Source organism: Theropithecus gelada, chromosome 1, assembly GCF_003255815.1.
Source record: "Theropithecus gelada isolate Dixy chromosome 1, Tgel_1.0, whole genome shotgun sequence".
In the NCBI taxonomy this organism is placed as follows: domain Eukaryota; kingdom Metazoa; phylum Chordata; class Mammalia; order Primates; family Cercopithecidae; genus Theropithecus; species Theropithecus gelada.
This window is the reverse complement of record NC_037668.1, coordinates 47,039,200-47,110,909: the sequence shown is the minus strand read 5'-3', so window position 1 is coordinate 47,110,909 and position 71,710 is coordinate 47,039,200. Positions and strand designations below refer to the sequence as shown.

The following is a 71,710-nucleotide window of genomic DNA, read 5'->3' as shown; positions in this document are numbered from 1 at the left end:
ATATCCAAAATTTTGACAAAAATGCCTCTAAAGATAATTGATTACATCTATCCATACAGAAATCAGTAAATACTACATCTGATTCATAGAAATGTATGAACATAATTTGTACAGAGGAAAGAAAATCTTGAGATTGAACATATGATAATACAGAAACTTTTTTTTTTTTGAGACAGGTTCTGAGCCTGTCACCCAGGCTGGAGTGCAGTGGCATGATGATGGCTCACTCCCGCCTCAACTTCCTGAGCTCGTGATCCTCCTGCCTCAGTCTCCCAAGTAGCTGGGACTACAGGCATGCACCACCATGCCTAGCTAATTTTATTTTTATTTTTCACAGAGATGGCATCCCACTATATTTCCCAAGCTGGTCTCGAACACTTGGGCTCAAGCAATCGTCATCATGCCACCTCAACCTCCCAAAATGTCGGGATTACAGGCATGAGCCACTGCTCCTGGACGCAATTTTTTTTTTTTTTTTGGCACCAAGAATATCAGCTAAAGAGATTCAGGCCAGGCGTGGTGGCTTCACGCCTGTAATCCTAGCACTTTGGGAGGCTGAGACAGATGGATTACCTGAGCTCAGGAGTTCGAGACCAGCCTGGCTGACATGGTGAAACTCCATCTCTACTAAAACACCAAAAATCAGCTGGGCGTGGTGGCGTGCACCTGTAATCCCAGCTACTCAGGAGGCTGAGGCGGGAGAATTCCTCAAACCCAGGAGGTGGAGGCTGCAGTGAGCCGAGATTGTGCCACTGCACTCCAGCCTGGGCAACAAAGCAAAACTCTGTTAAAGAAAAAAAAAAAAGGAAGAAAGATTCAGTAATAGTAGAGTAGAGCCTAGTCACCTTACCAATATTTACAGCTCTCTATTCCATGACGGGTCTGATGTGCATCCTAACCAAGACACACTGGCTTTGACCATGATAGAGTCAAATTAAAGAAGGAAGGCTGCAGCAAGTAAATATTTTAAATAATAACTGAACTTGGCTCGGTGCGGTAGCTCATGCCTATAATCCCAGCTCTTTGGGAGGCCAAGACGGGCAGATCTCTTGAGCCCAGGAATTCAAGATCAGCCTGGGCAACATGTTGAAATCCCATCTCTAGAAAAATACAAAAATTGCCAGGCATGGTGGTGCTTGCTTGTGGTCCCAGCTACCAAGGGAGGCTGAGGTGGGAGGATCACCTGAACCTGGGGAGGCTGAGCCTGCAGTGAGTTATGATTGCACCAGTGCACTCCAGCCTGGGTGACAGACACCCTGTCTCAACAAAATAAAAGAAAGGAAAGGATAGGAAGGGGAAGGAGAAGGGGAAGGGGAAGGGGAAGGGGAAGGGGAAGGGGAAGGAAAGGGGTACGGAAGGGAGGGGAGGGGGAGGGGAAAGGAAGGGGAGGGTGGGGGAGGGGAAAGGAAGGGGAGGGGAAGCGGGAGAGGAAGGGGAAGGGGAGGGGGAGGGAAGGGGATGGCAAGGGAAGGGAAGGGAAAGGAAAGGAAGAAAGAACACTGAACTCATAACTGATAACACTATACTGTTGTTGCCAATATCATCAGGCAAAGCATGACTAGGACTTTGATAAAAATCGGAAAACTCGACAGATCTATTCCATGAGTTCTAGTTCATAAGAGAACTAGCTCATGGGAGCGTTCTCCTTGAGCATAAAAACATACAAGGGATGGCCGGGAGCAGGGGTTCACGCCTGTAATCGCAGCACTTTGGAAGGCCGAGGTGGATGGATCACCTGAGGTCAGGAGCTCAAGACCAGCCTGGCCAACAGAGTGAAACCCTGTATCTACTAAAAATGCAAAAATATTAGCTAGGCATGTTGGTGGGCGCCTGTAATCCCAGCTACTCGGAAGGCTGAGGCAGGAGAATCGCTCGAACCCGGGAGGTGGAGGTTGCAGTGAGCAGAGATTGCGCCATTGTGCTCCAGATTGGGCAACAAGAGTGAAATTCCATCAAAAAAAAAAAAAGAAAAAGAAAAAAAACATACAAGGGACGGCCAGTAGCAGTGGTTCATGCCTGTAATCCCAGCACTTTGGGAGGCCGAGGCAGTGGATTACTTGAGTCCAGGAGTTTGAGACCAGCCTAGGCTACACGGTGAAAATCCCGTCTCTACTTAAAAAATAGAAAAAATTCACTGGGCATGGTGGCATGCGCCTATAGTTCCAGCTACTTGGGAGACTGAGGTGGAAGAATCACCTGAACCGGGGAGGTTGATGCTGCAGTGAGCCGAGATCGCGCCACTGCACTCTAGCTAGGGCCACCCCCAAAACCCCCATAAAACAAAACAAAAACATAAGGGACAAGCCATTGTCTAGGGGCTTCCCGTAAAGCATGCAATTTTAAAATATTTATGTGAATAATATTTTGATTACACAAATTTAACCTGAGCATCTCTTCTGAATTGACAATTCTTCCCGTCCAACTTTTTAATTAAACCTAATTATTTCTTGCATTTTTCATCTAAAGTGAAAGAACAAATCTTTGTGATTTTCCAGGGATACTCAGGAAATCTCAAAGATCATTTTAGGTGAAGAACATATTTTGAAAGTTTTATTTTATTTTTTTCTATTTTAGGATTCAATTTAGGAAGGCAAAAATCAAAACGGTTGTTGGGGAGATTTGGACATTCCATTAAGATAGGATCTTGGTGTAATCCCAGCACTTTGGGAGGCCGAGGTGGGCTTAGCATGAGGTCAGGAGATGGAGACCCTCCTGGCTAACACTGTGAAACCCCGTCTCTGCTAAAAAATACAAAAAAATTAGCCGGGTGTGGTGGTGGGCACCTGTAGTCCCAGCTACTTAGGAAGCTGAGGCAGGAGAATGGCGTGAACCCAGGAGGCGGAGCTTGCAGTGAGCCGAGATCGCGCCACTGCACTCCAGCCTGGGCGACAGAGCGAGAGTACGTCTCAAAAAAAAAAAAAAAAAAAAAAAGATAGGATCTTGGGTGCCTGTGATTGTGACAAGAAGTATTTAAAAATAAGGTAACAAAAATGATAAAGAACATTAGCTTCTTCATAAGTGATAATTCCTGAAGTAAATTGATTATTTAGGGAGAAAAAGAATTTATTAAGACCTGGAGTCTTTGTTCTCTGTGCAATTATATAGTAAAGAATAATCTTTTATATTGCGGTAAATCAAGCCCATTAAGATTTAGCAAACTTTGCTACAATTTCAATGTATTTCATAGCTTCTTTTCAGACTCAGATGTGGACAAACCAAGACAAGTGAAATTTACTTTTGAGTTTTGTCCCTTTTTAATGCTCTTTTACATTATGGGGACAAATTAATGCTTTACTTGAGCACAATGTTGCTCTTTCAGTGGGTCTATGAGGTCAAAACAATTTTCATATTAATAGTAAAATGTTATTTATGTAAGCATACAATGTGTTCATAATTTTTACCTTTAAATGAGTCACTCATAAGCATTTTAGGCCAATCACGGTGGCTCACACTTGTAATCCTAGCACTTTGGGAGGCTGAGGAGCACTTGTGGCTAGGAGTTCAAGACCAGTTTGGGCATCGTAAATAAAAAGTGTTTTAAAAATTAGCCAGGCATGGGCCAGTTGTGGTGACTCATGCCTGTAATCCCAGCACTTTGGGAAGCCAAGGCAGGTGGATCACGAGGTCAGGAGATCGAGACCATCCTGGCTAACACGGTGAAACCCTGTCTCTACTAAAAATACAAAAAATTAGCTGGGCGTGGTGGCGGGCACCTGTAGTCCCAGCTACTTGAGAGGCTGAGGCAGAAGAATGGCATGAACCTGGGAGGTAGAGCTTGCAGTGAGCCAAGATCTTACCACTGCACTCCAACCTGGGCGACAGAGCAAGACCCTGCCTCAAAAAAAATAAAAAATAAAAAATTAGCCAGGCATGGTGGCAAGGACCTGTAGTACTAGCTACTTGGGAAGTTGAGGTGGGAGGATCTCTTGAGCCCAGGAGTTCAAGGTTACAGTGAGCTGGGATCATGCCACTGCACTCCAACCTGGGTGATAGTGCAAGACCCTGTCTCAAAAAAATTAATTATTTTTTATTAAATATTGATTAAATATTGAAAGCTATAATTCACATAAACAAAAACTGTTGTGGATCTTCGTGAAGTCCCAAGAGTGGAAAGGGTTCAAGAGACAAAAAAAAAAAAAAAAAAAGAAAAAAACCTGAGAACCTCTGCTTTCATAAAGATGGATCTCTTGGTCACTGTTGCGTCTAGTGTAATCTCAACCACTCATATTAATTTTTACTTGATACCAAAGTTTTACTTTTTACCAAAGTAATTGACTTCTATTTTGTAGGTCAAGCTAGGGGGTGGAGAGGGTAACTAATTAAGGCCGGTCTGCTTTATCCAGCATGGGAGTTGACTAACAAAGATAATAGTACAACTTTCTACAGCCACACGTCCTTTTTTACACCTTTAAAAAAATGTCCATTAACATAACCCCAAATATTTTATATAGCACATATGTTATATTTTATATAGCATGTAAGCAGAAGTATATAAACTTTAAATTATGTTTAGTAAACAGTGTTTCTATCTTTAGGTATCAATCACTTAGGTATCAATGATTATTCATTAAATAACTCAATTTAGTATCAGTTCAGGTTTTGTGGAGACAGGGTTTTGTTGTGTCTCCCAGGCTGGAGTACAGTGGTGCAATCATGGCTCACTCCAGCCTCGAACTCCTGACTCAAGCAATCCTCCCACCTTAGCGGTAGACTAGCTAGGACTACTGTAGGCACATGCCACAGTGCCTAGCTAATTAAAAAAATTTTTTTGCAAGGACAAGGTCATACTTTGTTGGCCAGGCTGGTTTCAAACTCCTGAGCTCAAGTGATCCTCCTGCCTCTGCCTCCCAAAGTGCTGGGATTCCAGGTTGAGCCACTCTGCCTGCCCTCAGTTCAAGGCTTTGTTGTTGTTGCTGCTGCTGTTGTTTTTAACGGAGTTTTGCTCCTGTTGCCCAGGCTGGAGTGCAATGGTGCGATCCTGGCTCACTGCAACCTCCGCCTCCTGGGTTTAAGTGATTCTCCTGCCTTAGCCTCCTGAGTATCTGGGATTACAGGCGCCCACCACCAAACCCAGCCAGTTTTTTGTATTTTTTAGTAGAGATGGGATTTCGCCATGTTGGCCAGGCTGGTCTTGAACTCCTGACCTCAGGTGATCCGCCCGCCTCAGCCTCCCAAAGTGCTGGGATTATAGGCGTGAGCCACTGCTCTGACCTGATCTTTTCCCTTCTTGTTCCAGTTATTTTGACTTTGAGCAGGAAGTGCTTTTGTGTCCTATTTCAGGGTTTGATGTCTGACCTAACGACATGCTCTCACTAGCAGAAGAGGAGTTAGAGAGAACAAATGAATGAGCAGTGAGTTGGGAGGAAAGAGTGGATGAATAAATAAAGATCCCTTGGTGGCAAGTAACAGAAATGAAATTCAAACCATGTTAGGCAATGAGTTTCTGAAAAGTCCATTGGCTTCAGGTATGGCTGGATCCAGGGACTCAAGGTCATCAGGACCTATCTCTCTTTGTCTCTTTATTGTGGAATGTTATATAGGAAGGCTCATTGAAAGCTCTGGCACTGGCACCAACAAGTCCAGGTTTACACCTCATCTTCTCTTAAAACCAGCAGGAAGATGCCCTAATGCCCCTGGAGCCCATTGGCCTGCATTGATCCTGACTCTCTTTTGTTTGAATGGAGTCACATGGCCATGTTCAAAGCAGTCACTGTGGCCTGGGGATAAAATAGATTGACTAGTGTGGACCTAATCTGCATGCCCATTCCTGGAGCATGGTAAGTTATTCCAACCAAGTCACATGGACTGAGAGTGGAGAAGGGGTAGTATCCCTAAAGAAAAATCAGAAGAAGGATATTTGAGCAAGAAAAGACATAAAATAAAGGGACAGCCAAGTGGCTGGATGAGGCTTCAGCTCCATTTCAAATAGTGACAAATCTACAAAGAAAAATAAAGCAGGGCCAGACACCATGGCTCACACCTGTAATCCCAGCACTTTGGGAGGCCGAGGTGGGAGGAACACCTGAGCCCAGGAGTTTGAGAACAGTCTGGGCAGCATAGTGAGACCCCATCTCTACAAAAAGACCAAAAATTAGGCCAGGTGCGGTGGCTCATGCCTGTAATCCCAGCACTTTTGGGAGGCTGAGGCGGGCAGATCACGAGGTCAAGAGATCGAGACCATCCTGGCCAACATGGTGAAATTCTGTCTCAAAAAAAACAAAAACAAAAATTAGCCGGACATGGTGGAACGCACCTGTAGTCCCAGCTACTTGGGAGGATGAGGCAGGAAAATCCCTTAAATCCGGGAGGCAGAGGTTGCAGTGAGCCAAGATTGCACCACTGTATTCCAGCCTGGTGACAGAGGGAGACTTGGTCTCAGTAACAACAACAACAACAAAAAAAGATACAAAAATTAGCCAGGCGTGGTGGTGCATGCCTGTCATCCCTTGCTACTCAGGAGGCTGAGGTGGGAGGATCGCTTGAGGCTGGAGGTCTAGGCTGCAGTGAGATATGATGGCACCACTGCACTCCAGTCTGGGCAAGAGAGCAAGACCATGCCTCAAAATAAATAAAATAAATAAAATTAATTAATTAATTAAGAAGGATAATGGGGACAAAAAAAAGAGAAAATCTTCACTGCTCTGAAACTAATACCTCTTTTGAAGCTGCTCTTGAAGCATTTTTGGAGCTTGAAAGGTCAATGCCTTCAGCTTTTAGCTTTACACTCTGGAGATTCTTTGGGTGTGAAGTGAAGGAATTCATGAACAACTTTCTGAGGGTGGGAAAAGATGTTCAATTACAAGCTGTAGTGGTTTCAGGGTCCTGATCTTCCCTGGGGTTCGAGTGAAGCCACACCTCTTCCTGGGTCAGGATTCTTTCACTTAGCAGTTAATCATTGAGTGCCTTCTCTGCTTCACGCTGAGTTCACAGTGATACAGCAGCAAGCGAGAGTTCCTGTCCTCATGGAGCTTACTCTCTAAGACAGGGCACACCATGACCAATGAAACAGGCGTGTGTGGCATGTCCAGTGGTGAGAGACGCAGGGAGTAATGATGAAACAGACTGAGGGGTAGAGAGTCACCAGGTGGCCAAGCAAGTCCTCTCTGTTGAGAAGATGTTTGAACAAAGACTGAAGGGTGTGATGGATGAAGCCGTGCACTTGTCTGGGAGTGGAATTCCAGGCAGAGAGAACGGCAAGATCAAAGCCCTTGTGGCAAGAGGATGCCTGCCTCGTTGGAGGAGCAGCCAGGAGGCTGGTGTGGCTGGAACAGAGTGAGTGAAAGGGAGAATGGTAGGAGGTGAGGTCAGAGAGATAAAAGGAGGTCACCCTGGTAACAATGTTGACTTTACTCTGAGTGAGAGAGGAAGACAGTAGGCATGGTGAGCATTATCTGACTTTGGGTGTTAAGGAATCATGCAATGATATGGTTTTGGAGATGGAGTCTCGCTCTGTCGCCAGGCTGGAGTGCAGTGGCACGATCTCGGATCACTGCAACCTCTGCATCGGGTTCAAGCAATTCTGCTGCCTCAGCCTGGGATTACAGGCGCCCAGCACCATGTCCAGCTAATTTTTGTATTTTTATCAGAGACAGGGTTTCACCATGTTGGCCAGGCTGGTCTTGAACTCCTGAGCTCGGGCAATTCACCTGCCTCTGCCTCCCAAAGTGCTAGGATTACAGGCATGAGCCACTGCGCCCAGCCCTCTTTTCTTATAAATTACCCAGTCACAGGTATTTCTTTCTTTCTTTCTTTTTTTTTTTGAGATGGAGCTTCGCTCTTGTTGCTCCATCTGGGGTGCAATGGCATAATCTCGGCTCACCGCAACCCCCACCTCCTGGGTTCAAGCGATTCTCCTGCCTCAGCTTCCCGAGTAGCTGGAATTACAGGCATGCGCCACCACGCCTGGCTAATTTTGTATTTTTAGTAGAGACGGGGTTTCGCCATGTTGGTCAATCTGGTCTCAAACTCCCAACCTCAGGTGATCTGCCCATCTCGGCCTCCCAAAGTATTGGGATTACAAGCGTGAGCCACCGCGCCTGGCCAGGTATTTCTTTATAGCAATGTGAGAACGGACTAATACACCCCACAAACCAAAAAACTGACACACAGACAACAGAAGAAATACTTTGGCAGCTGTGTGAAGAACAGACTGCAGTAAGCAAAGGTGGAAGCATGGAGAGGGGTATTAGGCATCTGCTGCAATAATGCCAGTGAGAGATGGAGTTGACCGGGACTAGGGTTGTAGCAGAGCAGGTGGTGAGAAGTAGTCAGATGCTGGAGGAAGGACAAGAATGAAGGAGCCACCTAGATCTACCTGTAAGGGTCATATAACAGCAATGGTGATATTTGTAAGCATTTGTGAGGACATCTATAGACTTTTGGCCAATCAGCATCCACCTCCTTTCTTCTTCCTGTTAATACCGCAGTCCACCTCTACAGGAACACACTTGGAGTCTCGAGGTGAGGGTGATTCTGGCACCCTTTACCACCCTTGTAAATGAAACCAAGTGGACCAGATCTTTTCACCTTCTATCCCATAGAATAGCCAGGGCTGGACATTGGACTTAAGCTCAACCCATGGACTCTCTAAAGACAGAGAACAGGAAAAGAGATTGGAAACCCCAGATTCACCACAGAGAAAGCAGACAAACCTCACCTGTCCTGCAGCGTGGCCTTAGCTGTGGTTTTACCTGCTCAACCTCCCTCCAGATAAGGCCACCTGTACACTGCACAACTGCAGGAGGAGCGCCATTTCCATTCTATTCTATGTTAAGCTATGGCAGGGGTCAGGAAACATTTTCTGTAAATACTTTAGGCTTTGCAGGCCACATAGTCTCTGTCGAGTGTGAAGGAAGCCACAGGCAGCAGCTGATGAACATTCTTGGGGACAGTTATTGTTTATTGCAGACTGGATTGAAGAAATCAGCTATGTTATCAGAAAGAAGTAGTTCCAACAAAACTGTATTTATATTTATTTATTTATTTTTAATAATTTTTTTCTTGAGACCGATTCTCACTCTGTCACCCAGACTAGAGGGCAATGGTGTGATCTTGGCTCACTGCAACCTCTGCCTCCTGGGTTCAAGCAATTCTCCAGCCTCAGCCTCAGCCTCCTGAGTAGCTGGTATTACAGGTGCCCACCACCATGCCTGGCTAACTTTTGTATTTTTAGTAGAGACAGGGTTTCGCCATGTTGACCAGGTTGGTCTTGAACTCATGACCTCAGGTGATTCACCTGCCTCGGCCTCCCAAAGTGCTGGGATTACAGGTGTGAGCCACCACACCCAACCTAAAACTTTATTTATAAAAACATGTAGTGGGCCAGAATTGGCCAATGGGCCATAGTTTGCTATTCCCTGGTCTTTGAGAGTAGCACTCTCTGCCTGTAGAGTTGTGCAAACATAGCTGCCAGGCCTCCAGAGCTCTGTTTGTTTCTCCTGATTTTCCAAGCCTGGCCCCACAGCTTCCTCTTGATTCTATGAGCCTCTACATTCTTCTAATAAATTTTGGTTTTGCTTAAGGTAGAGTCAGTTTCTGTGGCTTGCAACCAAGAACCCTGATTGATGCAGCGCTTAACTCAATCTCATTTAATTTTCTGTGGCTCTTAGGAAAGAAAGCTAGAAGGGACAGTAGGGATGGCTCAAAGTCCCTCTTTACCACTGCTAGAGAAACAGCTCAAGGCAGATTACAACTCACCTAACTCATTAGTGTCAACTTGACTTACAACACAACCATGTGTTTAAAAGTTTCCTCACTGCATAGTTTTTTAAAAATACATATTTTTTTAGACAGGAACTCACTATGTTGCCTAGGCTGGAGTGCAGTGGCATGATCTCAGCTCACTGCAGCCTCAACCTCCTGGGCTCAAGTTATCCTCCTACCTCAGCCTCCCAAGTAGCTGGGACTACGGGCACATGCCACCACACTGGGCTAATTTTTGTATTTTTTTGTAGAGATGAGGTTTTGCCATGTTGTCCAGGCTAGTTTCAAACTCCTGAGCTCAAGCAATCCACCCACGTGGGCCTCCCAAAGTGCTAGGATTAAGGGTGTGAACCACTACACCCAGCCTGCAAAATATATATATTTTTAAAGATGAATATTTTAGCCAGGCAAAATCCCAGCTACTCAGGAGGCTGAGGCAGAAGCATCACTTGAACCCAGGAGGCTGAGGTTGCAGTGAACCGAGATCACACCACTGCCACTGCACTCCAGCCTGGGTAACAGAGCAAGACTGTGTCTCAAAAAAAAAAAAAAAGAATAACGAGTTGGAAGTAATAAAAAATTAGGTTAAGAGGCAAATTAAAACAGAGTTCTTGAAGCATCTCTTGCCTTAAGCACCTTATAAATGTTAGAGATGTACTCAAATCTTGTTCTGAGCTTCCTGGTTGGCAAAGCAAACAGGAAAACACTTTTGATGTGTGAGTCATAGTGTTGTTAAGATTGAAAACAAACTAATTGCTCTGACAACATGGCTGTTTCTAATTCTTTTTTTTTTTTTTTCCACATGATAAATGCTAGTTGAATAGTTATATTTTGTTTGGGCTCAGAAAACGGCAACTTTTTAAATCTCAAGAAATGCTATACATTTGATTACCTTAAGAAAACCCAGCCAGGTTCAGTGGCTCATGCTCATAATCCGAGCACTTTGGGAGGCTGAGGTGGGAGGATCACTTGAGCCCAGGAGTGCAAGACCTACCTGGACAATATAGTGTGCCAAGGCCAGCTTGGTCATGGAGACCCTAACCCAGTGGCACTAGAGGAATTAAAGAACCACACACAGAAATATAGAGTGTGGAGTGGGGAATTAGGGGGTTGACAGCCTTCAGAGCTGAGAGCCCCAAACAGAGTTTTACCCACGTATTTATTAACAGCAAGCCAGTGATAAGCATTGTTTCTATAGATTATAGATTAACTAAAAGTATTCCTTACGGGAAACAAAGGGATGGGCCGAAACAAAGGGATGAGCGCTGGCTAGTTATCTGCAGCAGGAGCATGTCCTTAAGGCACAGATTGCTCATGCTATTGTTTGTCGTTTAGGAACGCCTTCAAGCGGTTTTCTGCCTTGGGTGGGCCAGGTGTTCCTTGCCTTCATTCCAGTAAACCCACAACCTTCAGTGTGGGCGTCATGGCCATCACGAACATGTCACAGTGCTGCAGGGGTTTTGTTAATGGCCAGTTTGGGGGCCAGTTTATGGCCAGATTTGGGGGCCTGTTCCCAACATGTTCCCCCTTTTTGTTTTTGCAAGATGATAAAAGCAAAGGCAGCTTTATCACGGTGAGCTACTTCTCGCAGGAATCAGGATCTGCAACTGCAGACTATACAAAGATAAACAACACAGATTAAGAGCACAATCATCACTGAAATCACAGAGCTTCCATGTGTTTTTATCCATTTTGATGGGTTATTAGCTGCTAATCTGTCTGCAGCTCCTTCAAGCACTCCAGTTCCTGGCATTAAGGTCAGGTGTGCCTGGGATGCTTTAAATATTTGTTCTTTTAATTTTGCAATATCCAAAGACAAGTGTGTAGAGTGTCCTTCTAGATGCTTTTTTATTCTTTCCCAAATTTTGATCTTATTAAGAGCCATTAATCATTTTCACAAATCCTTATGTTAGGCTCCTAGAGTGGGCCATATCATTTGAGGTTGAGGTGCCACTATACTGCCATGTTTCCAGATAATAGAAACTCTTGCCATATTTCTTACCATTTCTACTATCTGACAGTTTTGTTCAGACCATCTGAACTAGTGTGGCCATGGCACACAGACTAAGAGGTGCAATTTAAGCTAAACATCCCATTAGGGGACCAGTCAATAATGATTCCATAGGAATCACTGCATAGCACCTCTGCCTGTTCTGCCATGCAATCTTCCTAAACAACTACATTCATTTTTTCTGGCCAGGTCCAATTCTATTTACAAATAGGTTTTTGAGGGCAGTATGACTCAATTATAGGAGCAGATTCATTATGGTAAATACTGAGATCAGAAAGCATGTGTAACTGTGTCATAGAGTGATTACATCCAGGCATTATTGCCAGCCAAGATTGATAAATATGCCCAATAAGTATAATTGTTCTTTGTGTGAGGCCTTGCTAAAGGAATATTCATGGCAACGGTGATCACTGTTATCATAGCTACCATTAAATTACTCATTGTGACTGGTTGTGACTGGTTGTCCTGCTTTTCTCAGGTTTTTTCCCACCATCTGTGACAGCTTCTTGATGTGTCCCCAGATATGTGGCTGTGTTCAATGGGTGTTGCTCATGACAGTTGGGGTCCTCCTCAGCATCAGTCTCGACATGGCTGCAACCCAGGGGGTCCTCGGGATCCTCCTGGAATCTCTTCCTCAGCATCTGGCTCATGACAAGGTTTCAGGTGTCTTGATGGTATGAAATCGGCTGCTGGTTTTGGCCTGGAGAAACACAAGCGTAACCTCTACCCCAGGTTATTATTTTACCTATTTCCCAACTTTTTGTTATTGGATCTCTCCACCAAATCAGTTGTTCTGCTTCTGTCTTTGCAGCTGGTTTCTGTAGATGCTGTTCAGCTGCTGATAGCATCTGGCCTTTGGGCAGTCTCAAAAAATTTAAAGTCAATAATGCTAATGCTAGATTCAATTGCACATGGGGTGTCCTGTAGTCCCTGTCCCCGCCACCCTCCACCCCACAACCTGCTCTGCTTTTGTAATTGTCGTTTTAAGGAGAGATTCATTCTTTCCACTATGGCTTGTCCTGGAGAATTATATGGGATACCAGTAATGTGTTTAATATGCCATATAGAGAAAAATGTAGCTAGAGCTTGGCTAGTATAGCCTGGGGCATTATCTGTTTTAATAGAAGTTGGAATGCCCATCACCGCAAAACACTGCAAAAGGTGACATTTAACACAGACAGAAGACTCTCCTGATTGGCATGTAGCCCAGACAAAGTGAGAAAAGGTGACCACACATATATGTACATAAGCTAGTCTCCCAAACGAAGGAATATGTGTGACATCCATTTGCCAAAGAGAGTTAGGTTCCAACACTCGAGGATTAACTCCTCCTGGAAAAGATGAGGAATGTACCATTTGGCAAGTTGGGCATCGTTGGATAATAGCTTTAGCCTCTTTCCAGGTAATGCTGTATCTGCATTTGAGACCAGAGGCATTAACATGGGTTAAACTGTGAAAGTGTCTGGCATTAGATTTTGTAGTAGCAACTTGGCAATCAGCCATTTGATTCCCTTCAGTCAAAGGTCCTGGAAGAGGTGTATGAGCCCTAATGTGAGTGATGTAAAAGTGGTGCATTCTACCTTAACTGCTGTTTGCAATTGGGTAAATAAAGTCATCAGTTGTTCGTCTGTATGGAATCATAGCTGAGCGTTTTCAACTAACTGTGTAGAATGAACCACATATGAAGAATCAGAAATCACATTAATAGGCATATCAAAAGTAGTCAATACCTCAATTACAGCTGCAAGCTCCACTTTTTGAGCTGAAGTATAGGGCGTCTGAAAAACTTTACCTTTTGAGCCAGAATAAGAAGCTTTACCGTTACTAGACCCATCTGTGAAGACATTTTCAGCACCTTCAATTGGTTTAAATTTAGTTATTTTAGGGAGAATCCAATTAGTTAATTTCAAAAATTGAAACAGTTTCATTTTAGGAAAATGATTATCAAGAATACCCACAAAGTCAGCTAAAAGGATTTTCCAAGTAATACTATTTATAAAAGCTTGCTGTATTTGTACCTTCGTGAGAGGGACAATACTTTTTCCAGGATCATATCCATGCAATTTAACAATCTGAGTTCTCCCATTTCCTGTCATAGTAGCGATTTGATCCACATAAGGAGTTAGAGTCCATGAATTAGGATGTGGAAGAAAAAGTCACTCTACAAGATCTTGCTCTTGAACAATAACACCAGCAGGTGAATGCTGAGTTGAAAAAATTAGCAAATCTAGAGTCTTCCCTGGATTCATTCCATTTATTTGAGCCTTATGGACTTGCTTCTCAATTAGCTGTAACTTTGCCTCAGCCTCCTTTGTTAATTGTCAAGGGCTAGTGAGACTAGGATCTCCTCTAAGGATAGAAGACAGATTACTCATGGCATAGGTAGGAATGCCTAGAGCAGGTCGTATCCAATTAATGTCCCCTAGTAATTTTTGAAAGTCGTTTAATGTTTTCAATTGATCCCTACGTATGGTTACTTTCTTTGGCACAATGATAGTGTCATTTACTAAGGTCCCCAAGTAGGAGTAAGAAGTAGTAGTCTGAATTTTGTCAGAAGCTGTAATTAAACTGGAGTGAGAAATTGAATTTTGCAAGTGATCATAACATTGGAGTAATATTTCCCAAGTTGGGGCAGCACAAAGTATATCATCCATATAATGAATAACGTAACACTGTGAAAATTTTTTACCAGTAGGTTCAATTGCTTGCCCTACATAAGTCTGGCAAATTGGTGGACTGTTTAACATGCCTTGTGGCAACATTTTCCAATGAAAATGCTTAGCAAGCTGCAGGTTGTTTATTGCAGGAATTGTAAATGCAAACCATTCACAGTCTTGTTCAGGTAAGGGGATAGTAAAGAAATGGTCTTTTAAATCTATGACTATTACAGGCCAATTTTTTGGAATCATAGCAGGAGAAGGCAATCCTGGCTGTCATGTCCCCATAGGTTGTATAACTGAATTAATGGCCCTTAAGTCAGTTAACATTCTTCATTTACCTGATTTTTTCTTAATTATGAAAACTGGAGAATTCCAAGGGGAAAATGTTGGAGCTATGTGTCCTTTTTCTAATTGTTCAGTGACTAAGTCCTCTAAAGCCTCCAGTTTCTCTTTACTTAGCAGCCCTTGTTCTATCCAAATTGGCTTATCCATTAACCATTTTAAAGGTATAGGTTCTGGAGGCTTAACAATGGCCACCATCAAAAATGACATCCTAAACCTTGGCAGGAATTTTGTCTTTCTGCTTGAAGTGGTTCCTTCGAAACTTGCAAATTTTTTCCTAGTCCCATACCAGGGACATACCCCATTTTGTGCATCATATGTTGACTTTGAGGGCTATATAATTGCTCTGGAATTAGAACTTGTGCTCCCCATTCTTGTAATAAATCTCTTCTCCATAAATGTATAGGTACAGAAGCAATAATTGGTTGAATAGTCCCAGGTTGTCCATCGGGCCCTTCGCAATGCAAAATATAACTACTTTGATGTACCTCAGGGGCTTTACCAACTCCAACTATGTTAAATTGAGTGGGTTGAATTGGCCAAGAGGATGGCCAGTGCTGTAGAGAAATGATTGAAATGTCCACTCCTGTATCTACCAAACCTTTAAATTTCTTTCCCTGAATAGTTATTTCACAGGTACGACATTTATCAGTAATTTGATTCACCCAATAAGCTGCTTTGCCTTGCTTATTTGTGCTTCCAAATCCTCCTGTTCATTTAATTTCACTTTCCCCCATTTCCACATACAGCACAATCAGTTGTGCTATACGTTCTCCAGGCTCTGCTTTCCAGGGAACAGAAGTAGATACAATAATTTGAATTTCCCCATTGTAATCTGAATCAATGACTCCTATATGTACTTGCACTCCTTTTAAATTTAAACTAGATCTACCTAGAAATAATCCTATCGTCCCTGCTGACAAGGGTCCATAGACCCCTGTTGGAACTTTTTGCGGGGGTTCACCAGGCAGAAGACTCACAGCTTTTGTGTAGCACAAATCTATTGCAGCACTGCTGGCTGTGGTGGGGAACAGACATTGTATGGGGTGAGGGAGTGGCCTGAGCCAGAAATGCCCCGGTTTGGAACAGGGCCTGGGAGGGGCCCCTCATGGCATTTCCCGAAATCAGGTTCCCATCTTTATTAAACTTAGAGTGACACTGATTAGCCTGATGTTTTCCTTTTTTGCATTTTGAATGTATTCCAGGCTTATACTGATTGATAGCTTGTTTAAATTCTTTGAGTAATTTAAAAGGAAAAGGCTCAAATGTAGCTATAATATTTCCCTGTTGATCTGGGGGGTGTATTCTAACAGGGAACTGTGAAGCCTCTAAATCACCCTCTCGTCTAGCTTCCTGGATTCCTGTCTGAATAGAACTGAGAGTGGTCGCTTGAGGCACTGCTCAAACAGTCACTGGGGCACTACTTTTCACCCAGTGTCCTCCAGAAAAGAAAGATCTGGAGGGTCAGGCTACTCTTTTTCTTCAAAATAAGGAGGGGGTGCAGAAGGGTAAGGATGAACTGCTTCCTCCTTTGCCACTTTAGCTTTAGCTGGCAAACAAACCTGCTCTGTCACCTCTTCTGTTACTTCATTACACTCTCCTTCCTCCTCATCATTAGTGTGAAAAGGTTCCAAGGTGGAAGGAACCAGAGCCCACACTTGTCCCATTGTTACCCTGATGCTTCTGAGCTCCCCTTCTTACTCACCACGGGGATTGCTTTGAGAGTACTCGGGTGTCCTGCAGCTTAGTTCCACATTCTCCAACTGTCGCTCTGGTGACCCTTCAACCCAGGTTCGAGCCCCACATAGGGGCACCACTTGCCAAGGCCAGCTCAGTCATGGAGAGCCTAACCAAGCAGCACTAGAGGAATTAAAGACACACACAAAGAAATACAGAGTGTGGAGTGGGAAATCAGGAGGCTGACAGCCTTCAGAGCTGAGAGCCCTGAACAGAGTTTTACCCACATATTTATTGACAGCAAGCCAGTGATAAGCATTGTTTCTATAGATTATAGATTAACTAAAAGTATTCCTTACAGGAAACAAAGGGATGGACTCTGGCTAGTTATCTGCAGCAGGAACATGTCCTTAAGGCACAGATCGCTCACGCTATTGTTTGTGGTCTAGGAATGCCCTTAAGCGGTTTTCTGCCCTGGGTGGGCCAGGTGTTCCTTGCCCCCATTCCAGCAAACCCTGTAATCCCAGTTACTTGGGAGGCTGAGGCAGGAGAATAGCTCGAACCCGGAGGCAGAGGTTGCAGTGAGCAGAGATCATGCCACTGCACTCCAGTGCCTATGCAACAAGAGCAAGACTCCATCTCAAAAAAATATATATATACACACACACACACACACACACACACATATATATAAATTAGCTGGGAGTGGTGGTGCGTGCCTGTAATACCAGCTATTCAGGAGGCTGAGGCAAGAGAATCACTTGAACCCAGGAGGTGGAGGTTGCTGTGAGCCGAGATCGTGCCACTGCACTCCAGCCTGGGCGACAGAGCGAGACTCTGTATCAAAAAAAAAAAAGAAAGAAAGAAAGAAAAAAGAAATTATGTTCCTTCTGCCTCACATCTAGTTGATAGCTTGGCTGGGAATAAAATTCTATGTTAACGATATTTTTCACTCTTAATAAATTCCTTTTCTAATTAAGTCAACTAGAGTTGACTTTTAAGTATTCTGAAGATATCATTTGTTGTTATTGTTTTTTGCCTTCTAGTTTCTAATGTTATTATTTAGAAGTTCAAGGCCATCCCAATTCCCATCTTTTTTAAAAAACAATTTTATTGAGATATAATTAATATACCCCAAATCTTTTTTTTTTTTTTTTTTTGAGACAGGATCTCACTCTGTTGCCCAGGCTGGAGTGCATTGCTGCAATCATAGCTCAACTGCAGCCTCCACCTTCCAGGCTCAAGTGATCTTCCTATCTCAGCCTCCCTAGTAGTTGCGACCACAGGTGCGAGCTACTATGCTTGGCTAATTTTTGCTTTTTTTTTTTTTTTATAGAGATGGGGTTTCCGCATGTTACCCAGTCTGATGTTTGAAGTCTTGGGCTCAAGTGATCCACCCGCCATGGCCTCCCAAAGTTCCCGGATTACAGGCATGAGTCACGGCACCTGGCCATACCCCAAGTCTTTAGATGTGGCATTCTTTTGGGTTTTTTCTCTCTCTCTGAAATCTTGTTAGGTTCCTCTCTACCTCTCCTACCTCTAGGCCAATGGCCACAAGTTTCCTGGGGATATTCCTCCCACATCAAAACACAGTTTTCCATACTCTGTAAGGTTTAAGAAATCATAATAATAGAATCTCCCTGCTTCTTTCATTCAGCCAGTGATTTATTGAGTGTGTACTGGACAATTGCTGGACAATTGGCTGAACTGTCTTCTAAGTCTGGGTTTACAATGGGTCAAAAACACAGGGCTCCTAACCTCAGTGGAGCTCGTATTATAGCAAAGGGATAGTACGTGGAAATAGATCAAACGATTTCAAATTTTGCTACTTTTTTTTCTTTTTCTTTTTTTTTTTGGCAATGGAATTTCGCTCTTGTTGCCCAGGCTGGAGTGCAATGGCGCAATCTCAGCTCACTGCAACCTCTGCCTCCCAGGTTCAAGTGATTCTCCTGCCTCAGCCTCCCGAGTAGCTGGGAATACCGGTGTACACCACCACGCCTGGCTAACTTTGTATTTTCAGTAGTGATGGGGTTTCTCCATGTTAATCAGGTTGGTCTTGAACTCGTGACCTCAGGTGATCCATCTGTCTTGGCCTCCCAAAGTACTAGGATTACAGGCATGAGCCACCATGCCCGGCCAAATTTTGCTACTTATGAATAAAAGAGAGTGTTGTTATAGTGAAGTATGAGGGTAGTCAAGGGGTATCCCTCTGAGAACTGAAAGATGGGAATCAGAATGGAGTGTCCTGGCAGAGGTTTCCACAGATGTTGAAGTTCTTGTGCTGGTCTCTCAGGCTCACCTGATTAGGGGTACCTCTTTCATCTCACCTCCCAGTCCCCTCCATCCCCTCTGGCCTCCTCGCCGTTCCTCGGACACACCAGACATGCTGCTGCCTTGGGGACTTTGCCTTCACTATCACCTCTACCGGGAACACTCTTCCCTCCACATAATCTGTGGCTCATTCCCCCACTTCCTCCATGTTTCATATACTGCCTTCTCACTGAGACATTCCCCGGCTCTGATGTGGAAAATTGCAAATCCATTCCCCAATGCCTCAAATCCCCTCTCTTGGCTTTCTTTCTTTTCCCTGAGTACTGATTTCCATCTGACATACTTTATGTATTTATTCATTCATTCATTTGAGACAAGGTCTCACTCTGTCACCCAGGCTGGAGTGCAGTGGCACAATCACGGCTCACTACAGCTTTGATCTCCCGGGCTCAAGTGATCCTCCCAACTCAGCCTCCTGAGGAGCTTGGACTACAGGTGTGCACCCCACAGGCCCGGCTAATTTTGTTCATTTTTTTTATAAAGACAGGGTCTCACTATGTTGCCCAGGTTGGTCTTGAGCTCCTGGACTCAAGTGATTCTCAAGCCTTGGCCTCCCAAAGTGCTGGGATTACAGGTGTAAGCCACCACATCTGGCCTGACATACTATATTTATTTACTTGTCATGTTTACGGTCTGTCTTCATTAGCATGTAAGTTTCCCAGCAGCAGGGATTTGCATGCCTTTCATTCGTCTCTTCAGCACCAAGTACAGTGTGTGGCACATAGTAGGTGTTTCATAAGCACTTGTTGAGTGAATAGGTAGCTCTGTGTGGGAAATAGTTTGGTATATTTGTGCAACAGTAGAAGGTCAGTGGATGGGATAAGGGAGCAAGTGAGTAGGGCAGGAGGGGAGCTTGGAGGAGTGGTCGGGGGCAGATACACAGGCTGCTAGGCCATGGAAATGAGGGTGGATTTAAACAATAATAGAAGACCTTTCAGGGGTTTTCAGTAGCAGAGTGACGTTATCTAATTTGTATTTTTAAAGGGTCACAATGGCTGCCATGTTAGGCCCAAATGTAGGGGTCCAGAGTAGTAAGTAAGGGGTAGAAAAGAATCAACCAGCCGGGCATGGTGGCTCACACCTGCAATCCCAGCTACTCAGGAGACCAAGGTGGGAGGATCTCTTGAGGCTGAGACTTTGAGAACAGCCTAGGCAACAGAGTGAGACCCTGTCTCTAAAAAAAAATAAGTAAAATATTAGCCAGGCATGGTGGTGGCATGCACCTGTAGTCCCAACTACTCAAGAAGTTGAAGTGGGAGAATCACCTGAGTCCAGGAGTTCAAGGCTGCAGTGAGCCATGATTGCGCCACTGCACTCCAGCCTATGTGCCAGAGTAAGACTCTGTCTCAAAAAAAAAAAAAAAAAAAAAAGAAAGGAAAAGAAAAGGAAAAGGACAGGCACAGTGGCTCACACCTGTAATCCTAGCATTTGGGAGGCCAGGAAGGGAGGATCACTTGGGCCAAAGAGGAATGATCATTTGAGCACAGGAGTTCAAGACCAGCCTGGGCAACATAGTAAGATCTTGTCTCTATAAAATAAAAAAAGAAAGAGAAATGAAAAGAAAAGAGCCAGCCAGTTAGGAAGCTACTGCAACAGTCTAAGGAAGCTACTGCAACAGTCTAGGCAAGAAAAGATGTTGGCTGAGATCCAGGTGAGGGCAAGAGCAGACGGAGAGAAGCAGCCAGAATGCAGAGTCCACAAGAAATCTGCACTTCATCCTGCTGCGGGATCCTCGCCACACACTGGTGTGGGTTTATAGACCTCTTTTACTGATACCTCTTCTAATATCAAATCCAGTTGGCAGTTAATGTTCCAGTTAGACTCTACAAGGGATCGGAGGAGGCTGAATCAGATCCTGCCAGCCAGGTCTCAGAAGCTATAACCAAGAACGTAGAGGAATCCCAGCCCCAGCCTTCAAAGTCCTCCAGCCAGGAAATACCCTTCCCTGTACTTGGCTCCTGGCTGATGAGCCTTGTTATTTCCTGGATCTATCCCATCCTCTCCATCTCCAAGGCCACTTCCAGACCCTCATCACACTTGGCTGCACAAGTGATGGCAGCCTCCCTCTTCACCGGCCTCTCTGCTTCCAGTCTTCAAATCCACCCTTCCCTGGGTTGACTGAATGGACATCCTAAAACCCGAACTTGATGGAGTCCCTTTTCTGCTCAAAACCTTTCAGTGACTGCCCATCACGTCCAAGATAAAACGCTAGCTCTGTATCATGGGATGCAAGACTGTCCTCCGCTGACGCTGCCTTCTCCTCCAGCTACGCTTCCCGCCCCTCCCACTTCGCTCCCACTTGACCCCCAGCCTCACCTAGCACTTGGTGTTCCTCTTTCCACTTCCTGCCTTGCTGGTGAGGCCTGGCTTAGACTCTTCACTCCGCCTAGATAACTGTTCCAGCCTCTGTTGTGTGGTTACTTCTCTTGCCTCACAATTAGCTCAGGAAACACCGCCTCCAAGAGTCTGGGAACCCTTTCTTGGCCTCCCCTGTCTCATGCCTGCAGTTCGCCTGGCGTGGCAGTACACCTGTGCTGCTGCTTCTGGGTTTTTTTTGTTTTTTATTTTTTTGAGACAGGTTCTCACTCTGGTCGCCCTAGCTGGAGTGCAGTGGCGCAATGTCAGCTCACCGCAGCCTCGACCTCCCAGGCTTAAGCGATCCTCCTCAGTCTCCCAAGTAGCTGGGACTACAGGCATGTGCCACCATGCCCAGCTAATTTCTGTATTATTATTCTTTATTATTAGTAGTATTTTTTTTTGTAGAGACAGGGTCTTGCCATGTTGCCCAGGTTGGTCTCAAACTCCTGGGCTCAAGCAATCCACCTGCGTCAGCCTCCCAAAGTGCTGGGATTACAGGCAGAAGCTGCCGCACCTGGCCAAGTGAATGCAGCAGCTACTGCTCTGAACTAATTGGTTTGCTTGTCTTCTCCAACTGGACCATGAATTCCCCAAGGGCAAGGACCTTGGCTACCCATCTTTGTGTGCTGGCCTTGTCTACAGTGACTGGTACATAGCACGTGCTTGGTTAAAAACTGTTGAACTTGCTGGCCTTAGTCACACTACCATACCCTTAGGACAGCCTGGCTAAGGTCCTCGTGGTGAAACAGAAAGAGCTAGCCAGCTCATCTTATTTATTTACTGATTTTTATTTTTATTAGAGATGGGGTTTCACCATGTTGGCCAAGCTGGTCTCAAACTCCTAGCCTCAAGAGATCTGCCCGTCTTGGCCTCCCAAAGTGCTGGGATTACAGGCATGAGCCACTGTGCCTGGCCAGCTTGTCTTCATCAGCCCTGAGCTGATGAGGCTGTCAGGTATCAACCTCAACACTCTTCCCAGGCTCTCTTTTCTACCTCAGGCAGAGTTTGTCTTCAGATGCAAAGGCCTGTGAGTCTTCTCTTCAGTTAGTGCTGAGTCTTGGCCAGCCACAGAAGGGATTCTGACATTGCATCCAAATAAGGTGAAAGGATTAGCTGCTGTTAAAACAGCGTGAGAGCTGTGAGTAAGGAAATATTCTCTCTGAGATGGGCCCTGCTGAAATATACAACATGAGGCTTCCAAATATGAGCTACTGACTGGAAAGAAGCCTGCTTGTTACCGAGCCTGAATCTTCCTCCCCAGCCAGGGATCTAGTGATGCCAATCCCGCTGAGGTCTGGTGTTCAACAGAGGTCAGGATGCAGCCCACCTAAGACCTTAAGGGGTAGGGGGCTTCTTCATTAGTTAGCAGGCATGGTTTAGTAACAGTAACATCACAAGTAATCTGTGGGATTTAGGCTTTCTGAACAGCGCTAACATAATATGGAGAATGAACAGTCCAAAGTCTCCATGAGCAAGAATTGATAGAAAAGAATTCATTTGCCGAGCGCGGTGGCTCACGCCTGTAATCCCAGCACTTTGGGAGGCTGAGACGGGCGGATCATGAGGTCAGGAGATCGAGACCATCCTGGCTAATACGGTGAAATCCCGTCTCTACTAAAGATACAAAAAAATTAGTCCCAGCTACTCGGGAGGCTGAGGCAGGAGAATAGCGTGAACCCCGGAGGCGGAGCTTGCAGTGAGCGGAGATCGTTCCACCGCACTCCAGCCTGGGCGACAGAGCGAGTCTCCGTCTAAAAAAAAAAAAAAAAAAAAAAAAAAGGCCGGGCGCGGTGGCTCAAGCCTGTAATCCCAGCACTTTGGGAGGCCGAGGCGGGCGGATCACGAGGTCAGGAGATCGAGACTATCCTGGCTAACTTGGTGAAACCCCGTCTCTACTAAAAATACAAAAAACTAGCCGGGCGTGGTGGCGGGCGCCTGTAGTCTCAGCTACTTGGGAGGCTGAGGCGGGAGAATGGCGTGAACCCGGGAGGCGGAGCTTGCAGTGAGCTGAGATCACGCCACTGCACTCCAGCCTGGGAGACACAGCGAGACTCCGGCTCAAAAAAAAAAAAAGAATTAATTCAACAACCTTTTACCAAAAATAGTCATATAAGATCCTTTTGTAGTTCATGAGCATCATGATTGGGTGTTTATGCACACATGTGAGATCTGCCACTCTCTAAACCTTGTTACAACATTGGCACATTACCCGTCTAACCTGAAAAAAAAAAAAAATAGTCATACATGGGCCAGGCATGGTGGCTCACACTTGTAATCCCAGCACTTTGGGAGGCCAAGGTGGGCAGATTGCTTGAGTTCAGGAGTTCAAGACCAGTCTGGGAAACATAAGGAGACCCCGTCTCTGCAAAAAAATACAAAAATTAGCCACGGGTGTTGGTGCACACCTGTGGTCCCAGCTACTCGGGTGGCTGAGGCAAACTGTCACTTGAACCCAGGAGGTTGAGGCTGTAGTGAGCTGTGATCATGCCCCTGCACTCCAACCTGGGTGGCAGAGTGAGACCTTGTCTCAAAAAGAAAAAAAAGAATAGTCATACAAAATATGTAACTTATCTATTGCTGTGTAACAAATTATTCCTAAGCACAGCAGCTTAAAACAATATTTATTTATCTCACAGTTCCTGTGGGTCAGAAAATTGGGAGTGGTTCTGCTGAGTGGTTCTTATTCCTGGTTGCATGAGAGTTTGTAGTCAAATCGTCAGCTGGGGCTGCCATCACCTGAAGGTGTGACTGGGGCTGGAGGATCTTCCTCCATGATGGCTCACTCACACAGCTATTCGCAGGAGTTCTCAGTTCCTTAAGACACGACCCCTCCCTAGAGCTGCTTGAGTGTGCTCATGACATGGCAGCAGCCCTCTGCAGGAGCAGGCAATCCAAGAGAGAGAGAAAGAGAGAGAGACCAAGACAGAAGCCTCAAGGTCTTTTGTGACCTTGGTCTTGGAAGTTGTACACCGTCACTTCCACTTTATCCTGTTTGTTACAAGTGAGTTACTAAATTCAGTTCACAGTCAAGGGGAAGGGAAATAGGGTACACCTTTTGAAGGAAGTGTCAAAATTGTGGACATATCTTAAACCACCTCATCAAATCAGAAAGGAACACGAAATCTGAAAGTCTTTTTTTTTTTTTTTTTTTTTTGAGACAGAGTCTTGCTCTGTCACTCAGGCTGGAGTGCAGTGGCCGGATCTCAGCTCACTGCAAGCTCCGCCTCCCGGGTTTACGCCATTCTCCTGCCTCAGCCTCCCGAGTAGCTGGGACTACAGGCGCCCGCCACCTCGCCCGGCTAGTTTTTTGTATGTTTTTAGTAGAGAGGGGGTTTCACCGTGTTAGCCAGGATGGTCTCGATCTCCTGACCTCGTGATCCGCCCGTCTCGGCCTCCCAAAGTGCTGGGATTACAGGCTTGAGCCATCGCGCCCGGCCAAAACCTGAAAGTCTTGAGGCTGCTAAAACTTCTGCTGCCATTAAGAGAATGGGAATTTAATATGAAGAAAGGAGTTCTAGATTGACAGTGATGGCAAGACTTGTTCACTAATTCATCCATCCATTCATTCATCCACTCATTCAACAGCTATTAATTGATCGTTACTGTATGCAGTTGGAAAATTCTATTATATGCTACAGGGCTCAAGAACAAACACCATTATAATTAAAATAACAATTGCTGGCTGGGCACAGTGGTTCATGTCTGTAATCCCAGGACTTTTGGAGGCCAAGGCAGGAGGATCGCTTGAGCTCAGGAACTTGAGACCAGCCTGGGCAACATGGTAAAACCCTGTCTCTATAAAAAATTTAAAAATTACCCAGATGTGGTGGTGTGTGCCTGTAGTCCCAGCTACTAGGGAGACTGAGATGGGAGGATTGTGAGCCTTGGAGGCTAAGGCTGTAGTGAGCCAAGATTGCATCACTGCACTACAGCCTGGGTGACAAAGTGAGATCCTGTCTCAATAATAATAATAATAATAATAATAACAATAACAACAACAACAACAACAATTGCTGGCCTTTTTCTAGCACTTACTGTGTGCCCAGTACTGCAAAGATCTTTGGATTTAATTATCTCATTTAATTATCCCAATAACCCTTTGAGGTGGGGGCTGTTATTATTCCCCATTTACGAATGAGAAGCCTTAGAAAGGGAAGGTCCTGTACTTTCAAGGGGTAGAACCCATGATGTGACTCTTAGTCTGTGTGAGCTGCTATAACACATACACACAAAAAAACACCATGAACTGCACGGCTTATAATCAACAACCACTTCTCACAGTTCCGGTGGCTGGAAAGTCCAAGATCATGACACCAGCAAATTCCATGTCTGATAAGGGCCCACTTTCTGGTTCACAGATGGCATCTCCTTACTGTGTTCTCACATAGTAGAAGGGGAGGGGGGTCTCTCTAGAGCCTCTTTTACAAAGGTACTAATCTCATCACGAGGGCTTCACCCTTATGACCTGTCACCTCCAAAAGGCCCCGCCTCCTAATACTATCACTTTGGGGGTTAGGATTTCAATGTATGAATTTGGGAGGGGTGCAGATCACAGACATCCAGGCCACAGCAGAACCAAAGGACTCTGACCTGAAAGTCTGTATGCTTATACCATATAGAGTGTTCTAGTAATAACAGTGACAGTTATTCTTACTGTTTTAATGATGGATTCCTGTTACCTAGCCGACAACTCTGAGGCTCAGAGAGCGCCAGTGAATTGTCCAAGGTTGTTTTTGGCAGAGCCAAGCTGCAAAGCCAGGTCCCAAGAGTGCCGAGTCTGTGCTCTTTCTTCTACACTTGCTTAAAACGGAGTCCTTTCTGTCCTGCTTCCTGCAGAAACAGAGCTAAGATGGAAAAGGGCCCAGGAGACTGGGGAGGAGTGTGGGAAGGGGAGAAATTATTGCTGGTGCCTGGAAGTTTTCACAAGCGTGGATTTCCCCTGGTTGGTTGAAGACTAGATCAGAATCTCTCCAGAGACTGCTGTGAAGATGCCGTGGAATTCCTGGTGTGTCTGATGAGGTGTTGCTGCACCGAGCCTGTCAGACAGCTGGCTCTCTGAGAAAAGCTCCAGACCCTGTTGCTGCCACAGGGAATGAGGTCAGATGTAGCTACATGTTATGGAGCCTTTGCTGAGTGTCAGGCACAGTGTTAAGGTGTGCACATTTACTCATCAGCATCCTCATGGCCATACACAAATCAATACTCTTGATTATTTCCATCTTAAATAGGAGGAAACTGAGGCACAAAAAGGAGGACTTGGGCCAGGCACAGTGGCTCACGCTTGTAATCCCAGCACTTTGGGAGGCCAAGGCAGGTGGATCACTTGAGATCAGGTGTTCGAGACCAGCCTGGTCAACATGGTGAAACCCCATCTCTACCAAAAATACAAATATCAGCCAGGCGTGGTGGCACATGCCTGTAATCCCAGCTACTCGGGAGACTGAGACAGGAGAATCGCTTGCACCTGGGAGGCAGAGGTTGCAGTGAGTCAAGGTCTCGTCACTGCACTCTAGCCTGGTCTCTCATAAAAAAAAAAGAGAGAGAGAGAGAGAAAATACAAAAAGGACGACTTGTCTGGGTGCACACAGATAGACGGTCTTCAAGCAGGTTAGCTGGGGTGCAGAGAGCTAGTAAGCTGTAACAGTTTAAGCCCGGGTCTGCAGTGAAGAGGCCTGATTTCATGGGCCCTAGACAATCTTACCTCTGTGGGCCCCTTCCCTCCATAAAAAAATTTGACTTTATGTTTTGTGACTAGGTTGGAATGAAGTTAAATCTAATCCAGACTGAAGTCACTATTTTTAAAATGTGTTTTTTTATTTTTTAATTTTAAAAAATGTAATAATAGAGGTGAGGTTTCACCATGCTGCCCAGGCTGGTCTCAACCTCCTGGACTCAAGTGATCCTTCTGCTTTAGTTTCCCAAAGTGCTGGGATTACAGGTGTGAGCCACTGTGCCTGGCTGAATTCACTATTCTATGCTCATTTTTATTATATTTATGTTTTTCTTCTGAGTTTAAAACAAATTAAAATAAAACAGTGTTATTAGAATAAAATAAAGCGTCGTGGGCCCCGTGCTTGTGGTGTCTGATGGGGAAGTTGGCCTCTTCGGGTGAGTCCTGATTCTCCCATGTGCTGCCTGCGTGACCTTGGCCAACTTCACCTCTCTGTGCCTCACTTTATGTAATGTGGGAATAAATGGTAAACTATATTGTATGGGGTGATTATGAGGATGAAATGAACTAATATGTGTAAAATACTCAATACAGTGCCTGCCATAAATGAAAATGCTCAATTAATAAATGTTAGTTGATTTTTTTCTTTTTTTTAGTAACTTGTACTAGTCCCTCAGCTAGCAAGTGGTAGAGCTAAGAGTGTACCCTAGGTTTAACTGACTGTCAAATCTCTGATCTAACCTCCTCAACGTGATGAGAGAATAAGTGGCAGAACAGAGCTGAGAATTGGGCTACAGTGAATCGGTTCCCCAACTAACGGATGTTACAATGTTAGTCAACACATTGTAAATTTTCCAGGAGGGTCTATATACACACACACACACACACACATACACATACACACACACATCTCTCCCTATGAAGTAGACATTAGTTAAGCTTTATGTAACAGATATTTTACCACTATATATATGACCACTATATATTTTTTTTTTCATATATTTTATTTTTTATTTTTTGTGACAGAGTCTTGCACTGTCGCCCAGGCTGGAGTGCAATGGCTCAATCCCAGCTCATTGCAACCTCCGTCTCCTGGGTTCATGCGATTCTCCTGCCTCAGCCTTCTAAGTAGCTGGGATTACAGGTGCACACCACCAAACCTGTCTAATTTTTTGTATATATATATATTTTTTTTTTTAGTAGAGACGGGGTTTCACTATGTTGGCCAGATTGGTCTCGAACTCGTGACCTTAGGTGATCCACCCACCTCAGCCTCCGAAAGTACTGGGATTACAGGCGTGAGCCCACTATATATATCTTACCACTATATATATACACAACATACACACACATATCTCCCTATGAAGTAGACATTATTTATTTGAATTTTGTTATACTTATTTTATGACTATGTAGCCACTTTTTAATGTATATAAGTATATATTTTACCACTATATATTTATATATAAACATATATATACAGTGGTAAAAATACAATAATGTAATATATAAATATATACATGTTATATATAATATGTATACATATATAATATGTGTATATACATGTTGTGTGTATATATAATACATAATGCATAATATATAGTCTGTATATATACATATTATATATAAGTATATACATATTAATTATATAATATGTATATAATATATTTATTATTACATAATATGTATTAATTTACAATGTACTTATTATTATGTATATTAATATGTATACACATTGCATAAATACTTAATATGTATATATTATAATGTGTATATTATATATACATATGTGTATGTGTATTTACATATGTGTAAAATATATATCATGAATATTTTAATATTTATATATTAATATTATATATGTATGCTATATATAAACATACACCAAAATTATTTATAAATATATATTTACATAATATATATATAACATAAAATTTACTATTTCAACCATTTTTTAGTGTATAATTCAGTGGCATTAAGTAGATTCACATTGCTGTGCACTATTTATCTCCAGAACTTTTTTATCATTCAAAACTGAAACTCTGTACCCATTAAAAAATAATTCCTCATTCCATCCTCCCTTCAGCCCCTAGTAATTACTACTCTGGTTTGTCTCTATGAATTTGACTGATCTAGGTACGTCATATAAGTTTCATCCTAAGTCATCAAAATCTGCTGTGTATTTCACACTTACAGCATATCTCAGTTTAGCCTCACCATATATTTTGAGTGCTCAGTAGCCACATGTGGCCACCATATTGGACAGCACAGGGCTATAGGTTGGGTGATCAGGACTCTGGGGACACTCCATATCCTGGATAACTTTTATTACTGCAATTCTCTCCCATATTCCCCATGAGTATATGAGTTGAGGTTAGAAAAATATACTCCCCCTGAGGTTATGGTGTAGGAGTAGAGTCAAAAGCCTGAAGTAAGAGTCCATGGGCTTTAGTGGAAGTGGACTGGGGTGAGCTGCCTGGACTTAGACTTAAGTCTAAGTCTGCAGAAGACATGCCCTCTCCATTGCTCTCCCCACCACCACTCCTACTTGCACCCATGTATGGAGTGCTGGAAGCTGGACAGTGGGATTTCGATTGAGGATGTCTACTATGCTGAAATAAACAAGCAACACACCAGACTATTACTCGTAGGCTGACAGACTTGAAGACTGAAGAGTATCTTAGGCATCATCCAGCTGAGTGGCTTTGAGCTGGTTTGTGGAGTCACTGGGCTTTGAAAAGCTAGAGACGTGGATCCTAGAGTTGATGTCTAGTTGAATCTGGGTTTGAATCTTGGCTCTGTGACTTACGAGCTGTGTGACCTTCAGCAAGTTGCTCAACTCCATTGGGCTTCAACTGCCTCACGGAAATTGTGGATCATAATTATGCCAACTTCACAGGGTTATTAAGAAGACTTAAGTGAAATATTAAATTAATGCATGTCATACACTTAGAATAGAGCTGGGCTTAAAGTAAATACAATTTAAGTGTTTGTTAAAGAATGACTCAGTGGCCCTACTGAGGGAAAGGCCAGGTCCCTGTTTTCACTACAAGCAGAGAAGCTCTGTTTTTATCTGTTTTATATATTGGGCTTCCTTGTAAAATGTCATTAAAAGGAAGAACAATGGGTGGACACTCACTCATGTTGTAATGCAAGCCTGTACTTTACAAATGGGAAATACAACCAGGACAGCTATGTGCTCTACCCAAGGTCCCACAACTGAGAGGTGGGTAGAACAGGTGCAGAAGCCAGGGCAGGGCTGTTTCACTACACTGCGCTGTCTATACTGTGCTGAAAGACTGGAATTTTGGGGTCTTGTTTTCCTAGGGAAGTCTCATACATCACTGGTTAACAGCTCAGCTCCATGCCAGTTTGAAAAAAGATGGTATAAATGAGCTCTTTGGCTGGGTGCAGTGGCTCACATCTATAACTCCAGCATTTTGGGAGGTTGAGGCAGGCAGATCCCTTGAGCCCAGGAGTTTGTTACCAGCCTGGGCAACATGTGAAACCCCATCTCTACACACAAAAAAAACACAAAAATTAGCCAGGCGTGATGATGTGTGCCTGTAGTTACAGCTACTCAGGAGGCTGAGGTGGAATTGCTTGATCTCAGGAGGTCGAGGCTGCAGTGAGCTGTGATCACACCACTGTGTTCCAGCTTGGGTGACAGAGGGAGAACCTCTCGGAAAAAAAAAAAAAAGAAGAAGAAGAAAAAAAAAAAAGAGCTCTTTGCTTCATGGCAAAGATCATTGAAGGTGGTCCCTGGAGGAGCTGTGCTTTCTTGTCCCATGAATGTTGGAGAAGTTTTGTTGTTTTGAGACGAGGCCTTGCTCTGTCACTCAGGCTGGAGTGCAATGGCATGACTACGGCTCACTGCAGCCTCAACCTCGTGCGCTGAGGTCAAGCCATCCTCCCACCACAGCATCCTGAGTAGCTGAGAGTACAGGGGCGCACCACCACACCTGGCTGATTTTCAAAAATTTTTGTGAGGAGGTGGGGTCTTGCTATGCTGCCCAGGCTGGTCTCAAACTCCTGGGCTCCAGGGATCCTCCCATTTCAACCTCCTAAGGCACTGGGATTACAGGCAGGAGCCACTGCACCCAGCTAGTGGAGAAGATTTTGAGCCTGCTGGATGGTATTTCTGAGTGCTAGAACATTCTCTAAAGTAGATGACTTTGGGCTTGGCCCTCAACATCCTCTCCATCGCTTCTCCACTGAATAATGGCTGAGAGGCTCAAGGAATTGATGCTACCTCTAGGCCTCTGATTAGTCTAATCAACCATCCCCTTTTTTTTTTTTTTTTTTTTTGGCCAATGTTTGGTTCAGGGATGGCAGGTCAAGGCCAATGTGGGCCAAAGAGATAATAGAAAATTTTGCTAAGTTCTCAGTCTTTTGAATGCAAACTAGAAACACATTGTTCTAGTTTCTATGGGAAGTCCTTCTGCAACCATGAAAAAGACACCCTGAGAACTAGACAATATTTGAAGTAAGATAGAGTAAGTAAGAATCAGAATATATCAGAAGTAGTGGCTTTCTAAAATTTCAGCCCTTTTAAATTTTACTTTTCTTAAGTTTAAATAATGATTCTATGTTTGAATTGTTCCAAACATTTGAGGGATGTTATAAATTTAATATATTTTGTGGAAGGGAGGGAAATAGAAAATACTGGCCTGGTGCAGTGACTCACACCTACAATCCCAGAGATTTGAGAGACCGAGGCAGGAGGATCTTTTGGGGCTAGGTGTTCAAGACCAGCCTAGGCCAACAGAGCGATACTCTTATCTCTAAAAATAAAAATAAAAACAAAAAATTAGCTAGGAGTGATGGTGTGTGCCTGTAGTCCTAGCTACTCAGAAGGCTGAGGCAGGAAGATTGCTTGGAGCCCAGGAGTTTGAGGCTGTAGTGAGCTATAATTGTGTCACTGCACTCTAGCCTGGACAACAGAGCAAGACCCTGTCTCTAAAAAAGAATTAAAAAAAAAAAAAAAGCAGAGAAAATCCCCCAAAATAGCGTATCCAGAGTCCTCATCAACCAACTGTGGCCCTGTGCTGTCCAATATGGTGGCCACATGTGGCTACCGAGCACTCAAAATATATGGTGAGGCCAAATTGAGATATGCTGTAAGTGTATAATACACAACAGATTTCAAAGACTTAGGATGAAAAAAGACAAAATATTTCAGTACTTTTTTACACTGATTACATATTGAAATAATCTTATGAATATATTGGATTAGAAAAATTTGTATTAGGCCGGGCGCGGTGGCTCACGCCTGTAATCCCAGCACTTTGGGAGACTGAGGCAGGTGGATCACTTGAGGTCAGGAGTTCAAGACCAGCCTGGCCAATGTGGTAAAACCCCGTCTCTACCAAAAATACAAAAATTAGCCGGGTGCGGTGGCAGGCGCCTGTAATCCCAGCCACTGGGGAGGCTGAGGCAAGAGAAGCGCTAGAACCTGGGAGGCGGAGCTTGCAGTGAGCCGATATCGTGCCATTGCACTCTAGCCTGGGTGTCACAGTGAAACTCTCTCTCAAAAATAATAATAATAATAATTAATACTGATCACTAATTTTACTTCTTTCATTTCTTTTCTTCTTCTTCTTCTTTTTTATTTTTATTTATTTATTTTTTTGAGACTGGGTCTCACTCTGCTGCCCAAGCTGCAGTACAGTGGGAAGAATATGGCTCACTGCAGCCTTGACCTCCTGGGTTCAAGTGATCCTTCTGCCTCAGCCTCCTGAGGAGATGAGACCACAGGTGCACACCACTACACCTGGCTAATTTTTAAAATTTTGTAGAGATGGGTTCTTACCATATTGCCCAGGCTGGTCTCAAACTCCTGGGCTCAAGCAATCCTCAAACCCTGGCCTCCCAAATGCTGGGATTACAGGCATGAGCCACCTTGCCCAGCCTGTTTCTTTTACTTTCATTAATGTGACCTAGAAAATTTTAAATTACATATGCTGCTTTCATTCCAGATTTATAGTTGTGCAAGCCAGGAGAATCCCGCTGATTTGCTCTTTTACACATAAGTGTGACTTTGAGAATACAGAATTTCCATGCCCTAAAACCAATGTGCTTGATTATACTAAAGCAAAGCTCAGACATCAAATCTTCCCATTTGCAAACGCATCACAATGTATTTTTGTGTGTATGAAAGACAGGGTCTCACTGTGTCACCCAGTCTGGAGTGCAGTGGCATGATCATAGCTCACTGCAGCCTTGACCTCCCAGGCTCAAGCAATCCTCCCACCTCAGCCTCCCCAGCACCTGGAACTACAGGCATGCACCACCAGCTAATTTTTGTATTTTTCATAGAGATGGGATTTTGCCATGTTGCCCAAGCTAGTCTTGAATTCCTGGGCTCAAGCCATCTGCCTCCCTTAGGGTCCCAAAGTATTGGGGTTGTAGGTGTGAGATGCTGTGCCTGCCCTCTCACCATGTATTTTTAAGAAACAAGATCAGCCAGGTGTGGTGGCTCATGCCTGTAATTCCAGCACTTTGGGAGGCTGAGGTGGGTGGATCACCTGAGGTCAGGAGTTCGAGACCAGCCTGGTCAACATGGTGAAACCCTGTCTCTACCAAAAATACAAAAATTAGCCAGGTGTGGTGGTGCACACCAGTAATCCAACCTACTTTGGAGGCTCAGGCAGGAGAATCACTTGAACCCGAGAAGCAGAGGTTGCAGTGAGCAAGATTGTGAGATTGCACTCCAGCCTGTGCATCAGAGCAAGACTCCATCCCAAAACAAAAACAAAAAAAGAAAAAAAAGAAAGAAAGAAACAAGATCTTTTGTTTTAAAAAATAAAACTATGATACAAGTAACACATGAAAAAACCCTTAATATCCACTAATGTCTAGTTAGCGTTCAGATTTCTCTGATACTCTTACAAATGTCTCTTTAGGGTTGTTTTGTTCAAATCAGGATACAAACAAAGAATCACTTTTCATCTATCATGATTCCTCTATCTTTTTAATGCCATTCATTTATCATGTAGAGGATTGACTAATCTCCTCATAGTGTCTTTTAACATGCTCCTCTATCCCCTGCTGTTCACATCATCTGATAATTAAATTGAGAAGATTAATGAGATTCAGCTAGATTTATATTTTTTGGCAGGAATACTTTACTGGTGGTGCCATCTGTAATGGTTAATTTTATGTGTCATCTTGGAGGGTGTGTTTGGATGAGATCAACATTTGAATCTTTGACTAAGCTGGCTGCCTTCCATAATGTGAGTGGGCCTCATCCAATGAGATGAAGGCCTGAATAGAACAAAAAGTCTGGCCTCTGTGAGCAAGGAGGAATTTTCCAGAAGACTGCCTTTTATCTCAAACTATACCACCAGTTCTTCTAGGTCTATAGCCTGCCAGCCCACACTGCAGATTTGGGACTTGCCAACCTCCATAATTGTATGAGCCAATTTCTTATAAGGAATTTCTCTCTCACCCTCTCTTTCTCTCTCAGTTAACATTTGGGTATGTTTCCTTCCCACTTAAAAAAAATTAACACAGTTGAGATCACTTTACATAATTTTGTCTTCTGCCTTTTACATTTAATATTATAACACATTGCATTTCCTCATATTATAAACCTTGTAACCATTGTTCCTCTTTTCTAATCATAAAAGTAGGATTATTGTAGGACATTTGAAAAATACAAAAAATTGGCTGGATGCAGGTGGCTCATGCCTGTAATCCCAGCACTTTAGGAGGCCGAGGTAGGAGGATCACTTGAGCTCAGGAGTTTGAGACCAGCCTGGGCAGTATAGTGAGACCCCGTCTCAATTTAAAAAAAAGAAAGAAAGAAAAGAAAAAGGAAGACAAACATTTAAAAATTTAAGAATGAATAAAAACTCTCCTATAATCTCATCGTATATTAATATGTTTTTGTAATACATTCTAGTCTATGTTCTTTTTGTGGAAATTATATAGTATAGATGGGCAAGGTGGGTCATGCTTGTAACCCCAGCACCTCAGGAGACTGAGGTGGGCGGATTGCTTGAGTCCAGGAGGTTGAGGCTGTAGTGAGCTAAGATCATGCCACTGTACTTCAGCCTGGGTAACAGAGCAAGATCTTTCTCAAAAAAAATAAATAAATAAAAATAAAAACAAAAAAATTGGCTGGGCGGGGGGGCTCACGCCTGTAATCCCAGCAGTTTGGGAGGCCAAAGCAGGTGGATCACCTGAGGTCAGGAGTTTGAGACCAACCTGGCCAACATGGTGAAACCGCATCTCAACTAAAAAATACAAAAAACATTACCTGGGTGCAGTGGCCAATACCTGTAGCCCCAGCTACTCGGGAGGTTGAGTCATGAGAATTGCTTGAACCTGGGAGGCAGAGGTTGCAGTGAGCCAAGATTGTGCCACTGCACTCCAGCCTGGGTGGCAGAGGGAGACTCTGTCTCAAAAAAAAAAAAAAAAAGATACTATAATAATAAATTTATTCTACTTTTTTCACTTTAACATTATATTAATATGTTGAGCATTTTATACTCCCATAAAATATTATTCCAATTTGATTTTTAGATGTCTTAATAATAAAGTATTATATTAATATACCATGGATTCTATTAGTATACATATAACCCTATTTTTGAAGTGCGAATGCAATTTTTTAAAGGGTTTATCACGTATCATAAGTAGTGGTTCCATAAATCACTTGTCCATTCCCTTTAGGAAGACCCAATAAATATTAGAAATACCAAATTACTTCTCCTTTCCACCAATTTCCTGCAAAACTGGCCCATTTATTCAGTTTACCCAAAACTCTTTCCTTCTAACCTAACATTCTATACTTGCTTAGCTGTGCTTGTCTCAGTGTATAGGATGTATGAACAATCATAGTGGAAGATAAACTGCAAGCTTGCCTAAGACTCTTGAATCTTGGATTTTATTTTATAGACAATGGAGAATGAGCAAAGACTTAAGTAGCAGAGGGCCTTAAGTAGATTAGATCGGTTTCATCAGAAGCATCACTCTGGTAGGAACTGAAGAGTAAGTAGAGATGGAGAGATGGAGGGCAATCAAGGCAGGAAGTCTACGTAAAAAGTTTTGCCAACAGTTCAATCCAAGAGTTGATGAGGCAGCGCGCAGTGGCTCACCCTTGTAATCCCAGCACTTTGGGAGGCCAAGTTGGGAGGACTGCTTGATCCCAGGAGTTCGAGACCAGTCTGGGCAACATAGCAAGACCCCATCTCAAAAAAAAGAAAAGGAAACAAAAAGAGTTGATAAGTAGGAGCGTTGAAAATAAAAACGAGGAAGCAGATGAAAGAAAGACCTTGCAGAGAAAGAATGCACAAGGCTGGTCATTGCTATAGTCTGAATGTTTACGTCATCCCCAAATTAATATATTGAAATCCTCATCCCCAAGGTGATGGTATTAGAGGTAGAGCCTTTGGGAGGTGATTAGATCATGAGGGTGGGGGCGCTCATGAATGGGAATGGTACGCTTATAAAAGAGCCCGCAGAGAAACTCCTCACCCCTTCAACCATGTAAAGACACAGTGAGAAGGTGCCCTCTATGAACCAGAAAGTGGGTGCTCACCAGACATTTTGGGATGACATAAACATTCAGACTATAGCAATGACCAGCCTTGTGGGTTCTTTCTCTGCCAGGGTCTTTCTCTCATCTGCTTCCTCGTTTCTATTTTCTTTTTCTTTTTTTTGAGACGGAGTCTCGCTGTGTCGCCCGGGCTGGAGTGCAGTGGCCAGATCTCAGCTCACTGCAAGCTCCGCCTCCCGGGTTTATGCCAGTCTCCTGCCTCAGCCTCCTGGGTAGCTGGGACTACAGGTGCCTGCCACCTCGCCCGGCTAGTTTTTTGTACTTTTTAGTAGAGACGGGGTTTCACCGTGTTAGCCAGGATGGTCTCAATCTCCTGACCTCGTGATCCACCCGTCTCGGCCTCCCAAAGTGCTGGGATTACAGGCTTGAGCCACCGCGCCCGGCCCTCTATTTTCAATCCTCCTACTCATCAACTCATTTTCTTTTCTTTTCTTTTCTTTTTGTTTTGAGATGGGTCCCACTATGTTGCCCAGGCTGGTCTCAGACTCCTGCACTAAAGCAATCCTCCCATCTCGACCTCCCAAAGTGCTGGCATTAAAGGCATGAGCCACTGCACCCAGCCTCATCAACTCTTAATTGAACTGTTGGAAAAACTTCTTACCTATACTTCCTGCCTTGATTGCCCTCCTACTGTTCAGTTCCTACCTACCAGAACGATGTTCCTGAATCTGTTGGTACTTTGATCTTCAACTTCCCAGCATCCAGAACTGTGAGAAACACTTTCCATTATAAGCCACCCAGTCTATGATACTCTGTTCTAGCAGCCCAAACAGACTAAGGCAGAAATCAACGAGGAGAGCGGAACGCAGTAGAGAGGTCAACAGTGACTGAGGATGGTTAGGCTATTCAGGAAAAACCCTGCCCTTACTCCTATCAACCTCCAGAAAGGCAAACAGGCAGCCTCCACCTCTAGGAAGGTTCCCATCTTATTACAGCAATGGCGTGATCTCGGCTCACTGCAACCTCTGCCTCCCAGGTTCAAGTGATTCTCCTGCCTCAGCCTCCCGAGTAGCTGGGATTACAGGTGCGCAGTCCTCCCACCTCGGCCTCCCAAAGTGCTGGGATTACAAGTGTAATCAATTTTTGTATTTTTAGTAGAGATGGGGTTTCACCAGGTTGGGCAGGCTGGTCTCAAACTCCTGACCTCAAGTGATCCACCCGCTTCAGCCTCCCAAAGCGCTGGGATTACAGGTGTGAGCCACTGTGCCTGGACTCCCGGTTAATTTATTAATTTTTTTTATAGAAATGGAGTTTTGCCATGTTGCTCAGGCTGGTCTCAAACTCCTAGGCTCAAGCGATCTGCCCGTCTCGGCCTTCTGCTGGGATTACAGGTGCCCAATCCTCCCACCTTGGCCTCCCAAAGTGCTGGGATTACAAGCATGAGCCACCTTGCCCAGTCCCTTTTTCATTTTCTACCCTGCCACCCTCCTTCAGAGTCTCTGGCTCCATCCAACTACAACCTCAGCCTTTGTGATTGAGGCTAAAGAGATGTACTTCCGTCTTAGTAATATGAATAGGTTCTTGTAGATCTTTGGGGAATTATTATGTTAATTCTATGTTAAAATGTTAAATGGTAAAAGATCTGCCCTCTCATCTCCTTCCAGGTTTGTGAATTGGAAGGTCCAGAGAGGGTAGAGGCACCAGAAAAATCCATCCTGCCACATAACCAGAGAGGAAACATATAAAGAATCAGGTTTGAAATTCATGATGCTAATTTCCACCTGACTGGGGCACAGCCTGGTCTGCCTCAATCACAAAGGGAGGCACGGTTGGACAGGGAGTGGAGTGCTCTTGGCAGAGGCAAATAATGTCAATTGTAGTGACTGGACCTGGAGGCAATACTCTCAAAGTCTGTCTTCCTACCTATAAAGAGGTTTGATATGGTTTGGCTGTGTCCCCACCCAAATCTCATCTTGAACTGTAGCTCCCACAATTTCCATGTGTCTTGGGAAGGACCTGGTGGGAGGTAATTGAATCATGGGGCAGGTCGTTTCTGTGCTGTTCTCATGATAGTGAATACGTCTCATGAGATCTGAATAAGTCTCATGAGTTTTATAAAGGGAAGTTTCCCCGCACAAGTTCTCTCTCTTGCCTACCACCATGTAAGATGTCCTTTGTTCTTCTGCCATGATTGTGAGGCCTCCTCAGCCATGTGGAACTGTGAGTCAATTAAACCTCTTTCCTTTATAAATTACCCAGCCTCGGGTATGTCTTTATTAGCAGTGTGAGAACTGATTAATACAGGGTCTACGTATTACCAGTTTTGGAACTATTCCTGAAGGCAAACTTCCTTTTCAAGGTCAAGTTCTTCTTGGGTAGAGTGTAGTGGTCCAATCATAGCTCACTCTGCAGCCTTGACCTCCTGTGCTCAAGCACTCCTCCCACCTCAGCCTCCCAAGTAGATAGGAATATAGCTGTGCACTACCACGCCTAGCTATATTTTTATTTTTTGTAGAGATGAGGTCTTGCTATGTTGCCCAGTCTGATGTTTAATTATTGGCCTCAAGCAATCCTTTGGCCTCCCAACATGTTGGGATTACAGATGTGAGCCACCGCACCCTGCCTAGTTCTGCTTTCTGATTCAAGCAGTTGTCATCTTCCTTGCCAAGAGGCTGTGTCTGGATTCCTTGGCCAGGCCTCTCCTTTGCGTCATTCTTCATCAAGGTGTCTGCTGGTGGCAAACTTCCTTTGCTGTGGCTTCAAGTTTCCATGTGGCAGGAGGTCCATCAGAGTAACATCTTAGCTGCTCTTGGTCCCCTTCCTTACTGTTTCCCATGGGAGGAAGAATAACACTCCGGTGGGTGTGGGAGAAGGAACTGGGCATGCTCCACTTAGTCCCTTCTTTCTGTTTTTTTTGCCTTCTCTTCTGTTCCTCCATGCCTTAAGTCCTACAGGGCCAGGCTCTACCTCTGAGGCCTGGGTCTGCCCACTTCAGTGCTGGGTAGTAAAGCGCTAAGCATTCAGACAGGGTGGCTAAGTCTGCCTAACTCTAGGGTGAGGAATTTGAAGCTCCTTAGTTGACCAGATGCAGTGGCTGTAATCTCAGCACTTTGGGAGGCTGAGGTGAGAGGACTATTTGAGCTCAAGAGTTCGAGACCAGCCTAGGCAACATAGTGAGACTCCACCTGATATGGTTTGGATTTGTGTCCCCACCCAAATCTCATGTGGAACTGTAATCCCCAGTGTTGGAGGAGGGGCCTGGTGTTGGGGGGTGAGTGGATCCTGGGGGTGAAGTTCCCCATTGTTGTTCTCGTGATAGTGAGTGAGTTCTCAGGAGATCTGGTTGTTTAAAAGGTGTGTAGCACCTCCCACTTTGCCCTCTTCCTCCTACTCCAGCCATGTAAGACTTGCCTGCTTCCCCTCACCTTCTGCCATGATCCTAAGTTTCTTGAGGCCTCCTCAGCCATGCTTCCTGGTCAGCCTGTGGAACCATGAGCCAATTAAACCTCTTAAGGCCAGGCACAGTGGCTCATGTCTGTAATCTCAACACTTTGGGAGGCCGAGGCGGGTGGATCACTTGAGGCCAGGAGTTCGAGACCAGCCTGGCCAACATGGTAAAACCCCATCTCTACTAAAAATACAAAAATTAGCCAGGTGTGGCAGTGCACACCTGTAGTCCCAGTTATTCGGGAGGCTGAGGCAGGAGAATCTCTTGAACCTGGGAAGCTGAGGCTGCAGTGAGCCAAGATCACGCCACTGCACTCCAGCCTGGGTGACAGAGTGAGACTCCTCTCAAAAACAAACAAATAAACAAACAAACAAACTTACTTTAAAAAAAATAAATTACCCAGTCTCAGGTAGTTCTTTTTTTTTTTTTTTTTTTGAGATGGAGTGTCACTCTGTCGCCCAGGCTGGAGTGCAGTGGCACAATCTCAGCTCAATGCAACCTCTGCTTCCTGAGTTCAAGCAGTTCTCCTGTCTCAGCCTCCCAAGTAGCTGAGATTACACATGCCGCCTGGCTAATTTTTGTATTTTTAGTAGAGACAAGGTTTCACCATATTGGTCAGGCTGGTCTCGAACTCCTGACCTCAGGTGATCCACCTGCCTCGGCCTCCCAAAGTTCTGGAATTACCTGTGTGAGCCACCACGCCCAGCCCAGCAGTTCTTTATAGCAGTGCAAGAACAAACTAATACGCCATCTCTACCAAGAATAATTTTTAAAATTAGCTGGGCATGGTGGCATGTGCTTGTGGTCCAAGCTACTTGGGAGGCTGAGATGGGAGGACTGTTGAGCCTGGGAGGTCAAGGCTGCAGTGCGCCATTATCATACCACTGCACTCCAGCTTGGGCAGCAGAGCCAGATCCTGTCTCAAAAAAAAGGAAAAGAAGAAGAAGAAGAAGATGAAGCAGCTCTTTAGCCATACACCTAAAACAAACCAAATCTCTCCAAAATCAGTTCACTGGAAATCAAGTGATATTGTCATCCCCGCCTACTTGGTTCCTGTGTCTTCCCTTCATTTTGTGCCAAATTCCAGCAGGAAAAAGTGGCATGTTCCTTTTGTTTGTTTGTTTGAGAGAATTCTCTCTCTTGTCCCCCAGGCTTGAGTGCAGTGGCTCAATCTCAGCTCACTGCAACCTCCGCCTCCCGGCTTCAAACAATTCTCCTGCCCCTGCCTCCCAAGTAACTGGGATTAAAGCTCCTGCCACCACGCCCAGCTAATTTTTGTATTTTTTAGTAGAGACAGGGTTTCACCATGTTGGCCAGGCTGGTCTTGAACTCCTGACCTCAGGTGATCCGCCTGCCTCGGCCTCCCAAAGTGCTGGGATTATAGGCGTGAGCCACTGCGCCTGGCCAAATGTGGCATGTTCTTTACTGGGCTTCCCCCAAACCCTAGCAGTCTCAGCAGAGGCACATCTAAGCAGCCTACAATTAAATTAGAGAACTGGACCTCCCAACAAATAGAAATAACACATAATTCATTTTAGGTCTAACAGCAAATAGAGACAACACATAATTCATTATAAGTCTAGCAGTGAAGTGATGGGATTTCAAAAAAAGTTATGTTCTTTCCATCTGTAGCTAAAATATTTACACGGGGCCCTGGTCATATGCAAGTGGTGGTTTACAGAGCACAGCTTGTTCAAACCAAACAGTTGCTCTGTTCCCGCTTTTGGAAACTTGTCAAGGAATCAGTGTTTACTTAGACAACTTGGGCCCCAAGCGGCCCTTGTGTAGACTGAATTCAATCCAAGGAGAAGCCAAGGCCCGGGAACATTCCTCCTTCTCCCCTGACCATTGAACCGCAGACCTCTCAGTTCTCCAGGGCCCTCTCGAAAGCATCCGGTTCAGTCTCTGGTCAACCGTCCAGTGCCCAGACTAGACAACGGAGACTAAGTCCTTTTTCAGAATTCCCAGGCTGGGCGCGGTGGCTCACACCTGTAATCCTAGCACTTTGGGAGGCCAAGGCGGGTGAATCATGAGGTCAGGAGTTCAAGACCAGCCTGGCCAAGATAATGAAACCCTGTCTCTACCAAAAATACAAAAATTAGCCGGGCGTGGTGGTGGGTGCCTGTAATACCAGCTCCTCAGGAGACTGAGGCAGAGAATTGCTTGAACCCAGGAGGCAGAGGTTGCAGTGAGCCAAAATCGTGCCACTATACTCCAGCCTGGGTGACAGAGTAAGACTCAGTCTCAAAAGAAAACAAAACAAAACAAAAAAAAAACTGAGCACAGTAGCTCACGCCTGTAATCTCACTACTTTGGGAGGCTGAGGCAGGCAGATCACAAGGTCAGGAGATAGAGACCATCCTGGCTAACATGGTGAAACCCCATCTCTACTAAAAATACAAAAAATTAGCCAGGTGTCCCAGCTACTGGGGAGGCTGAGGCGGGAGAATAGTGTGAACCCGGGAGGTGGAGCTTGCAGTGAGCCGAGATTGCGCCACTGCACTCCAGCCTGGCTGACAGAGTGAGACTCTGTCTCAACAACAACAACAAGAATTGGCCCCTTCGCGCCCAACCTTTTGAGTAATCATGTGTGTGAACGTCTCATTTATTTAACTTCCAAAGAGAGAGCTTCAGCTTCAGGGAAAAGGAGTTGATGTTTAATATGTGAGTGACTTGAATTAGTCTAGAGCATAGTTCAGGAGGTGGGCCAGCTGTGGGAAACTGGCCACAGAGAACCTAGGAAGGTCAAGTCTGAGTGTTCAGGAAACACGATCTGCTATTTCTACCCAAAGCAAGAAAACAAGCCCTATGTTATTGAAGAACAGTGGAGGTACAAGTGCGAACATCAACAATTGTGCACATAAAAAGCACATACGGCCCGGCGCGGTGGCTCAAGCCTGTAATCCCAGCACTTTAGGAGGCCGAGGCAGGTGGATCGCTGGATTCCAGGAGTTGAAGACCAGCTTGAGCAACAAGGTGAAACTGCATCTCTACAAAAAATACAAAAAGTAGCCGGGCATGGTGGCATGAGCCTGTAGTGCCAGCTACTCAGGAGAGATGACTGTTTGTGCCTGGGAGGTCGAGGCTGTAGTGAGCCATAATTGTACCACTGCACTCCAGCCTGGGTGACAGAGCGAGACCCTATTTCACAAGAAAAAAAAAAAAAAGCACATGCCACAGTCCCAAGCCCTGAATAAAAGGTAGTAGTAATTGTTATTATTGTTCTCGTTGAGATAACTTGGAAAATTAATTTATTAGTCCATTTTCACACTGCTGTAAAGCAGCACTTGAGACTGGGTAATTTATGAAGAAAAGGGGTTTAATTGACTCACAGCTCTGCAGGCTTAACAGGAATCATGGCTTGGAGGCCTCAGGAAACTTACAAGCATGGCGGAAGGGGAAGGGGAAGCAAGGACCCTCTTTGCATGATGGCAGAACAGACAGAACAAAGGGAAAAGGGCCATACACTTTTAAAACTCAGATCTCATAAGAATTCATCCACTATCACAAGAACAGCAAGGGGGAATTCCACCACCATGATCCAATCACCTCCTACCAGGTCCCTCCCCTGACACGTGGGGGTTACAATGCAACATGAGATTTGGGGGAGGACACAGCCAAACCATATCAACTAATGAGATTAGCACGTGGGTAGGTCCCGTGGGAATTATACCGACAGAATTAATTCAGTTAATAGTAGTTTCTGTCTGTCCTATCCTTTTACTTGGTGACTGCCTTTCTCTGATCTTAGGTGGTTCTTTTTTTTTCTGAGACAGAGTCTTGCTCTGTCACCCAGGCTGGAGTGCAATGGCACGATCTCGACTCACTGCAACCTCTGCCTCCTCGGTTCAAGCAATTCTCCTGCCTCAGCCTCCCGAGTAGCTGGGATTACAGGAGACTACCACCACACCCGGGTAATTTTTGTATTTTTAGTAGAGACGGGGTTTCACTATGTTTGTCATGCCGGTCTTGAACTCCTGACCTCGTGATCTGCCTGCCTTGGCCTCCCAAAGTGCTGGGATTACAGGCGTGAGCCACCGTGCCTGGCCTGATCTTAGGTGGTTCTAAGGGGAACTGAAATTTACAATCTTGAAAAACAATGGAGGTACAAGTGTGAACATCAACCAATAGTGCACATAAAAAGCACATGAGGCTGGGCTTGGTGGCTCACACCTGTAATCCTAGCACTTTAGGAGGCCAAGGCAGGTGGATCGCTGGAGTCCATCCCCACCCAAATCTCCTGTTGGTCTCCTGGACTCCAACAATCCACCTGCCTTGACCTCTCAAAGTGCTAGAATTACAGGTGTCAGTCACCAAGCCTGTAATTTTTTTATGCTATTGTTGTGTGCTTTTTATGCTATTGTTGATGCTCACACTTGGACCTCCACTGTTCTTCAAGATTGTAAGTTTCCTGAGTCACTGTCTACCAGTACGGTGGTGGACAATGACCTGGGACAGACCAGTCATAGTAGCCAAGCTTTTCATCCAATATGGCTGGTCCTATGGATAGGCTTGTTATTCAAGAAGGGCCAATCAGAATCCTTCTATGAGATTGGGAATCTCCCAGGAGGCAAGTTAATATAATAGAGGAAGCATGAGCTTTGCTAACCGGAGCTATGGATTCTGGCTCATGGAGTTGGGCAAGTTTCTTTACTTCTTTGAAGATTAACTGAGATAAAATAGAGTGCTTGGCACAGAGTAGACATCAGTAAGTGGCTTCTGTCGATAACCTTTATAATAAAAAGCACTACTCTAATTAACCTTCCTCACTGTTCCACCCTGCCTGATCAACCTTTGCTCTGTAAAGCTCCTCTAAAAAGCTATAATTGGGAGACCTACCTTTTAGTGGGAAGGGCCATACTTAATTTTCCCTGACCCTTGAGCTTTCCAGAGAGCAGAGAAGGGATGAGAGAGTCAAATCTCAGAATGGAAAGGTCAATGTCCAGTCCCTCCACTGATGACAAGGAACTGGGGAATCTTTCATTCAGCTAGAATTCTAAAAACGGTCTTCAGCCTAGACGCTAGAACATTGCGGCCTCATAGAACTTCCTTCTCTGATGGAAATATTTATATCTCTGTTGTCTACCAGAGTAACCACAAGCTACATGTGACCACTGAGCATTTGGAAAAGGACTAGTGGAACTGAGGCACTGAATTATTTATTTATTTAAATTAATTGACATTTACATATCCACACGTGGCAATGGCTACCATATTGAACAGAGCAGCTCCAGATTGGAGCATGGCATTAGCAGACAGGCACAGAAGTAGATGAGAATAATAGCCAGTGTTTGCTTGGGCAGGAAAGGTTACCACGGCTTAGAAGCAGGTGAGTCTCCAGGTTTAGAGAGGTACTAAAGAAAAGCCATCTGGACAGGCGCAGTGGCTCATGCCTGTAATCCCAACACTTTGGGAGGTCAAGGCAGGCCAATTATTTGAGGTTAAGAGTTGGAGACCAGCCTGGTCAACATAGTGAAACTCCATTTCTGCAAAAATACAAAAATTAGCCAGGCATGGTGGCACGTGCCTATAATCTCAGCTGCTTAGGAGGCTGAGACAGGAGAATCACTTGAACCAGGAGATGGAGGTTGCAGTGAGCCGAGATTGTACCATTGCACTCCAACCTGGGCAACAAGAGCAACACTCTGTCTCAAAAAAAAAAAAAAAAGTTGCCAATGCTCACTATGTTGCAAGTTGTCACGGTGGAGTGTTGGGGAAAGTTTTCAATTAGCAACAATCATGCCTTGGATAATAATCATTGGCTATGATACTGCCACAGCACAAAACTTCTTGTGTTTTGTTTTGTTTTGTTTGTTTTTTTGAGAGAGTCTCACTCTGTCACCCAGGCTGGAGTGCAGTGGCGCGATCTCTGCTCACTGCAATCTCCGCCTCCTGGGTTCAAGCAATTCTCCTGCCTCAGCCTCCCGAGTAGCTAGGATTGCAGGCGCCCACTACCATGCCTGGCTAATTGTTTTTGTATTTTTGTTAGAGACGGTTTCACCATGTTGGCCAGGTTGGTTTCAAACTCCTGACCTCAGGTGATCCACCCACCTTGGCCTCTCAAAATGCTAGGATTATAGGCGTGAGCCATCACACCCAGCCCCTTGCATCATTATTAGTCACTGCAATAGTCTACTGACTACACTCACTATAAATCACGTAACCATCCTCAATTTTTGTATTTTTTAGGATGTTTCCAATTTTTTTCAGAGTGACACTAGGATGGGTGCCACATAACTTCCCGGGCACCCCCATCATTTTTGTAAGGCAGAAGGAGCATGAGTTTTGAGGGCAGATAGACCAGGGTTAAAATCTTGGGCATTCATTACTTAGTAGCCACATGACCCCTGACAAGATCATTCCTTTCCTTTTCTTTCCCTTCCCTTCCCTTCCCTTCCCTTCCCTCCCCTCCCCTCCCCTCCCCTCCCTTTCCTTTTCTTTTCTTTTCTTTCTCTCTCTCTCTGTCTTTCTTTGTTTCTTTCTTTCTTTTTTTCCTCTTGATACTGTCGCCCAGGCTGGAGTGCAGTGATATGATCTCGGCTCACTGCAATCTCCACTTCCCAGGTTCAAGCAATTCTCTTGCCTCAGCCTCCTGAGTAGTTGGGACTACAGGCACGTGCCACCACATCCAGCTAATTTTTGTATTTTTAGTAGAGATGGGGTTTCCCTATGTTGGCCAGGCTGGTCTGGAACTCCTGACTTCAAGTGATCCGCCCGCTTCAGCCTCCCAAAGTGCTGGGATTACAGGCACGAGCCACTAAGCCCAGCCCACAAAAGCATTCATTTTCCAGAGCCTCAACTTTTTCATCTATAAAATAGGAATACTACTACCTGCTTTTCCTGGTTGTTATCAGAGATGGACATTTATAAATTGCCTCTCACACTACCCAGCACCATGGAAATCTTTAATGAATTACAACTAACGCTATTATAGTGTTTGTTTTGTTTTGTTTTGTTTAGACACGCTATCACCCAGGCTGGAGTGCAGTAGTGCCATCACAGCTAACTGCAGCCTCAAACTCCTGGACTCAAGCAATCCTCCTGCCTCAGCCTCTCCAATGGCTGGGACTGTAGGCATGCCACCATGCCCAGCTAATTTAAAAATTTTTATTTTGTATGGATGGTGTCTCACTATGTTGCCCAGGTTGGTCTTGAACTCCTAGTGTCAGAGGCATTTGAACAAGGACAAGTCCATCTTGAATAGGGGCTGGGTAAAATAAGGCTGAGACCTACTGGGCTACATTCCCAGAAGGTTAGGCATTCTTAGTCACAGGATGAGATAAGAGGTCAGCACAAGACACAGGTCACGAACACCCTGCTGATAAAACAGGATGTGGTAAAGAAACTGGCCAAAACCCACCAAAACCAAAATGGTGATGAAAGTGACTTCTGGTTGTCCTCACTGCTCATAATATGCTAATTATAATGCATTAGTATGCTAAAAGACACTCCCACCAGCTCCATGACAGTTTACAAATGCCATGGCAATGTTCTGAAGTTATCCTTTAGGGTCTAAAAAGGGAAGGAATGCTCAATTCCTGGAAATCCCCATCCTTTTCCCAGAAAATTCATGAATAATCCACCCCTTGTTTAGCATACGGTCAAGAAATAACTATAAGGACACTCAGTTGCGCAGCACATACCACTGCTCTGCCTATGGAGTAGCCATTCTTTTATTCTTTTATTTTCTTAATAAAGTTGCTTTCACTTCACTCTATGGACTTGCCCTGAATTCTTTCTTGCACAAGATCCAAGAACCCTCTCTTGGGGTCTGGACTGGGACTCCTTTCCGGTAACACTGGTCTCAAGTGAGCCTCCTGCCTCAGCCTCCCAAAGTGTTGGGATTATAGCTGTCAGGCACTGCACCTGGCCTAGTTTTTTAAAAAATCATAATCATTTTTGGCCTGGTGCGGTAGCTCACACGTGTAATCTCAGCATTTTGGGAGGCCGAGACAGGCGGATCACGAGGTCAGGAGATCGAGATCATCCTAGCTAACATGGTGAAACCTCATCTCTGCTAAAAAAAAAAATTACGGCCGGGCGCGGTGGCTCAAGCCTGTAATCCCAGCACTTTGGGAGGCCGAGACGGGCGGATCATGAGGTCAGGAGATCGAGACCATCCTGGCTAACACGGTGAAACCCCGTCTCTATTAAGAAATACAAAAAACTAGCCAGGCGAGGTGGCGGGCACCTGTAGTCCCAGCTACTCGGGAGGCTGAGGCTGGAGAATGGCATAAACCCGGGAGGCGGAGCTTGCAGTGAGCTGAGATCCGGCCACTGCACTCCAGCCTGGGTGACAGAGCGAGACTCCGTCTCAAAAAAAAAAAAAAAAAATTACAAAAAAATTAGCCCAGTGTGGTGGCGGGCGCCTGTAGTCCCAGCTACTCAGGAGGCTGAGGCAGGAGAAGGGTGTGAACCCGGGAGGCGGAGCTTGCAGTGAGCTGAGACTGTGCCACAGAGCTCCAGCCTGGGTGACAGAGCGAGACTCCGTCTCAAAAAAAAAAAAAAAAAAAAAAAATCCCTTTTAGGAAGTTCAATTTCAAGAACTTCTCTGTTTCAAGATTTCCCGATTTGTTTGTGCTAACAGGTGTCATGGCCCATCTCTTCTGATTGGATCAGAATCCCTGACAGCTTAGAGGCTGGCAGGCCGAGGGTCCCCAAGGCATGAGAGAAGAGAGGGCTGTGGGGAACTTGAAGGAAGCATCACAGGAAGCCGCAGGTGGGCGGGAGGGGGATTCCTCCTGCTCCTACTAACCAAATGCACAGTCCTCCCCTTAAGCTTGCTTCTGCTCTGAGCTCTTCTGCAACCTTGGTGATGGGTGGGGGAGACCGAGAATGAAGAACGTCACAATGGTGGGAGAGGATGGGGTGGTGGAGCCGGAGGTTGGAAGAATTAGGAGGAACCCCTGTGTTTTCCCTCCAGAGGTGGCATCCCTGGGGTGGTAGATAAGGCATTGTGTTTGGAATTCAGCCCCATGGGTGTAGGTAGCTGGGGTTCTAGTCCCTCCTGAGCCACCTTCAACAAATTACTATACCCCCGTTAGTCCTGTTTTCCTTGTCAGTCAAATGGCCAAGCTAATAATAACGTCCACACAGAATTGGGAAGTTCAAATAATAAACAATAGCGCTGTCCCTAGGCATGGAGCAAATACTGCTTGCCAGGTCCTGGGCTGAGTAATTCCCAAGCATGACTTCATCTGATCCTCACAACAGGCCCCAAAGGTAGGTGTTATTGATTCCATTTTACAAGGACGAATGCAGGGCTTGGAGAGGGGAAGGCTCCTTCCCATGCACCTCCCTGCTTTGTAAACTGGAAAGTCCTGGGTTGTTGTAATTTGTAGTTATGAATCTCTGGAGTTCTCAGCTCATTCTCTGGAGATTTGTGCTAGAAAGTTCTAGAAGTTTGCAGAGTTTATTAAATAAATTGATTTGACATGTATTTGTTGAACACTTTGCTATGGTCTGAATGTTTTTGTGTCCCTAATATTCATATGTTAAAATCTTCACTTCCAAGGTATTAGGAGGTGGGCATTTGGGGAAGTGATTAGGGCATGAGAGTGGAGAACTCAGGATTGGGATCAGTGTGCTAATGAAAGAGACCACAGGGCACTAGCCACTCCTTCCACCATATGGGGACACAGTGAGAAGGCACCACCTGTGAACTAGGAATAGGGCATTCGCCAGACACCAAATCTGCTGGCGCCATGATCTTGGACTTGCCAGCCTCCAGAACTGTGAGTAGTAAATTTCTGCTGTTTATAAGACGCTCAGTCAATGATAGTTTGTTATAATAGCCCAAATAGACCAACACACCTGCTGTGTGCTAGAAGTGGTTCTAGGTGCTTGGGATTCAGCAATGAACATCATAAAGCACCCTCAAAGAGGATACATTTTTGCATGCAAAGACTGAAAAATCAGCAACAAAGAAATATAAAATAAGACAAGGTAAGGGGGTAGTGCAATTTTTTGTCCAATGGTCAGAGAAGGAAGTTGTGCTCACCACTGTGACAAGATGGAAACTGTGCTCACCACTTGTATTACAGTGTACAAGAATGTAATCTCCATAAGGACAGGGCCCTGGGATTTTGTTTCCCTTACAGCTCCAGTCCCTAGCACAAGTTCTGGTTTCTAGTAGGTGCTCAATAAATATTCGTTGAATGAATGAATGAACAAATAGCCTCAGTCTCAGATCTGCCAGAGAAATGTCCATTTTAGGGTAGGCATGGGATTTTGAATTCACCTCCTATAAGCTAACATTTACGGAGAAACTTGCGTGCCCCAGGCACTGTGCCAGCCTCCATGGCTGAGTACAGCCCTTCCCTTGAGCATCTTCACTAGAGAAGATAGTGGTGCTTGCAATTTAGTGGCCTAGAAGAGAAGGCAGCAAAGCGAAGAAGGGAAGAACAGGAGTTAAGTGCTAAGAGGAAGCGTTTCAGGGTCAGCAAAGAATTCAGCAAGCATATTGCCTGACATTTTTTTTCTTGATGCAAAAAATAGCTAGTTCTGCTTTTTGGACTGGGGCTCGCTGATTCAGGGGTTCAAAGAGAATAGCATGAGGATAGGAGCAGTAAATGTCATCTGCAGCAGATGGTGATGCTCCAGAGACAGAACGTGGCCTTGAAGATGCTTCTCTCCACCACCTCTGGCCCAAGAATCAAGGTTGAGGGCAGGCAACCAAGCTCAGTTCCCCGGGGTCCCCATTCCAGCCTCTCAACTAGGCCAACCCTTCCCAAGAACATCACCCTTGTTCCACCCGCTTGGACTCCACACCAGGCTCAGTGGAGTCTCTGAGTCCAAGGGTGTGAGAAGAGTAATCCCAGCATCTGTTATTAACCATCATTTCTATTTTTTTGGCTTCACTTTCTCTTTGGCCCTGAGAACACTGGGTCAGTGCTTCTTTGAGTACAAAACGACTGATTTGCCAGGTCTTTGTTCAGACTCACAAAAGAAGTGGATGATTATTACAAGAACAGATTTTGCATTCCATATTTACCCCAGATGACATTGCCTTGATCCCTAAAATAACTCCAGATCGCCTGGGTGGAACTTGCTTGTTCCTTTTCATCTTGCTATTTTGCAATTGTTTATGGAGAACATCACCATAGTGATATTATCAGAGGCAGGGCAGAATGAAACTCCAAACTCTGGGTTGTTATTGGTTTTTCCTTTGTACCTCGGAACATGACTTTTTCAACCCAAACCTTCTCTTTGATTTCTTATAAGCATTACAGTTCTCAGTTCCAACTCACCCAGCATCACTTTCTGACTCATCCCCAGCAGTTAAAACCACAGAGATGGTCCACACTGGAATGAGGGATGGAAGTGCTTGGGTTGAGTTTCCAAATTGGAAACCGTATTTACCAGAAATCCTCTTTCCTTCAGATAAGATTGGGGTCAAAGTACTAGAGTGTTGAAAGAGGCACTAAATAAACTAAGAATCTAAAGGACCTTCAGTGTTTGGGCCAAGGAACATGGTGATAGAGTTCAACAAATAAACACAGCTGGCGTAGGGAGAGCCTTTAGCAAACACTTATCTTCTTGAATTTTTTTTTTTTTTGGTCATAATTGTCAACTTGGTCCAAAGCCTTTATTATAGCATTCTCATACACTGCTGCCAGGGGTGTGTATTTGTACAACTTTCTAATGAAATTTGGCAGTGAATATAGCAAAAGCCTTGACAATGTAGCTCTTCCTTAGATGCAAAATTCTACTTGTGGGTGCTAAAAAAATAATTAGGGAGATGAGCAGAAGGATACATACAAAAATGTTTATTGCTAATGATGGTGAAAAACTGGAAACAACCAAACCGTACAACATTAGGAGATTACTTTTAAAAAATCAAAATCCAGGCCTGGTGCAGTGGCTCATGCCTATAATCCCAGCACTTTGAGAGGCTGAAGTGGGAGAAGCACTTGAACCAAGGAGTTTGAGACCAGCCTAGGCGACACAGTGGGACCCTGTCTCTACAAAAAATTATTAAAAAGTAAAACAAACAAAAAATCATGATATCCGCTCCATGCAATGGATATTGAGCCACTATTAAAAATTATGCCAGCTGGGCGTGGTGGCTCATGCCTGTAATCCCAGCAATTTTGGAGGCCAAGGTGGGCAGATCACGTGAGGTCAGGAGTTTGAGACCAGCCTGGCCAACATGGTGAAACTCTGTCTCTACTAAAAATACAAAAATCAGCCGGGTGCAGGAGTGGGCATCTGTAATCCCAGCTACCTGGGGGGCTGTAGCAGGGGAATCGCTTGAACCTGGGAGGCAGAGGTTGCAATAAGCCGAGATCACACCACCGCACTCCAGCCTGGGTGACAAAGCAAGACTCTGTCTCAAGAAAAAAAAAGACCACGTGCAGTGGCTCATGCCCTTAATCCCAGCACTTTGGGAGGCCGAGGCGGGCAGATCACAAGGTCAGGAGTTCGAGACCAGTCTAGCCAATATGGTGAAACCCTGTCTCTACTAAAAATACAAAAATTAGCCAAGCATGGTGACGGGCGCCTGTAGTCCTAGCTACTCGGGAGGCTGAGGCAGGAGAATCGCTTTAACCTGGGAGGTGGAGGTTGCAATGAGCTGAGATGGCACCACTGCACTCCAACCTGGTGACAGAGTGAGACTCCATCTCAAAAAGAAAAAGAAAAAAGTAAAAGCCACAGGAGAATCTTTAATAATGTGTAAAATATTCGCAATGTGTTATCAAGTGAGAAAAAAGCAGGTTACAAATACAGATGTGTGGTGTGATCTCATTTTTTAAAAATATGTATATATGTGCAATAAAAAAGATTAGAAGGATAGATTCAAAAAGATGAAAGTATTTCTTGGGAATTTTCTTTTTTGGTGCTTTTGTTTATAATTTTTCTACAATGGGCACGTATTTCTTTTTTTCTTGCTTTTTTTTTGAAACGGAGTCTTGCTCTGTCACCTAGGCTGGAGGGCAGTGGCGAGATCCTGGCTCACTGCAACCTCTACCTCCTGGGTTCAAGCAATTTTCCTGTCTCACTCTCCTGAGTAGCTGGGATTACAGGTGTGTGCCACCACACCTGGATAATTTTTGTATTTTTAGTAGAGATAGGGTTTCCCCATGTTGGCCAAGCTGGTCTTGATCTCCTGACCTCAGGTGATCAACTGTCCGCCTCGGCCTCCCAAAGTACTGACATTACAGGCATGAGCCACTGTGCCCGACCTTTTTTTTTTTTTGAAATCGAGTTTCCCTCTGTCGCCCAGGCTGGAGCACAGGGCGTGATCTCAGCTCACTACAACCTCTGCCTCCCAGCTTCAAGCAATTCTCTGCCTCTGCCTTCTGAGTAGCTGGGACTACAGGCATGTGCCACCATGCCTGGCTAATTTTTGTATTTTTAGTAGAGACGGGGTTTCACCATGTTGACCAGGCTGGTCTCGAACTCCTGGCCTCAAGTAATCCACTACTTTGGCCTCCCAAAGTGCTAGGATTACAGGCATAAGCCTCCATGCCTGGCCACTGTAATGGGCATGTATTTCTGTAGTGAGATGTTTAAAATGCTATTTTTCAGAAAAATAATAAGTTGTCAAGTTTGGTTTTTTTTTTCCCCCGTAAAGAAAGAGCTTAACAGACACGAGGCTGACCATGCCATGTGGGAGATGGAGTTAGTACTCAAATCATCTCCTCCAAAGTTCTAGGTTAGGAGTTTTTCAAACGCAGTTTGGGGAAAGAGGGGAGGTGTCAGGTAACTGGGGCTTGCTGCTGATTGGTTGGGGTGGAGATGAAATCACAGGGAGTCTAAACGGTCCTCCTGTGAGCTGAATTGCTTCTGGGTGAGGCCACAGGAGTGGGAATGGCAGGTCCAGGTGGAGCCATGGGCGTCAGACATGCAAAAACCCACAGGTCAGGAACCCTATACAGGGACTGGGTGACAAGGTATGAGGCCAGCTTTCCTGAGGAGTTTCATTGGCTCTGTAAGTCAACTCTGATTTCTTAAAACAGTCCGTTTGTATTTGAAAGCATGCCATTCCAGTCAAAACCTTGATAAAATAACCAGTGTCTCCAATTGCATCAGTTCCCCAGGCTTACCGGGAAGCATGACTAGGAGGCCTCAGGAAACTTACAATCATGGCAGAAGGTGAAGGGGAAGCAAGCACGTCTTACCATGACGGAGCAGGGAAGACAGTGTGTCAGGCCTTTTAAAATAATTTTGGCCAGGAGCAGTGGTTCATGCCAGTAATCCCAGCACTTTGGGAGGCCAAGACGGGCGGATCACTTGAGGTCAGGAGTTTGAGACCAGCCTGGCCAACATGGTGAAAACTTACCTGTACTAAAAATACAAAAATCAGCCAGGCGTGGTGGCACGTGTCTGTAGTCCTAGGTGCTCAGGAGGCTGAGGCATGAGAATCGCTTGAACCCAGGAGGTGGAGGTTGCAGGGAGCTGAGATTGTGCCATTGCACTCTAGCCCAGGTCAACAGCAGCGAGACTCCGTCTAAAAAAAAAAAAAAGGCCCAGCACGGTGGCTCATGCCTGTAATCCCAGAACTTTGGGAAGCTGAGGCAGGTGGATCACCTGAGGTCAGGAGTTCGAGGCCAGCCTGGCCAACATGGTGAAGCCCTGTCTCTACTAAAAAAATCCAAAAATTAGCTGGGCATGGTGGTGGGTGCCTGTAATCTCAGTTACTCGGGAGACTGAGGCAGAAGAATTACTGGCACTTGGGAGGCAGAGGTTGCAGTGAGCCAATATCGCGCCATTGCACTCCAGCCTTGGCCAACAACAGCGAGACTCCATCTTAAAACACACACACACACACACACACACACACACACACACCCCTCACAGCAATTGTATGAGATATCGTGCTCTCCAGTTAAAGAAGGGAAAAGTAGGTATAGAAGGAGGTTTTAGTCACCTGCTCCTTCAACATTTCAGGGAGGAGGTAGATGCAGTTATTCAGATAAGAGAGGCATAGAGCTTCTCAGACTAAATAGTTAAGATAGGAAGGTACAAGTGGATGGAGAACGAAGAGTTACAAAAGCCTTTTACCTAGACCAGTAAACATTCAGGTTGCAAGCTGGAGAAAATGATAGTAATTTTAACTACCCTCCTTTGAGCGCTTGGGGATGATGTTGACAAAAAATGAAGATTACGGGGTGTCATTATATTCAGCCTCACTGGCTTGTGGGAAGTGGTGGAAGTTCTGTAGCAATACATAGTACCGATGCGCCAGAGAGTAAATTACACAGAAGTCCAGAGTCTATTATCATTATGATCATCACTCAAAACATCTAAACACCTCTGTGTTTGGGATAAGGTAGAGGAGTGAAAGTGCATAGGCTGTGGAACCAGACAGACCTCCATTGAAATCCTGGCTTACCATGTATTAAGAGCTATGTGATCTTTGTGCAGCTTCACCAGCTTGACGTTGAGATCCCTGTGGCACCTTCACACTTTTATGGAAATCCTGCTTCGATTTTTTTTTTTTTTTTTGAGACGGAGTCTTGCTCTGTCGCCCAGGCTGGAGTGCCGTGGCGCGATCTCGGCTCACTGCAACCTCCACCTACTCCCAGGTTCAAGCTATTCTCTTGCCTCAGCCTCCCAAGTAGCTGGGACTACAGGCGCCCACCACCACGTCCGGCTAATTTTTTTTTTTTTTTTTGTATTTTTAGTAGAGACGGGGTTTCACCGTGTTAGGCAGGATGGTCTCGATCTCCTGACCTTGTGATCCACCCACCTTGGCCTCCCAAAGTTCTGGGATTACAGGCGTGAGCCACCACACCTGGCTGAAATCCTGCTTCGATTTATTATCCCAAACATTTCCCGTTATATTGAAAGCTATCATAGGAGCTCTTCAGACCTGAATTCGTTGGGGGTAATTATAGCTGCTGGAACAAAGAAATCCCAACTTTGAGTGGCTTGCTGCTACGATAATGGTTTACTCGCCCCCAAAGGCACAGTCTGGTTGGGTGTTTTCAGTGACTATCGTGGAAAGAGACACAGGCTTCTTCCATCTTGGAGTCCTCCCTTAGGTCCTCTGCATTCAATTTACTGATGAACAAAGAAAGAGTGTGCGGCAGGACACAAGGGCCATTTTATGTCCCTGCCTGGAGATGGCACATGTCACTGCCGCCCATATTCCATTAGTTAAAACACAGTCACGTGACCATGTGACTATGTTTGTGCCCAGGAAGAGGAAATGGAAAAGGTAACCATATAGCTTATTAATGCTAGCATACCTGTATCAGTTGCGGGTAATTGAGGTAGAGAATGAAAGGTCATTAAGATTAAAGCCCTTGCTGTGCATAGTGGCTCTCCCAACACTTCAGGAGGCTGAGGCAGGAGGATTGCTTGAGTCCAGGAGTTTGAGACCAGCTTGGGCAACATAGGAAGATCCTGTCTCTACAAAAAATTAAAAGATTAGTGGGGCATGGTGGTGCATGCCTGTCGTTCCAGCTACTCTGGAGGCTGAGGCAGAAGGATCGCTTCGATCGGGAGGTGGAGGCTGCAGTGAGCTATGCTCATGCCACTGTACTCCAGCCTGAGCAACAAAGTAAGACCCTGTTCCCAAAAAAAAAAAAAAAAAAAAAAATAGAAAGAAAAGATAAAGCCCAAGAGAACTGCAATGGCAGTTGTCCAAGCAATGGTGTATGACAGACAGAAATCACTAGGAGTTAAGTTTTTCTTGACAGATATGTATTCGAAGCTGGGCCAGATCTTATAGCATCTTAGATCACATATGTATGATCCAGTCTGGCAGTTTTAAGCTGTAAAGAGGCAGCACCTATGAAATGGGCCCTATCACCATTGACATTGCTCTGGGCCTCTCTGCTCAATCATCCTAACTCTCTGTGCCCCTCAGTTTCCCCCTTTGCATTTTGTTCCCAATCTGCCAAGCTTCAGGCTTGGTGATTCATTTTCCCCATTTATAGTCTCACTTTATACTGCTGGACCAGATACTCAACATCACTTCTCTGACCTCTGTTTTTCTTTCAGACTACAATCTAGAGTCTTTCTGACTACAGTGGCATTGATTGCCTTATTGATGACTTCCAATAAATAGGTCATCAGGTCTAGTCTGGTCCTGGGAGTTAAGAATCTCAACCAAGGTCCTTTTATGCTATACACTCTGTTCACTTGAACAAAAATATTAAGCTGATATGTGTGTTTATTTACTTGGAAGGATTGAAACTTATAGACAGAATGCCTTTTCTTCCAAAAAATTTAATGTCCTGTGTATGTTTAAATAATGCTTTACATAGCTCTGAAATCTTTTTCTTAAATGGCATCTTTAGAAGAGCAGAATTTTCTTGTTTTCATCAAATACAATTTATCAAATTTTTTCTTTTTTAGTTAGTGCTTTTTGTATCTTAAGAAATCTTTCCTAACTAAATGTTGCGAAGATTTCTCATATGTTTTCTTTTAGAAGTTTTAGCTCTTTATGTTTATGTCTATGATCCATTCCGTTAATGTTTATTTATGGTGTGAGGTAAGGGTCAAGATTGTTTTTTTCCTAAATGGATCTTGGGAGGAGAAGGCAGAAGGATCCCTTGAGCCCAGGAGTTCAAGACCAGCATGGGCAACATAGTGAGACCTTGTCTCTACAAAAAATGCACACACACACACAAAAAAAATAGCTGGGCATCGCAGTGGCTCATGCTTGTAATCCCAGCACTTTGGAAGGCCAAGGCAAGCAGATTGCTTGAGTCCAGGAGTTTGAGACCAGCCTGGGCAACATAGTAAGACCTCAACTTTACTAAAAAAAATTAAAAATTAGCCACGAGTGGTGCCATGTGCCTGTAGTCCCAACTATTTGGAAGGCTGAGGTGACAGGATTACTTGAGCCTGGGAGGTCAAGGCTGTAGTGAGCAATGATTGTGCCACTGCACTCCAGCCTGGGTGACAGAGTGAGACATTGACTCAAAAAAAAAAAAAAATCAGTTTGTGAGTTTATATACAAAAATTTGCTGGGATTGTGATTTTAATTGCATTGCATTTATAGTACATTTTCAGGAGAATGAACGTCTTGATGATATTGAATCTTCCAATCCATAAATAGGGTACATCTATTGATCTAGATTTTTAATTTATCTTAGCAATGTTTTCTTGTTTTCAGGCCTTGCACATCTTTCATTAAATATATCCCTGAGTATTTTATATTTTCGATGTTATTATAAAGGTATTTAAATTTATTTTCCAATTGTTCATTGCTCTGCTCTTTTATTTCAGCCTTTGACTAGATTGTTCTCCAAGTCCTACCACTTTATCGGGTCCTATGTCAGTTCTGCATCTGGTTTAGTTTCATTTGGAACACTGCAATGTCTGATTGGGAAGAGAGAGAGGAGCTTCGGAGAAGTAGAGGATGGCTGAGGTTTGCATCCTGGATGACTGGAGGTTCTCTGGCTCACAATATGACAGACTTCATTCATATTGTGCCATATCCCAGGTTCCGTGCTAATCGTTAGTGATATGACTCACAGTCCCTGCCTCAAGGAGCCATAGTGCAGTAGGGATCGAGTGACAAGTGATCTGATAAGGTACACAAAGTATAGGTTTCCATGGGAACACAGAACAGGGGGTCCCAAACCCAGCTTTTGAGGGGAGTATCAGAGACTACTACCAGGAGAAGAGGGTGATTATGCTGAATCTAAAGGAAGAGTCAGCTTTAACACATTGTAGAGTCCAGCCCAACCCTGGTGGGTGACTGGCTGGCCAGCTTAATACACTAAACGTGAAGTCTCCCAAATATGCATAATACACTAAACGTGAAGTCTCCCAAATATGCATATAAAAACTGCAACAGCTGGCCTGCATGTGAGAGGCCCTTCCATGACTCTGACCGAGACCCCACAGATGGTCAGGATGCAAATACTTCTGGTCCAGCAGAAGGCATCTGTGAGTTCTCCCAGGTAGCTATTAGAAAAGCAAAAGCAAAAACCCTGAGATGATTGTGTCTAACCTCAGAGTAAAGTATCCTCTTGGCACTGAAGACTTTGGGGATGCATTAAAAAGAAGTGGATTGCTAGTGGTCTGTCCACCTCCCCACTCCCTGCTACATGTTCTTTCAAGATGTTGAAGGCTGGAAAAAGTTGATCTAAGCTGTCTAGCCGAGGCTGCCTCTTCTACAAACCACACAATTTTCTGTCTTCAAAGGAAATCAGCATTTTTTTTTTTTTGGCCTGTACTCAGTCCTGCTTAAGGTTTCAATGACTAGAAATTTCTGAGAACACAAAGAAGTCTGTTTCATTCACTTGCCCAGGATGCCTGTAACATCCATCTGTTTCTTTCTTTCTCTCTACTTTTCAGCAGCCCTTTCTCCTTCTTTTGGTAACAGTATCCTGATTTCCCCCATCATCAGGGAAACAGTTTCCCTCCCTGATCATCAGGTCCCCATCTGCCAGCTCCAGGGCTGAGGCCACTGGTAACTAAAGAAATGAACATGGCTGAAATTGTCTAAGGAAAAGGGGCAAAGTTAGAGAAGGAAAGAAACTGCTACCAAATCTCAAGGAACTCCATCGTTTAGTGGGTGTGTGGAGGAGAAGGAGTCCGCAGAGAACCCAGAGAAGGAGCGTAGAGGTAGGATTAAGACCAGGAGAGTCACATGATGTCATGGAAGCCAATGGGAGAGTGCTTGCTTCAAGGAGAGAGGAAGTGGCCAAAGCACCAGATGCTACTGGGAAGTTACAGGAGGTGAGGATTGAAAATCATGCATGTGGCCTGGCAAGGTGGCTCATGCCTGTGATCCCAGCATTATGGGAGGCAGGGATGGGAGGGGTGCTTCAGCCCAGGAGTTTGAGACCAGCCTGGTCAACAAAGCGAGACCCTGCCTCAAAAAAAAAAATTTTTTTTTAAAAGAAAGAAAGTTGTGCATGTGACCTTCAACACGAAAGTTATGGGTGACCTCAGAGCTATTTCAGTGGAGGAGTTATAAAAGACAATGGGAGGTTAGGAAGTGGAGCAAGGAAACACAGATAATTCTCCAGCTGGGAAAGGGAGGAGTTGGCGGTAAGCTGGAAAAGATGAGGAATTCACGTAAGTTTCTTTCTTTAAAAAAAAAAAAATCAGAACACTTAGGCATGTTTAAAACCAGAGTAATCATTAGTTGAACAATCTGGGGAGAGACAGGATAATTGAAGTGTAAGGTTCTTGAGAAAATAAAATCCCCAAGAGGGAATATTGTTTACAGCATTTCCCAAACTCACTTGGTGGATCGCCTCTCTTTGGGCCAAGTTCATTTTGATTACTGTTCCACAGAAAGCACCATGGCCCAAATCAGGTCAAGGGCCCATCCGCAAACCAAACAGCATGGCCAAGGCTACACTTTGATTATGGCCAGAATCCTCTCCTCTAGAGCTGGGGGTGGGCTAAACTCCACCCAAACTAAATGTCTGAAAATGGGACAGGGTTAAGTTGTAGGAAAGAGAGGGTATTCATACCTGGGAGGCACCCCAGCAGTGACCTCGAAGCCAGCTGAATGATGGGGCAGATGGCCTTGCCATGTGGTGTTCCCTCCCTCTTGGAACTCTTGGTAACAAATATTCCTTTTTTTTTTTTTTGAGACAGAGTCTCTCTGTCACCCAGGCTGGAGTGCAGTGGCGTGATCTCGGCTCACTGCAACCTCTGCCTCACAGGTTCAAGCAATTCTCATGCCTCAGCCTCCTGAGTAGCTGAGATTACAGATCCGCACCCCTACGCCCAGCTAGTTTAAATATTTTAGTAGAGATGGGGTTTCACCATGTCGGCCAGGCTGGTCTTGAATTCATGACCTCAGGTGATCCAACCACCTCGGCCTCCCAAAGTTCTGGGATTACAGGCGAGAGCCACCATGCCCAGCCGGTAACAAAGATTCTTAAATTGAATCCCATTGAAACTTCAGTATATAGAGTTAGGATGTTCAGGCAATATGGCTAGCTATAGAATTCAGTGTATTGAAGAGTTAAAATCTGGCTTATTCTAAGGGTTCTTGAGCATTTCTAAAGACACAGTAAAACACCTAAAACTGTTTTAGTAACTTGAGAAGATGCTCAACCTAGGAAGCAGGCCCAGACCTGTTAGATGGGAGGTAATTTAGGAGCTAGGCAATCCCCAGCTCCTGGGATAACTGTGCATTTATTAACCCAATTAATAGATGTAATTGAAGAAGGAAAGACAGATGTTGGGCAACTACTGGGCAATGTCTGCTTTACTGGGACCCGTAGGAGCTGATTTGGCATAGGGTAGAAGGCTGTCTTTCAAGGACCTCGAGGTTGCTGCTTCCTTCCTCAGGTGATGGTATTATGTGGCTTGGGGCTTCCCTTCCACCTTGCCTCAATTCAGAAAATGCTTACGGGCACCATGTGTAACTGCCATCCTATGTGCTGGGATATAGTAGCACTGCCTTTTGTAGCTTACAAAGCCCTTTCCTACCTATCTCAATCTGGTGATTCTGAGAACAGATTTTGAGTCAGAAAGATCAAAGTGAGAATAAATCCATCCACGTATTATGTGTGACTTTAGGCAAGTCATTTCATCTAAGCCCCAACTTCTTCTATAAATTGGTCATAATAAAAGTTCTGGCCAGGCATGATGGCTCACACCTAAAATCCCAGCACTTTGGGAGGCTGAGGTGGGGGGATCGCTTGAGTCCAGGAGTTTGAGACCGGCCTGGGCAACGTGGCAAAACCCCGTCTCTACAAAAAATATAAAAATTAGCCAGCGGTGGTGGCTCACACCTGTGGTACCAGCTACATGGGAGGCTGAGTTGGGAGGATTGCTTGAACCTGGGAGGCGGAGGTTTCAGTAAGTCGAGACTGTGCCATTGCATTCCAACCCAAGACCCTGTCTCCCAAAAAAAAAAAAGTTCCTAGCTCAAAGGATGGTTAGGAGGAGTCTATAACACATGAAAAGTATTTAGCGCATAGCAAGCACTCATGAAAAACTAGCCGTATACCTCGTTCGTTGTCTGTTTATTCACAAGACAATCTTATCCTGTTGATACTATTATCTTCGTTCACATACCTTCATTGAGCACTGATTATGTTCTGGGTGCTGAACACCTAGGTCCATAACGACCGAAAGAGGACTCAGATGCAGAACAAGGTCGCAGAACTAAGCCTTCAGGAAAAGGAAGAACCATCCAAGGAAACTGAGGGGAAACCTTTCCACCTTGCCTCCATTCAGGAAATGCTTATGGGCACCTACTATGTGTAATTGCCATGCTATGTGCTGGGATGTGGTAGCCTTACTCATCTCAGGCAAGCCAAGAGAGGTACATGAAGGAGGAGAAGGCAGGAGTAAGATGAAGCTCCAAAGTGAGCACTGGCTTCCGCAACACCGAGTTTCCAGGCCAGCTTGAGTAGAGCAATGTCGCTTCCTGGGCAGGTCAGGGCAGAGGTCTGATCAGACTGACTTGAGGAGAAAATGGAGCAGGTGTAGAATCAACAACTGCAAAGAATTTACAAGGTTTTGGTGTGACTGGGAGCAGAAAAATGGGGGAAGTGGCTAGAGGGAGACGCAGGATCCAGGAGTTTTGAGGGGTGGCTCTTAAAACTTTTATTTTATGATAGGAGCTATTAGGGCATGTTTTCTGAAGAAGATGGGAATGATCCAGTACTGAGGGAGAAACTGGTGACTAAGGAAAGAAGGATTCAGAGAACAAGTGGAGGGGTGACTCTGATAGGAACAAAAACGCTTCATTTATTATAAAATCTGGGGAGGCAGAGATTGCAGGGAAAGTGCAGATATGTTGGGAGATGATAATCTCCTGTCTCGGGAGAGGGGAAGGAAACTCAGTGGTGCGGAAGAAATCAGTGAGAAGTCAGTAAGATTTCTGGTGGATTATGCTTATGGGTACTGAAGTCCTAAAGAAAGTGTGGAAGGGGAGATGGAGGTAAGTTCATGAGAGCGAAAAAAGGGGTGGCAGGTTGAAAAATATGACAGTATGAATTTCATGGGGGTTAGGGTCTTTAAAAGAGGATGAGAGGAGAAACAGTGCTAAAGATATTTATGGTCTGGATGTTGTGGCTAACACCTGATATCCAAACACTTGAGAGGCTGAGGCAGGAGGATCACCGACCAACATGATGAGATCCTGTCCCTATTTAAATTATTTCTGTGAAGTGTGAGGTAAAGCTATCTGCTTAGAGAGAAGGATGCCAAGAGGACAAAGGAAGCTTAAGGAGGAAGAAGGTTGAAAAATCATAATTTAAGAATGTGAGCAGTGGTGGGCTATAGCGGGGAAATAGTAGAATTGCTAGGCAGGCTTGAGGGCTCGTTTGAAATTTGTGGACCTCACCTTAAAGGAAGATAAATCACTTTCAACTTTCCAGCAATATTCAGATGGTTTTTTTTGGTTGTTGTTTTGTTGTTTGAGACAGAGTTTCACTCTGTCACCTCAGCTGCAGTGCAGTGGCGTGATATTGGCTGACTGCAACCTCTGCCTCTTGGGTTCAAGCGATTCTCCTGTCTCAGCTTCCTGAGTAGCTGAGATTACAGGCACCCACCACCATGCCTGGATAATTTTGTATTTTTAGTAAAGATGTTTTTTCCCCATATTGGCCAGGCTGGTCTCAAACTCTTGGCCTCAAGTGATCGGCCCATCTCAGCCTCCCAAAGTGCTGGGATTACAGACATGAGCCACCTTGCCCAGCCAATGTTCAGATGTTCTGATGCAAAAAAGGTGGGGGTAAAGGGGCTATGGGCTTTCGTAAGGGAGTTTGTATAATACTCATTACTAAGCTGGGTCAGGAGGGATGTGAGCATGAGGGGGAAAATGAATGTGAAAATCTGGCAGGGACAAAGGTTTGCAGACCTTGATGAGGCTGAAGAAATAGTGAGGTTGAGGAAATGCTTTTGTGGTGATACTATGGTAAGTGGGTTACAGTCAGATTTGAGATCTTTTGTGACTGTGATTTCTTTTCTCTTCTCTTCTTTTCTTTTTTGGAGACTGGGTCTCACTCTGTTGCCCAGGCTGGAGTGCAGTGGTGCAAACACAGCTTACTGCAGCCTCAACCTCCTGGGCTGAAGAGGTTCTCCCACCTCAGCCTTCCGAGTAGCTGGGACCACAGGTACGTGCCACCATGCCTGGCTAATTTTAAAACAATCTTTATGGAAATGGGGTCTTGCCACGTTGCCCAGGCTGGTCTCAAACTCCTGGGCTCAGCCTCCCAAAGTGTTAGGACTAGAGATAGGAGCCACCATGCCTAGCCAGTGTGATTGGGATTTCTGAGATAGTGCAGTTAAAGGCGAGAACAGGCCAGGGTAAGACCACAGGAGTGGGACCTGGGGAGAGGGGAAGGAAACTCAGTGGTGCGGAAGAAATCAGTGAGAAGTCAGTAAGATTTCTGGTGGATTATGCTTACGGGTACTGAAGTCCTAAAGAAAGTGTGGAAGGGGAGATGGAGGTAAGTTCATGAGAGTGAAAAAAGGGGTGGCAGGTTGAAAAATATGACAGTATGAACTTCAAGGGGGTTAGGGTCTTTAAAAGAGGATGAGAGGAGAAACAGTGCTAAAGATATTTATGGTCTGGATGTTGTGGCTAACACCTGATAACCAAACACTTGGAAGGCCACGGCAGGAGGATCACCAACCAACATGGTCAGTTCCTGTCCCTATTTAAATTATAAAGTTATTATTATTATTTTTTGGATACGAGGGTCTCCCTCTGTTGTCCAGGTTGGAATGCAGGGTGCAATCATGGCTCACTGCAGCCTCAATCTCTTGGGCTGAAGGAATCTTCCTGCCTCAGCCTCCTGTGTAGCTGGGACCAGTGGCATGTGCCACCATGCCTATTTGATTTTTTTTTATAGAGACGGGGGTCTCACTTTGTCACCTGCACTGGTCTTGAACTCCTAGGTTTAAGCAATACTCTCACTTAGGCTTCCAAAGTGCTGGGATTACAGGAATGCCTGGCCAAAAATGCCTGGCTACCATCCCTGGCCCAAAAATTTTAAAATAAAAAAAATTTACAGTGCCTGTCTACCAATTCACAACCCCTTGTAGATGACCATGTTTAACGCCACGTGCCTCCATGCTCATAGCAATAGCTGACGGATCTAGGGGCAGGATCTGAGCAATGGGCAGCCAATCTGTGGAGTGATCTGTCCAATGAATGAACTTTCCTTCATGCTTGGCCTCCATCCCTTGGCATCCAAGAGGGACACCACCTTTTCTTGGTCCTGTTCCTGCCACACGGGTCATTCCTTCTCAGTCTTCCTGCTGGTTCCTCTTTATCTTCATGACCTCTTCTCTCTACATTCACCCATGAAGTGAGTTCATCAAGATGTCTGTGCTTTCAAATATCTTTAAACGCCATTTACTAGCCAGCAGTTCTCGTAAGTTTATGACAGCTCTGACTTCTTCCCCCAAATCCAGACTTCCATATCTAATTACTTACTTGACATCTCCATTTATTTATTTTTATTTTTATTTTTTGAGATGGAGTATCATTCTGTCACCCAGCCTGGAGTGCAGTGGCGCAATCTCTGTACACTGCATCCTCCACCTCTGGGTTCAAGCAATTCTCCTGCCTCAGCCTCCTCAGTAGCTGGGATTACAGGCATGTGCCACCAAGCCCAGCTAATTTTGGTATTTTTAGTAGAGACAGGGTTTCACCATGTTGACCAGGCTGGTTTCAAACTCCTGACCTCAAGCGATCTACCCGCCTCCCCAAAGTGCTAGAATTACAGGTGTGAGCCACCACGCCCACCTGACATCTCCATTTAAATCTCCAGTAGGAGGCTGGGCGCAGTGGCTCATGTCTCTAATCCCAGAACTTTGGGAGGCCAAGGCGGGGTCAGGAGTTCGAGACCAGCCTGGCCAACATGGTAAAACCCTGTCTCTGTTAAAAGTTCAAAAATCGGCTGGGTGTGGTGGCGCACGCCTGTAGTCCCAGCTACTTGGGAGGCTGAGGTGGGAGAATTGCTTGAATCCAGGAGATGGAGGCTGCAGTGAGCCAAGACTGCCCCACTGCACTCCAGCCTGGGCGACAGAGTGAGACTCCATCTCAAAAAAAACACACACACACACACAAAAAAAAAACTCCAATAGGCATCTCAAACATAACTTGCTCCCTCTTATCCACAACCCTCCCCTCAGAAAAACCCTGCTCCTCCTACGGTCTTCCCGAGATCAATAAATGGCAAATCCATGCAGTGTTAAGCCAAAAATCTTAGCATCAGGCAAAACTATGGAGGAAAAAGATCAGTGGTTGCCAGGAGCTAGGGGGCAGGGGGATGAAGAGGTGGAACACAGGGGATTTTTAGGGCAGTGAAAATATTCCGTATGATGGTTCTAATGGTGGCTAGATGTAATTATCCGCTTGTCCAAACTCATAGAGTGTATAACAGAGTGAACCCTAATGTAAACTATTGGGTGATCATGATGTATGAATGCAGTTAATTAATTGCAACAGATGTACCACTCTAGTGGGGAATGGGGACAATTCAGGGGGGTTCTGCATATGTAGGGCAGGGATATGTGGATTATCTCTATATCTTCCTCTCAATTTTGTTGTGAACCTAAAACTGCTCTAAAAAACAAAGTCTTGGCTGGGTGCAGTTGCTCATGCCTGTAATCCCAGCACTTTAGGAGGCTGAGGTGGGAGGACTGCTTAAGCCCAGGAGTTCGAGACTAGCCTGGGTAACAGTGCAACTCAGTCTCTACAAAAAAATCAGCCGGGCAGGGTGATGCATGCCTGTAGTCCCAGCTACTCAGGGGGCTGAAGTGGGAGGATCACCTGAGCCTGGGGGTCTTGAGGCTGCAGTGAGCTATGATTGCACTGCACTCCAGTCTGGGCAACAGAACTGAGACACTGTCCCAAAACAAACAAACAAACAGACAAAGTCTTTTTATAAGAAAAAAAAAAATCTTAGCATCATCCTTGATTCCTTTCTTCTCATGCCTACCACCAATACATCAGGAAATATCTAGAATACTATCTACTTCTTGCCATCTCCAATGCTACTACCCTGGTCCAAGCCAGCTTCATCTCTGTGTTGTGTGACCTTGGGGCAAGCTCCTTACCTTTTCAGGCTTCTGTCATGATTAAATGACTTATTATCTGTAAGGTGCTTAACAGTGTTCGTCACATAGGATGCGCCATGTCAGTAGCTTTTTATATAAATAAATATCCTCAATATAGAGATGTCTTTCTAAGGCCCTAGTCCCCCTACAGTCCATTCAGGACACAGCAGCCTCATGATCCTTTTAAAGCCTAGGTCAGATCTTGTCATGGCTCTGCCCTTCAGCTCCTGCTGGACTTAGGCTAGCCACACTGGCCTCCTGTCGGTCCCTTGAAAACACACCAGTGTTGATCCAGCACAGTCCCACCTTCAGGGTTTTTACCCTTGCTGCTCCTTGAGCCTCTGCTGTCCACATGGCTTGCTCCCTCCTTCCTTTCAGCTATATGATCAAATATTGCTAAGTTAGGCCTTGCCTGCTTACCTATTTGCTTGCTTGAATTTTTCTCATTATCTCTAATCACTACCCGACACTGTTGTTACTATTATTATTTTATTTTTGAGACAGATTCTCACTCTGTCTCCCAGGCTGGAGTGCAGTGGCGGGATCTTGGCTCACTGCAAGCTCCGCCTCCTCGGTTCAAGCCATTCTCCTGCCTCAGCCTCCGGAGTAGCTAGGACTGCAGGCGCCCACTACCACCCCCGTCTAATTTTTTGTATTTTTGTTAGAGACAGGGTTTCACCCTGTTGGCCAGGATGGTCTCGATCTCCCGACCTCGTGATCCGCCCACATTGGCCTCCCAAAGTGCTGGGATTACAGGCGTGAGCCACTGTGCCTGGCCTGTATTTGCCTGGTGGCCGACTGTCTCCCTGACAACACTCAAGCTCGGGTTGTTTTGCTCATTGCTGTATTTCCAGAGCCTAGCACAGTGCTTGGCACATAGCAGATGCTCAATAAATACTTACTACTTGTGCCATTCTCTTCTTTGAGTTCCTGTAATACTCATCCAATACTATTCTTGCGAGACTTACCCGTTATTTCCGCCAGTGGCTACCTGTGAAAGGTTTTATTTGTCTATGAGCTCCCTGAGGACAGGGCCTGGCTCAGGGAAACAATTCCTGTCATCTGTACCGTTTACCATCCCCTCACAGATCGCCTAATTTGATTTAACCAAAGCAAACAGGCCACGGAGGGCAGATATTATTAGCAATCCAGGTTTCCTGCCACCTAGACTAAGCTCAACAAATATTTGATTGAGAGGGAGAGAGAGGGGAGAGAGAGAGAGAGAGAGAGAGAGAGATTGGGAGAGAGAAACTTGAGTCATCTTGTGGAGAGAGGAAGCCCGTCTGGGCAAATGGAATGGTTCTCTGCAGCACATCCAACAGTACTCATAACAGTTAGCATTTGTTGAACTTAATTTTCTTTTTCTTTTCTTTTTTTTTTGATACAGTCTTGCTCTGTCGCCAGGCTGGGGTGCCGTGGCGCGATTTCAACTCACTGCAACCTCTGTCCCCCGGGTTCAAGCGATTCTCCTGCCTCAGCCTCCCGGGTAGCTGGGGCTACAGGTCGGCACCACCACGCCCAGCTAATTTTTGTATTTGTAGTAGAAACGGGGTTTTACCACGTTGGCCAGGATGGTCTCCATTTCTTGGCCTTGGCCCACCTCGGCCTCCCAAAGTGCCTCGCCTCCATTACAGGCGTGAGTCACCGCCCCCGGCCTGTTGAACTTAATTTTCTAATCTCTACCTGTGTCATCCTCACAGCTATTCTGTCTGCAGCTATACGGGCAGGGATCTTTATGTCTTATTATTCATCTGTTATCTTCCGGTGCCTAAACAAGGCCTGGTACATAGTAGGTGCTGAATAAATGGTGTCAGCCCGAGGCTCCTGAATTCCTGCCCGGGCTCAGGTGCAGCGCTGCGCTCCAGGTCCCGCCGTAGCGAGCGGCAGCGCTGGGCTCCGGCCCAGCTCCCGGCGCGCTCGCCCCGTACTGGGATGGGCTGGGATGGGCCGGGCCGGGCCGCGCTCCGCTCGGCGGCAGTTCCGGTTGCGCAGCAGGAGTGAGCGCGTGCACGGGGTGGGGCGCAGAGGGCCGGTCGCCTCACAGTCCCGGTGCCTTCCGCATCCCCGCCCGCGGGGACTGTGGGGCGCGGTTCCCTCGCCGACACCCGCTGCTGCAGGCCCAGAGTCGGGTACTGGACCTCCAACGGCGCGGACACCCTTCCGGCCCGAGACCCGTACCCCTGGCCCGGGACCCCCGGTAGGTGAGCCGCGCCGCTCCCCGCCCCGCCGCGCAGACCCCGCCCCGCCGCGCAGACCCCGCCCCGCCGCGCAGACCCCGCCCCCGCACCCCGTCGGCGCCCGCCTCCCGCGCCGCTCTCCATACTTGGCGATCGCCGCAGCCCCGCGCGCTCATTGGCCGCGAGCTGGCGGCGTGGGGGGCGGGCCCGGGCCGGGCCGGGGCGGGGAAGGAAGGTGGCGGCGGCCCGGCGCGGGGGGAGGGGGGCGCTGACCCGGATGTTCACTCCTGGGCACCCGGGGAAGTGGAAGCGCCGGGCCCTGCTGCGGGGGGGAGAGCCACTGACGCCGGGACCGGGACCGCCGCCGCCGCCGCCACCATGGTAAAGGCCGCACGGCCCCCTCCCCGGCCCGGGGGCCCCTCCGGAGCTCGCGTCCCCCTCCCCCGGCCCATCCGTGGCCCGGGACTGGTGGCTTCCCGGGGTGGGGGAGGGGCGGGGACCCGGACCCTGGGTGGACCCGGTCCCTCCCCGCCCAGGAGGGTGCCGCCGGCGCGGACGACTTGGGTGTCAGTGACCCTGCCCCCGCTCCCAGCCCTCGCCCTTGGCACAAGCTGGAGTCCCACTCACCACTTCTGTGTCCAGGCTGGTCTCTCCCATAGCCCAGGCTAGACCCTCCCTCCCGAACCGTGGCCCCAGCCAGGCACCCCCCCGGTGACCCTGGCGTGGGCCCCCTTCCTCCCCCGGTCTAGGGCTAGGTCTGCTTTCCCCCGTCTCTCCCGCCCAGGCTAGGCCGTCGTTTCTCCCTGCCATGGCCCAGGCTAGGCCGCTGCCTCCCTCCCTCCCTTGCCTTCTCCATGGCCTCAGGTTGGACCCCCGTCAGCCCTTCCTGCAGCGGTCTAGGTTTGCTTCCCCTCTTCTCCGTGGCCTCAGCCTGAATCTCCTCATCCCTCTGTGATCTTAAATCTGGACCTCCTCTCCTCCGCCCATGGCCCCGCCTGGACCTCACTGCCCCCTCCCCACCGTGATCCCCTTCCCTGGACTTCTCGCCACTCCTAGCGTAACCTGCGTCAGCCCCGCTTGGTCTCCGCCCTGACCCTCTCACCAGGGTCCTGTCCCCTGCCCCGTGCACGACCCAGGGTACCCTTCCCTGTACCTGGGGCGCGCCTTCTTTGCAGCCTTCGGGAAGCGAGGGGAACTCTCCAGCAGGGATGGGGTGGTCCCGGTGCTGTGCCTTCTCAGTTGCCCCTTATAGGGAGGCCGCTTGGGAGCCAGCGAGGGAAGGGCGGGCATCGGTGTGCCCAGAAGGCAGCGCGCTGCGCTGCGGGCCGTTCTCGAGGTCGCCGCCGTGGGTGCTGTGCTTGCGAAGCGTCCTGCAGGGCGGGCCGGGGTCCGCGGCGCCCAGGCCTGAGTGGGAGCTGAGGGCTGAGGGTGGGTGGCCCACAGGACAAGGATGAACGCACAATCGCCCTTGTGAGGCCATGGCCTTGGGGGGCCATTAGGCCCAGGATCCAGCATATGGCCTGGACACCATGCACCCGAGCAGGCGCAGCCTCCCCTTCCCTCTGAACTGTCAGCTTGTAAGGGTTGGAACTGCTGATTATGGAAGTCCCTCGGATCAGGTGAGCAGAACTCCGAGGGAGAGTGCTGGCTCCACTCGTAGTGTTTGATTTGGTAAAGAAGGCAGATGCTATCCAGACTTTTGAGGAACCTGGGGTTTCACATAGGCCCCCACAGATAGACCTGCACTCCTGCCTCTTGACCATTCCACAGGACAGGCCCAGCACTTGGGTTGGAAGGGCCAGAGAACTTTCTGACAGGGTCAAGGGATTTTTGGAGCATATTTGTATGTGGGCTTTGGGCCTCAAAGTGTTTTGAGGACCCTGGTTCCTTGTTTAGTCAAGGGATGTTGCTGCTGAACGAGGGTGAGGAGTTGAGATGAGTTAAGCTTTCTTTTGATACCTTCCTGTATGCTGATTAAAAACAGGGGCAATGCCACTTTTAAGGCCTTCGGATTTCTCCAGTAACGTTGGCTGAAAACTCCTTGTTTGGGGAGGCCTTGTTCTGACCCCAGGTCTGGGTGGAGTACGACTTCTCCAGGGCAGTGTTGGGTGAGGACTTTGAAAGTGGGCTGAAGTTTCGTGAGTGTACTGAGTGTGCACTGAAGACAAAGTATGCGGCAGGAAGCGGTGATGCTCCCCAGGTGATGGGAAAGTGCCCCAGTGCCCCAGGAGGAGCACATAACACCTGAAGCTTCTCAGGAGTCTTGCACTCAGCTGTCATCTGAAAAGACTGGAAAGGGTGGAGGAACTGTCTGTCTGCCAGTCACTGTGGTGTGCTTCACCTGTACAAGCTGGTTTCATCCACACGAAGCCCTTCTGGGGCTGTCCCCATTTGATAGATGAGGCAGCTGAGGCTCAGGAGGTGGAGTCACTTATTCAAGGTGTTGCCCAGCCAGTGGAGGAACCACCGTTGGTCAGTGGAAGCCCATCCGGCAGCCTCTAAACTGTTATTCCCATTGTACCAAGCTGCTTATATGTCAGGAGGTTTAATGACACTGTTTGAAAAACATAGAATGGGATATTCAAACATGGCAAGGGGGGAGGAGCAGTATTTATTGCCCATGGTTTGTATTTTAAATCCTTTGTATAGAAAATCATGTTACAGGCCGGGCGCGGTGGCTCAAGCCTGTAATCCCAGCACTTTGGGAGGCCGAGACGGGCGGATCACGAGGTCAGAAGATCGAGACCATCCTGGCTAACACGGTGAAACCCCGTCTCTACGAAAAAATACAAAAAAACTAGCCGGGCGAAGTGGCGGGCGCCTGTGGTCCCAGCTGCTTGGGAGGCTGAGGCAGGAGAATGGCGTGAACC

The 71,710-nt window shown here is 45.8% G+C and overlaps 1 protein-coding gene and 2 non-coding genes across 8 annotated transcripts in view; 2 read left to right on the top strand and 1 right to left on the bottom strand.

The window, feature by feature from the left end:
* Positions 1-23,195: 23,195 nt before the first annotated feature.
* Positions 23,196-23,300, top strand: LOC112616399. The gene has a single exon (XR_003117629.1). It is a non-coding gene; the product is annotated as a small nucleolar RNA U13 (small nucleolar RNA).
* Positions 23,301-45,352: 22,052 nt separating this feature from the next.
* On the bottom strand, positions 45,353-45,493 carry LOC112615055. The gene has a single exon (XR_003117267.1). It is a non-coding gene; the product is annotated as a U4 spliceosomal RNA (small nuclear RNA).
* Positions 45,494-69,015: 23,522 nt separating this feature from the next.
* CAPZB (capping actin protein of muscle Z-line subunit beta) overlaps positions 69,016-71,710 on the top strand; it is a 148,392-nt gene continuing 145,697 nt past the window's right edge. For 4 of the 6 annotated variants that reach the window (XM_025361062.1, XM_025361069.1, XM_025361085.1 and 1 more), the window contains exon 1: positions 69,022-69,221. In XM_025361062.1, the coding sequence (XP_025216847.1) occupies positions 69,219-69,221 (3 nt within the window). In that variant the 5' untranslated portion in view covers positions 69,022-69,218. Of the gene's footprint in view, positions 69,222-69,442; positions 70,460-71,710 lie in introns of those variants that run through there. The other 2 variants (XM_025361077.1, XM_025361052.1) reach the window with 2 other exon arrangements.